The 70,172-nt window shown below is 57.0% G+C and overlaps 1 protein-coding gene and 1 long non-coding RNA gene across 2 annotated transcripts; one reads left to right on the top strand and one right to left on the bottom strand.

Moving 5' to 3' along the window:
- Positions 1-18,579: 18,579 nt before the first annotated feature.
- LOC144617092 (uncharacterized) lies at positions 18,580-22,955 on the top strand. Its single transcript, XR_013557111.2, has 2 exons — positions 18,580-19,006; positions 22,319-22,955. It is a non-coding gene; the product is annotated as an uncharacterized LOC144617092 (long non-coding RNA).
- Positions 22,956-31,624: 8,669 nt separating this feature from the next.
- FOXO6 (forkhead box O6) lies at positions 31,625-53,316 on the bottom strand. Its single transcript, XM_060626260.3, has 2 exons — positions 52,247-53,316; positions 31,625-33,817 (listed from the first exon to the last, which is right to left on the bottom strand). The coding sequence occupies exons 1-2, from the start codon at positions 52,658-52,660 to the stop codon at positions 32,558-32,560; spliced, it is 1,674 nt and encodes a 557-aa protein (XP_060482243.1). The 5' UTR covers positions 52,661-53,316; the 3' UTR covers positions 31,625-32,557.
- Positions 53,317-70,172: the final 16,856 nt, after the last annotated feature.

Raw genomic sequence — 70,172 nt, forward strand, 5'->3', positions numbered from 1 at the left:
ACACTCTGATCCTCTTAGCTCCCGCTTAACCCCACGACCCCCTAGCAGAAATCCTCCCTGTCCGTACTCAGCTGGCCGGGGGCACCACAACAGAGGGCTTAGTGGGTTCCTTGCTAACAGTGAACCCCAAATCCTCACTGGGGGTTGAGAGGGACACTTCTCAATCAATAAGATGCTTTCTTATCCACGATCCCTTTTGGTCCGGACAGTCTCCTGCGATGTGGGGATTTTCACTGCAGTTTGGCGGTGAAGGGCACTGAGGCCTTCAAGAGGGAGCGGGGCCTTCCTGCGGCCCGACTGCGGGTAAGGGGCAGGACTCGCTTAGTTCAGACTGCTCCCACGCCTGAGGCCACAGGGAAGTGTTTTGGGGTGCCCCGTGGGGGAGACTCAGAAACCTGGGGGGTCTTCTGACATCCCGGGGGGTCTTCTCCCTCCCAGAGCTCTGGTCAGCTCTCAGGGCCCCAAGTCCTCACGACAGACTCCTCTCCTTGGCTCTGGCCTCTGTACCCCGTCCGAGCTCCCTAGCAGCAGCCTCCCCCGGCTCGGCCTGTACATCCTTTGGGGCCACAGGTCGTGCTCAGGACCACCTTGGTGACAGTCCAGGCTTCGTGCCCTCCCCCATGTTTTGCCTTTCCAGAGCCACACTGGCTCATCTGTCACACAGCAGTCAGACTGATATTAGTCTGGCCTTGCAGTTGCCATCACGAGAAAAGTCTGGACCGCCACCCCATCTGTCCTGTCCTGCCATCTCTGTCCCCAGCAGCACCCCCCTCCCTTCTCCTCACTGGTGGCACTCAGGTCACCGCCATGTTTCTTGCTGAATCCTCATCGTGCCTACAGTCTCCCCTCCTTACAGACGGTGCACTCTCTGGTCCCTGTGCCCGGAACGCCCTCTCCCTGAACTCTGCCTGCCTGACCCCCTTGCTCTAGACCTAAATGTCACTGCCTCAGAGACTCTTCCCTGACTACCTCATTTAAACTAAGTGTCCCTGTTAATCTCCCCCAAGGCACATTTCCCCATTTGTATGAATATCTCCCTTTATGTCTTTATTTGCTTCACATCTGTCTCCCACACTAGCCCATAAGCTTCACACACGAGGTCAAGGGAACACATAAGTCCCTGTATGTCCAACACGGTCATAGAGATGCCAGGCACATAGGAGGGTTTCGGTGAACCCGTGTTGGCTGAATAAACGAATCTGTGTTGGGAGATGAATAAGCAAGGCCTGCCTCTCGTACACCTGCTTGAATGGAGCTGGGCGGTAGGAAGGTGGGGAGAGCCCACCCAGGTCCAGAAGGAGCGGCCCTGGTTTACTGCTCCACTCCGGGGGAGGTTGAGGAGGGGGGCTCCACCCTCCAGCCCACTCTCAGGGAGGCTGGCCAGCCCTTCAGCTGGGTGCTGGGTGCCTGGCATCTGCCTCCTGAGGGCTTCTCCTCCTCCCTCTGGGCCTTCCAGGGGACACTGGCCTATGTAGACTTGGCTTCCAGCCCAGGCCCTCACCCAAACTTTCTCGGTGGTCATGGCCAAGTCCCTGCCTATGCCAGCCTCGGTTTCCTCACCCCCAGAACAAGGGAAAAGGATGCTCTCGCTCTATGCCAGCCAGCTTCCAAGGAGGTCCCCTGTTGTCACAACCCTTTGCGGTGTGTTGTTTTGGTTTCTTTTTTTTTTAAAGTAAACTCTACCCCAAATGTTGGGGCCAAACTCACAACCCTGAGACCAAGAGTCACACGCTCCACCAACTGAGACAGCCAGGCACACCCCCCACCCTTCGCAGTTAGTGAAGATGCCTGATGTGCGTAAACATGGGAGGAGGTCGTGAAAATGACAGAGTGGGGCTCCTGATGCTAGGTCACAAAAAGACGGTGAGGCTTCTGCCTTGCTCGTCCTTGTGAGTCACTCTCTCTGGGGAAGCCCGTTGCCATGTTGTGCACACGGTGAAACGGCCCGATGGAGAGGCACTGAGGGCCCCTGACAACTGGTGCTGGCTGGCCAGGTGCATGAAGGAGTCGCCTTCGGCCACAGACCAGCCTGCACCGGACCCCAGCCCTGCTTCCTCCAGAACCAAAGACCAACACGTGGCTGTGCCTCAGGCATTTTCTTATCCCCAACATCCAGCCACTGACAAAACTTGGTCCATTTGATCTCTTGCGCATCCCTGGAATCCTTCTTCTCTTGGCCACGTCCCACTCAAGCCACACTCTCTCTCACCTGTCACGGCAGCCCCAACACCAGCCCCTGGAAGGAGGGACTTTTTAAAACATAGATCTGACAATGTTGTTCACCTACTCTATAACCTTCTCTGGCTCCCCTGTTGCCTTACCCCTATAGGGTAAGGTCCAAACTCCTTAGGCTGGCATTTAAGGCTTTTATCACCTGTCCCCCAGTTATCCATTCAGTTTCATCTCCAGTATTTCTTGGTCTCAAATCTGATGCTCCACTCCAAGAGATACCGAACCACCTGCAACTTGCGGAATACAAGGGTTTCATGCTTCCAGATCTTTCCTCTCTCACGCTCTTCTCTCTACCTCGATTGCCCTCCCTCCTTCTTTGCCTGGAAAATTCCTCTACCAATCCGTCAAGACCCAGCCATTCTGATCCTCCACAAAGAGCTGGTCTCTCTTGGCCCCAGTGCATCTTGGTGGATTTCAAGGATCAGCTGGCATGTCTTGTCCCCTAGTAGATGACAACCTCAAAAGCAGGGGGTATCTTGAAATTCCGTATTCCCAGCGCCTTGCTCAGTGCCCAGAGCAGAGCACATCAAAGTACTTAAAATGGAAGACCTTTAGGTTGACCTTTAAGACCCACATTGGATGGAAATATTTCTAAAAAGGCGTTATACACTTCCCTGCCTTTTCAAAATAGTATATGGGGCATGCCTGAACCTTGCTTGATTGATTGCATGATTTGTGTCAGTGCAGATGCAGAGATTTTCAGAAGGAACTTTGGAGACCATCAGTAGACGAGGAACGAGAGTCAGGCTGGAGAGATCATGCAACTTGCCCACATCAAGCAGCTGGCTGAGCTGCAGGATGGTGACCTCCCTGCTTTACTGGACCATTTACAGCCCTTGCCTTTGCCCCTGCAATAAATGGCCCCAAAGTCTGCGTCATTTGAGATTTTGCATGTTTTCGCCATCTTCCCTTTTCTGCACGTTACTGTGTGCCAGTGTACCCATGCCCTACCCTACCCTTCAAATTTGCTACTCCGGATCCACCGGAGGCAGGAAAATCAGGTAGCCAAGCTTGGTGGAGCCACATGGAAAGGAAGAGTTACCATCCCTGACCGAGACCTGGGAGCCCCTTTGCCCCAGGGAGGGTGGCGGGAGCTTTAGTGCAGGGGCTTTGTGATGCCCTCCTTCTGCTGTGCTCCAGAGGTGACGGTTATCAAGATAAGAGACTGAAGGAGCAGGGGTGGCTCTAGCTCTCAGTGCAACTGAGAGACGCTGCGGGTGACTCCACCATGGCCACATCACTCCACAGGGGAGGGAAGGAAGCAGACCCTGGAACCATGGGCTCCACCTGAAGGAAATTCCCCTTCCCACACCCCCATCAGAGGAAAGGTGCCTGGTGTGAGGGGTAAAAGGGAAGAGTACCCTTGTGGGGGCTGGGGATAGGAAGAACTCTGGATGCTGTATCCAAGGAGCAAATGGACAGGGGGCAGAATGGAGAGCAGTGAATAAGAGATGTGGGTTCTAGGGGCGCCCGGGCGGCTCGGCCGGGTAAGCTTCCGACTTCAGCTCGGGTCATGATCTCGCGGTTTGTGGGTTCGAGCCCCTCGTCGGGCTCTGTGCTGACAGCTCAGAGCCTGGAACCTGCTTCGGATTCTGTGTCTCCCTCTCTCCCTGCCCCTCCCCCGCTCGCGCTCTGTCTCTCTCTCTCAAAACTAAATAAACATTAAAACACAATTTTAAGAGATACGGATTCTAGTCCCAGCTCCACTATTAATGAGTTGCATGTCAAGAGGGAACTCAGCTGACCTCTCTGAGTGTCATTTCCAGATCTGTAAAATGGGGATACTGCCTACATCACGGGACTGTAGTAAGATAAATATGTGTGTGTGTGTGTGTACGTGTGTGCGCGTGTGTGTGCGTGCGTGTGTGCCTGCACTGGTGCACAAAAACTCTGTGAATTCTAAAGTGCTGCACAAAGGAACATGATCTTCATTCATTCATTCATTCATTCATCAGATACTTAATGATCACCTACTATGTGCCAGGCAGTGTTCTAGGAGCTGGGAATAAGGGCAGCAAACATGATAGGAAGCCCCTGTTCCCATGGAACTGACACTCTAAGGATGGAGACACATAAATGAGTAATAATGTATCAAGTGAGGGATGAGCCAGAAGGGGCAGAGTCATGCTGCCATTAGTGGCTTAAAGTCACTAAGAATTATTTCTCATCCACACTACATATTCTTGGAGATACCTGCAGGGGGCTCTGTCCTCATCAGGGACCAGGCTGAAGGAGGCACCCTCTCCAACTTTGGCAACTGGGAACGTGGCAAATTGCCCAATAAGTCCAAAGCCCCCAACCCCAGCCCTGGGAGTGATACATGACACGTCTGTCCTATTTCACTTCCCACCAATAAGTCACATGGCTAAATTCATCTTCTCCAAGGGGCAGGGAAGTATAGTCTACCTCGTACCCAGAAGATGGCAATGGGGAGAATTTGGTGGAAGGCACTAATGCCCACCACAGAGACATTCACGGATAAGGACCATGAAGAAAAATACGGTTGTTGCAAGGAGATGGAGTGGGTGGGTAGGAGAGAAAGGGAGAGGCCACCTGAAGAGGTGCCATGGGAGCAGACATCAGTGAAGCCTGGGAGCAATCCTGTAGAAAGAGCACATACTCTGGAGGGAGAAGCAAATGCCCTGGGGCAGCAAGGTAACCCAGGGCTGGAGCAATGAGCCAGGGGCAGAGTAAGGGAGAGAAGGGGACTGTGAGGACACCGTTGGCCATGGCAGGGCTTGGCCTTTCTCGAGTGAGACAGGACACTATCACAGGGTGGCTGTGGGCAAATGACTAAACACACAGTCCCTAGAGCCAGAATGCCTGAGGCCAAGGCCCAGCTGTACCCTCTACTAGCCCTATGGCCTTGGGCAAATCACTTGACTTCCCAGAGCCTCAGCTTCCTCTTAGTAAGTTGAGGGTAATAAGAGGATCTACCTCCCGGAGTTACTGTGACCACAAGATGCTTAGAACAGCACTCGGCATCCTGTAAGCGCTAGGACATCATTGGCTATCACGGCCATCACCCTCCACCTCTGCCCAGGGAGGTCCCTCCCCTCCAACCTTGCCCCTCCCCCAGTCACTGCCAGCCCCCCGCCCTAAGACATCACTTCTGGATCATCCCCCTCTTGAGTCCCAGAGCCCTAGAGACCAGAGTCTTCCCCATCCCCCTCCCCTCGGCTCCTGCATCTGCTAAGTGGGACCAATTCTCCCCAGCTGTCTAGGCTGCAGGGCGCCTGAACTCCCAGGTGAGCACAGCGGGCTCCCTGAGCCTGCCCCCTGCAGGTGTGCCCCCCCCCCCTTGGCTGCCAGGTGGATTCCTAGCCGCCGGTGCTCTCCTTCCCCCTTCCCCTGGGTTGGGGAGACTGTCGGTCCCTCCCCTGCAGTTGCCCCCCACCCCGGCTCTGGCAGCCAAGCTCCCTCGCTGGCAGGAGCTGGCACCTCACCCAGGAGGGGAGAGCAGCTGCGGAGATGGTGGGAGAATTCCTCCCGCTGCTGGATTTGTAAAACAATTGATTAAAGACAATGCAATTAATTATTCCTTGATGAAATAGTGGAAATTACCCAAGAAAATGAAGATTTCAGCAGCAGAACATTAAATCCCTCTAATTATGTCATTTCTAAAAAAAAGGGGGGGGAGGGGGATGAAGAGGATGGAATCCGTAGGACAGTGGGAGGAACAGAAGTGTAAAAATAAGCAGTGTGACCCTGGGGCCCCACGCAGGGGGAGCAGGGGAGCAGGGGGGGACCACCACCCTGGCCTTCACCATATTGTTCAAAAGGAAATCCGAGGTGACAGAGCTCTCTGTGGGGGACAGGAAGCAGCCTGGCAGGCCAGACCCTGGATGCGTGCCTTGGGTGCGTTAGCTCATTGTCCTCGCAGAGTGCCCGTGCTTTATTCCCTTTTCTTATACAAGAGGATGAGGGGGGTGGGGGGCACCTGGGTGGCTCGGACGGTTAAGCATCTGGCTCAGGTCAGGATCTCACAGTTGGTGAGTTCGAGCCCCGCGTCGGGCTCTGTGCTGGCCGACAGCTTAGAGCCTGGAGCCTGCTTTGGATTCTGTGTTTCCCTCTCTCTCTGCCCCTCCCCTGCTTGTGCTCTCTCTCTCTCCCTCTCTCTTTCTCTCTCAAAAATAAACATTAAAAAAAATTTTTTTAAAGACAGAGAGACTGAGGCTCAGAGAAGTCATGTGATTTGCCCAAGGATGCACAACTCTTAATTAACAGAGACAGGACTTAGACTCAGGTTTGACTCCAGAACCTGGACTTTTTCCACCCCACCTGCTGGGTGCCAACACTAGGCAGTTGGCACCGCAGATGCCCTTGGCAGAAGCTTCTCTGACCCCTTGCTCCCTGAGGGTCCCAGTGGCCCACAGAATCTCAGGGCGAGGTGTGGGGGAATGAGGGGCTGCCTGGTTCTGACATGTCTGTCCATCTGAATTGGGCCTGCGGTCCTCTGGGAAGGAATCTTTCTAGCCTTCCATCCTTTCTGATCCCTCTGGATGTGCTTTTGCAGGCCAGGGAGGAGCAGTAAGCAGGACCCGCCATGGCCCCGGCCCAACCATATGTCCCTGGGAGCCCTAGGTCCTCCACTGTGCCCAGGACTAGGGAGCCAACAGCCTAGACTCTACCCTGGCTCTGCCATGCGTTGTCGTATGGCCTTCGACAAGTTCCCTTGCTTTCCCGGGCCTCGGTTTCCCTATCTGTAACAGAGGTTATAGGACCAGTAGATACATTGGTCCATTTGAGGATATGGACCCAGCCCTGCCCCAGCTACGATAATGAACTTGGTTCCAAGGAGCTAAAATGGGCCCTAGTGGGCAGTGAGAGGGGAGGGAGGAGTGAGTTCTTGCTGGGGTGGGGGCGGCGCTGGGCTGGCAGGAACAAGGAGCCCTACAGGGGCAGTGGATGGAAAGAGACGACCACTGGGCATCCCTCCCAGTATCTGCTGAGTCTAGGTGGAGAGGTGAGGGCCGGGTGGGAGGGAGGAAGAAGAGGGGCCTGGAATGCAGCCTGACCACTCCCACTTTCAGAACACCAACCAAGGGACCAGTTTACTGGAATGGCCCGGCAGGTAATGCCTAGCACAGAAAACATATGATTCTTTCTCAGCTCTGCTGAGATCCTTCATCAGAGATTGTTGTTCCCACACCCCTGGACCACGTCTGGAGAACACCCCATAGTTTTTCTGGGTGCTCTCAGGCACTAACCATCTCATTTTTATAAATTAAAATATCCAATCTGATCTAACATCAAAACTTCAATTACCCATTCAATCTAAAACAGATTCTTCCCATCACTCTCTAGTTGGAGCCTGACTAGGCTAAGAAACCCAAGCCATGGGGAAGGGAGGCCCGGTCCTCCAGGAAGGGTGGGGCTTACAGGGCCTCTCTCTAGAGATTTCTTGTGGGTCTTTAGAGGCTCCCTCACCAGAGAGAGAGTATTTCCCTGACACAGAACAGTGATGTCCACAGCTGATATCTCGTGATTGTCCCCAGCTCCTGTTTCTGGGGCTCCACCCTACTTGAAGTCCAAGAAGTCACCTACCCTTGGCAGGCAGACCCTCTGTGCAGCGTGCCTTGCTATGGCCACTCAGACCCACGGAAGAAAGTGGGCTCGCCAGATTCTCTCCCTGACCACCATAGACGGTTCCAAGTCACTCTAGACTCCGTTCAACCAACCAGGGTCAGGTCTCGGCCGCTGTGCCTGCCCAGATCCTAGGGGACCCCTATCAGCTTTTCCAAATGTTCCTCCTGAAGCCCCACACCCTCACCCAGTTAAATGGCAGTATGGGGGCACGCCTCGCGCCTCCAAAGGAATCCTCATTGCCCATCTCCCCCTGCCTCACCCACATCATTCTCCCTTCCTTTATGCAGCTTGAAGGTGGGTACCAAGGGTCCCAGAAGCAGCTCGAGGTCACCAACCTTGCAAGGCCTGAAGAAATGGACATTTCAATTTAGAGCATGGGCGTTCTTGACTGAGTTACTCTCAGAAGCATTCTAAGTGAGCGTGCCCCGTTTGGACAATGTAGTATGAAAGCAAGCCTCTGCTCCCTCAGCTATATCCCCATCCCTGTCACCACCCCCAGGCCCAGCCCAACCCCCTCCCTGGATCCATTAAAGAGCAGCACCTCTACTCCGGCCATCCTGCAGCGTCTTGGACAAAGGGACTGTGGCCCCAAGGGGGCTGGCCGCAGAGCCGGGCCCTAAACCCAGGCAATAATTCACGGGCCAGTGCTCCCTCCACCAGCTCAATGCCGGCCATCATCTCCCTGACTGATGGAGAGCTGGGGAAGGGAAGAATTCCCCCACCCGTCCCCACTCTGAGGTTGCAGCAAGGGCTCCTGCAAGAGCAAGGTTGGGAACCGGATGCACCTGGGTTTGAAGCCTGGTGTTCCCACTTTCCGGCTGGCTGATTTGTGGCAAGTCACCTCCCGTTTCTGAACCTCGGTTTCCCCCTCTGTAAAATGGGCCTAAGTCTAGACCCATAGGGTGGCTGGGAGGAGTGGCTGAGACGAGGTCCTAGCCAGGTGCTGGCACAAAGCAGGTTAGTTCCCTCAGGACCCCTCCCTTGAAATCGGGACACAGGGGCTGTACTCCAAGCCCAGAGACCCGTTTTCTGGCTGAACTGGGTCTTGAACTTTGCATCTGTGCCAAGGAGAGAAACGAAGGCTGAGGTGTGGAAAGGCAGACAGCAGTGGCCGGAGGGGCTAAGGAGGGTGTGCCCTGGCAGAGAGTATTTAGAACCTCGGGGTGGTGCAGGTATAGCCCAGATGGGAAGGGCTGTTCCTCCCGCCCATCTGCTCCCAGACCCCTCCTACCGGGGATGGCACTCTAGCCCCTCCTCCCAGCTCCCAGCACAGATGGCAGGAAGGAAATGCCAAGGCACAGAGGCAGGGAGGGGCCAGCCAGCCCCCGGAGGCTCCAGCCCTTGCCAAGCTTCCCACAGGAGGAGGAAACAAGGCCCCTCCCTTGCCCATGGCACTGCCCCTCCAAGAGCCACAGCCCACTGATGCCCTGGTGCCTTGCATCCTGTTGTCATGGTAACCAGGACTAGCTGACGTGCCGACAGGCAGACCAAGAGCTGCTGCCACATGAATCACTTGAACTTGATGTGACAGACACAGGCGGGCAGCCTGCACAAGGGCGGAGGGAGGTGGTGCCCCCGTGGGCCAGGGGAGCTCAGGCTGATTCCCTCCAGCCATGACAGGTGTAGGGGCCTCAGAAGCCCATGAAACCTTCGAGGTCCCTACTGAAGGCGAGGCCCCTTGGACCAGCCATGAGCCCTCTCCAAGCCCCCATCCCCTCATGTATAAAATGGGGAGAATGGACTGGGTTGTAAAGATCAAGTAAAATGATCGGCGTGAGCTTTGCTTTGTCAATTCAATCCTGACACAAATGGTAGCTATTTGGGAAAGCACAAAGGCTCCGTCCTCACACAGACTTGGACTTCGGTCCCCATCCTGCCACTTGCTGGCTCTGTGCCAGTCCCAACTTCCTGTTCTGCAGAATGAGAGAACACCGCCTCCCTCACTGGATTCAACTTTGCACTTGGTCATTTAATAAAGACTTATCAAAGCCACCTGTGGACCAAGCACTACGGTTAGGTCCTAGGGACATGAGAGGGAACAAGGCAGACACATTTCCCGCCCTCAATGAGCTTACGTTCTAGTGGGAGAGGCAGAGCGGGAACAAGTACACAGACAAACGAAATGTCCAAGGTTGCCATGGCACCGTGGAGAACACAAATGAGGGACTGTGGTGGAGACGAGCCCGGAGATCATGACCCGGCCTGGAAGCCGGTTGCTCAACCAACTGAGCTGCAGGTTACGAGCTCTCAGGACAAGCATCCTCGAGCGAGTCTGCAGGACAGGAGGAGGACCACTGGGGCTACAGCAGTGCAAACAGGTGTGTGTGAGCTGGTGTGAGGTTTGGGAAGACACGGAGCCTTCCAGAAGCCATGCGATTTGATTTCCATGCACATGCTAAGACTGCTTTTGCTGCCGTGTGGAGAACGGCCTTCTGGGGCCAGCTCAGGTGGATGTCAGTCGCAGAGGTCCAGAGCAGAAAGAAGGATGGTGTGAACCCGTGGGTAGCAATGGCAATAGAGAGAAGCAGTCAGATTTGGGGACCCTCGGGGAGATAGAATTGCCAGAACTCTTTCATGATCTAGGTATGGGGGGTGGTTAAGAGCAGGGCAAGAAAGAGGGGTAAGATCCGGGTCTCTAGTCTGAGTAAACAGGCTATTGGTGAGGCCAGTTTCTAAGATCTGGAAAACCGATTCATTTGTGAATCGTCTATGAAGATGAAGCTTCAGTCTCTGGGACAGAAGTTATTTTTCCAGGCCATGTTGCCTCCCCTTCCCCTGTCCCCAGGGGCCTGCCCTAGGCCTTTCTGGAAGAGGTGTTTGGAGAGGGCTGTATGGCAAGAAGCCTAAGTCAGAACTCGGCTTTGTCAGTGACAGAAATGCAACTCCAGTTCCCAAAGGCACAAAGAAGGATTTAGCGGCTTAAAGAATCCAAGGAATTAACCCACAGGAATGGCCCGGAGCTGGGGATCTGCTCTTTGCTTCTGTCCCCCTGCTGGCTCATCCATTCCCACTTTAGACCCACTTCTTCCCCAAGGCAGGAAACACTGAAGCCTAGGTGACTTAAAAAGAGGAACCCGCTCTTATTTTTTCATTCTTTTTTCACTTCAACAGGGCTGGCTTGGCCCCCTTTGGCCTAAAATATGAGGGAACACGATAATGAACTATGCGAAGAGGGAAAAGCCTACTCCTAAAGCACGTATATCTTTAAAAAATTTACTATTCTAAAAAGTATTCACATACAAAAGCAAGGTAGTTTAAAACAGGACAAATAAAACACAGAAAATACATAATAGCATCCCTTTTTATATATCATAGCTCCCAAGAAAGACTGATGCTCTTTCACTTCCAGCTGAGAAACCTGGAGAACTTCAACTGGCTAGGCGTGAATCATGTGCCACACTTGGATCCGTAAGCTATTATGGCGGGGAGTGGGGTGCAGGGTGTAAAAACATGGCGTCCGTCGCTCTGGGCACAGGAAGTGCCCATAGGGCCTCGCTATGAGACCAGAAGTGCTGTGACTCCCAAGGGAAGGGAAAGGCGCTGCACAGAGAACACTCCCAACATCTCTTCCAGGGTGTGAATGTCAGGTGAATTCTGGACCAGAGAGATGGAAAGGAACAACAAAGAAAACTTTGCCAAAGTTTGGGAAATTGAGTAGCTGTCATGTGGAGGTCCAGCAGGAGGGGCAGCCAGAGAAAAGCCTGTGGCCCTAAAAGCCATCTACTGAGAGCAGAGGATAAAAAGCATTGTCCCAAGGACACCTGGGTGGCTCAGTTGGTTAAACCTCCGGCTCTTGGCTTCGGCTCAGGTCATGATCACACGGTTTCGTGAGTTCAAGCCCCTCGTGGGATTCTCTGTCTCCCTCTCTCTCTCTGCCCCTCCTCCACTCACGCTGTCTCTGTCTTTCTCAAAATAAACTTAAAAACCAAAAAACAAAAAAGCATTGTCCCAACGGAGAAAAGTGGAAGGCAGCCAGAGGGGCAATGTCCATACTTCCAGAGTGGCCAGGTGTGTGGGGAGCTAATGGGCACTGTAATATCCTATAATACTGGTGAACGTTTGAGAAAGACCTTTATATCCCCCAGGGACTAGGGCGGCCAAGGAAGGGCCTGCGGTTGGGAGCTGACCTGGCAAACCAGACAGAAGTGGACGGTCAACCGACGTCTCCCGAGCCACTCACAAGCCGTTCGGCCTTCGGTAAGTGACGTTTCACATCTCCAAGCCTCAGTTTGCTCGGATTTAAAATGGCGAGTGTGTAAAATGAAATGATGTAGAGATGAGAGTGCGTCTCTCAGGAGGACCAGTGAAGATTAGATAAGATAAGGCACGTCAAACAGCGGCTGCAGAACCTGGCCCAGGGGACGTGCACACTCGACAATGTTAACTACGATCTCCACCACGACTGGAGAGGAGGTGTGGAAGGGGTAGGTCAAGGACTATTCCCTTAACATGAGTCCCAAAGAGAGAACAGTCTCAAATGCAAAAGGCTTTAATCTGTGGTCAATGACTCCACCCTGGGCAATGGTAATAAAAGTTGTACTTTCTGATCGCCCCTGCACGCTGGGCATTCTTCTGGGTGCTTGACTTAGCCGTGGGCTCATTTCTGTCCCTGTGCGGCAATGATTTGAGACAATGTGTCAGTTAGCTTTTGCTGCGTAACAAAGTAGCCCACACTTGTGGCTCCAAACAACAACCACTTACAGAGCTCATGATTCTACGGTTGGGAAATGCAGCCAGGCTGTTCTCCTGGCCTTGGCTGGCCTCATTCACGCATCTGCCACCAGCCCCTGGTCAGTTAAATGGCTCCACTTCTGGGAGTTGCCTGGCTGTCATGTGGGTGACGGGGGCGACCGAGCCATGGAGCTCTCTCCCTCCGGCAGGATAGCCGAAGCTTTTTCACACAGCAGTTGGGCAGCAGAGAGCAAGTGAAAGCGGGCAAGGACTCTGGAGGCTTAGGCTCAGACCTGGCCCTGGCACTTTGACCACATTCTGTCGGCCAGAGCGAGTCTCAAGGCCACGCCAGATTTAAAAGATTGCGAGGAGCTGCAAAGTCATGTTGCCATGGGGCAGGCTCCGAGGGGAGTGGAGAGTTGTGGCCACCTTTCCAACCCGCCACGATCGGCACTAGAATAACTTCCATTTTGTACGTGAGAAAATGGAGATTCAGAGGGGCAAACACACCGTGTCCAAATTACGCAGCTAGGACATGGAAGAGCCAGGACTTGAACTCAGAGGTCTGCATGCCCAATTGCATTGTGGCATTCAAACTCCATCCTCTCAGGGGAAAGGAGCAGGGCCCTTGTCTGGCACCACCCCAGATGGCCCGATCTAACAGGCCCCGGAGAGCGCGGCTGTGAGGCGGCAGCAGATAAAAAGTCAAGGCTGAGACGGGTCGGGACCAGGGGATTCAGACGGAGCCTGCGGCCGCGACAAGATTGCCAGCTCTACGACATGGGTTTCAGCCTGCCTCACGCAGCCACAGAACTCAACTGGACAGACCAGAGCTGACCCTCTTCCAGGCAGAAACCTCGCCTGGGCCTCAGGCTGGCGGGAGCCCATGGTGAGCGCCCGTGGTGAGGAAGCTGCCTCCGATTTCTGCTACTGAGCTCGCAGACTGTGGGTGGTGACAGTGCGGCCAAAAGATCAAAGAGGTGTCACAAGGTGAAAGAAAAAGATGTGTCCTCTCCAAAGCGCTCCGAGATCACCTCGGTGGGTACCGAGGGTGAGCGGAGGGGCGCTGAGGCTGGTGGGGGCGCCCCACCTCCTCACCTCCGCTGTGACCGGCCCCTCCCCCCACAGAGACACCAGAGCCAGGAGCACAGCTGTGCCCAGCCAAGCTGCCGGGTGCCAAGACGGGCCTGGCGGGCTCGCTCTCATCTGTCTCTCTTTAGCAGGAACAAATGGGAACGAGGGAATCAATTAACAAGGCTCCTTAGCCAAATGACTGCTGCTCCCGCCTTCCCCAGCCGGTTAACCCTTTGCTTCCAGGGCTGGAAAGGGCTGCCCTGCTTGCCAACCGAGCTTAGACCCCTGACGCCCCCAGCTGGAGGCCGTGCTCTTGCCCTGTCTGTGCCAAATGCTGGTTGCAGCTGCCAGGCTGAGGAACCAGGGCCAGGAACGCAGGCACCTCTGTTCCACCTCGGCAGAATTTGGGGTCAGTCTCAAAGGATCCTCAGGGGCTCTGGCCCAAGGGGCCCTTTCTTCTCTCTCCAGGGACCTGATGCCCTCTCCTGGGTCAAAAACCCAGGAACAGAAGCCACAGGCCTAACAGTGGCCTTCAGACTGGGACAGTGGGTCACTGCCCAGTCCCATTTGGGGCCCACACTGGGTCTAGACAGGATTCAGCAGGCCACGTTCAGTGAGCCCTGACCACTCTGAATTTCCATGCTAGAAATTCTCTGAGGAATTCAGAAAGCAACCGTGGGGGCTACAGAGTCCTAGGTCGCAAGGAACCCTGGGTCTGAGTCCCAGCTTCACAGCTGATGTGGGGCCTGATGACATTTTGAATGATTAATTAATAGGCCACTCTCCCACCCACTCTCACCAAATGTCTTGACTTGCCCTCCAAGGGTCTTTCCTCCCAGTTTCGGCAGTTGGGTTTGAGTCTTGAGCCACTATGTGCCACAGATCATGGGCTGCCACTTGGGGCCGCCATACGCAGTGACGCAGGGGTCGCCCCTGCACCAGCACGAGAAACAAAGCTGCGTATTCTCAAAAGGTACTCTTCTAAGTTAAGACCGAAACAACAGGATGCTGCTTGTGTGGAGAGGGCCACTCCAGCCTCACCCTCTAGACTGGAGAAAAGACTTGAAATGCTGGAAAAGGTGGTAAAAGGGACCCCGAGGGGACAGGTCAGCAGGGGGACCACCTGCGGAGCCCCACAGAATGAACTCTGCTGCGCCTAGCCAAGGCCTGAGACATATGCCAATTAATACGGCCGTTCATTCATTTCCCAGTTAGACAGTGAAGGCCTCCTGTACGCCGGGCACTGTTTGGGGCACAGTGAAGAGGTGACAGGGCCCTGGCTTGGGCAACGTGAGGGTGGGGACCACTCACTCAGTGATGGCAGTCAGCCACTCACCCACAAACCGTCCAGCAGGAATGAGGCTGCCCGTGCCGAGTCTTGCCTGGGCCATCCGCTCCCGCCTGGCTCCGATCCCCAGGACACTTGTTGTGAACCCCCTGGGCGATGGTGGGTGCTAGACAAGCAGAGGGGTGAAGGAGGGATGGAGGAGAGACTTGGACAAGGTGGAGCCAGCTGGAGAGTGCCCAGGAGGCAGAAGGCAGGCTGAAGGCCCCCAGCTGCCCCATCACAGCAGGTCACAGCCAGACTACAGCCTTCCCTCAGTGCTTTTGTAGTTTCCCTGCTCTCACTGCAGAAATGGGTCTGGGCTGCTGAAAACTCCAGAGCCTCAACATTGGCCCCAAGGTCAAAACTCTCAAGCGAGGGCACTGATTGGCCCAGTTTGAATCACCTGTCTATCACCGAACCAATCAACCCCACGCAGGAGGGTGGGATCTCCCATTCCAGAAGCAAGTTTAGTTAGCGTGGGGAGGGGTGGGGAGGGGTGGGGAGGGGTGGGGGGGGTATGGTTCCCTGCAGACAAAACCACAGGTGACCACCACACTGACACCCCGGCATGTGAAGCTACCATGAGCCTCGCTCTCTGACCTGTAAAATGGAGCTGGTAAGTGAGCCGACCTCACGGGGCTGTCCTGAGGAATAAAGGACATCAATCAGATGAGGGCTTGGCACACAGCAAGTATTAAAGAAATGTGGGTCAGTTTGACCCGGGACCTCTCTGGCCTCAGTCACCCGCTCTCTAAAATGGGGGATGTCCTGGTTATCTCCCCACCCTGGGTGCCCCAGGTTCCCATGGCCCGGAGCCCCCATGACAGGTGTCAGTGAGCAAGGCCCTCCTCTTAGAAGCTGAGGGCTCCCTTCCATTGCTCGGGACTGGGGGGCTCCTCCGCTCCCCACCCCCCGTGAGTGCCCCCCAACTCTCTGCCTGGTGTCCCGGGGAAGAGCACAGGCAGGGCTGTCCAGAGCTGGACAACCGGAGTTCAGATCCCAGTTCTGTCTGTCACTTATAGTCAGGATGATCCTGACAAGGCTCCTCGATCCCTCTGTGCCTCGGGTTCCTCCTCTAACAATGGGGTAACAACGGGGCCGATCCCTCATGGGGTCGTTGTGAATGGGGCCTGAGCGCCTAGCAAATACCAAATAAGTGTCAGCCATTTGCGTTCTTATCACTGCTGTCTCCCGTTCCACCCCATTGCGGAAATAGCATGGATGGGTCAGAGTGAGCGGAGCACTGGGGACAGAGCAGTGCACCAGACTGACTGACGCCACCCCTGTCCTCCTCCTCAAGCTCCCTGCCTGGTGGAGGCAGACACATCAACCGGCAGTTTCAGTGCCGTGTGACCGGGGCCATTCTCCAGGGAGGGCCAAGGGCTGGCTGCCGGGGCAGGTGATGACAGTGCAGATGCGGGGAGCGAAGGAGATTCGGGTGGGGGTCCAAGCAGAGGGGCCGACAGTACAAGAAACTCAACCACGTGGGCAGGAGACCGGGGCTGGCCCTGGTCAGCTCCAGTGGAAGGAACGCACCACAGCATGGACACTCGGGGGGTCCAGGGTGTGGCACCCGCCCTCGGGGCAGGCTGTGGAGCCACGGTACCCACCTCTCGCCAGACTTTGTCTGGGTGTGACTTTGGGTGACTGACAGGCGGTGTGTGCGGCTGTGTGGGGGACGGTGTGTTCATGGGTCTGTTCCCGTGTGGGACTGTGTGTCAGGGTATGAAGTGGCACGAGTGTGGAAGGAGTGGGCCGCTTGGTGCGCATGCCTGTCTGAGACCATTCGGGGTGTGGCCGCTGTGGGTGAAGTTGTGTGCCTGTGATTGTGTGTCCATGGGTGTCCCTAAGCCCTGCAAATGTGGCTGACTGGCTGCGACCAGGAGAATCTGTCTGTCTGGTGTGCATATGTATATACATGTGTGTGCATATTTGGTCTTTGTGTAGGTGTGTGGGTGTAAGTGTGGGTGAGACACACGTGTACTGCTGTCTGTGGAGTCCAGGGCCATGAGAGCCGCTCCCTCTCTTTTCAGACGCTGCTGCAGATCACACACACACACACACACACACACACACACACACACACACACACACACTTGGGGCTGGGAGGGGTGGCTGCCCGTAGCTGCCACAGCCAGTCAGAACTTGCTAATTTGCATGTTAATGAAGCTTGGGGAGCTCTCCAGCTCTAGACTGACAGGAGCCCCCGGCACCCCCCCCCCCTACATCCTCCCCTGACAAGCCTGGGAGGGGGGAAGAGGGGAGGGCTGAGAACCCGCAGAGGGAAGAAGAGGCGGAGGAGGCTCTGGGCTGTGGCTTCCCCCACCACCCCCCCTCTCTCCCACCCTGCGCGGGCCCCAGGCCCCACCACGTGGCTGCCTGCCCCAGTCCCTGGCACTCTCCCTCCTGGCCTAGCCAAAGGAGCGGGGCTGAAGAAGAGCCCTGGGGTGCAGGCAGAGGGTGCTCGGGGTTCCCTAGGAGTCAGGACTAAGCCTCCACCCCTTCCCCCCCATCTGAGCACCCAACAAGCCACCCACACCCACCTACCCACCCTCGGGAAGACGCCCTGGGATGGGCATCCAAGAGTAGGTTCATGCCAACACAGAAGTCCCTCCCTCCTGCCCCCCGCCCCGTGCCAGCTTCCATGGCCAAGGGGGCCACTGTGAGCTCTTCAGCCTGTACCCCAAGTCACAGGGCTCAGCTTGTGTGGGATCAGGGCTCCCACAACCGCCCACAGCCATTGGCCTGGCCCCAGAGAGAGAGGGAGGGACAGGGAGGGGGGACTCTAGAGATAAGATAGGGAGGGAGGCAGGGGTAGAAATGGAGGCTGCCTGGCCCCCAGAGGGCTGTGCTGCCAGGGAGGGATGGGTGGGCAGCTGGTGAGGGAGCGTTAATCAACAGGTCAGTCCCAGACTGGGTGTCTGCCTCATGCTCAATCCAGTCCCCATTAGTCCAGTCTGTCCCCATCTGCATTCTTGTCTGGTCTCTGGACACTTCACCCTTCCCACCCCCCACCCCCACCCTCAGGCCCCATCCCATCCCATCCTCCTCCTTCCTTTCCTAATCAACCACATCCCACCGGAGGCTGGGCTCTCTGGGGAGCCCTCAGCAGCCTGCTCCTAAAAACACTGTCTGGTTTTGTCTCGGAGGTGTGTCCCCTGCTTTGGCAGAGAGGCAGTCTGGGCCAGGGGTCCTGGCTCCTGCCTCTTCGGCCTGACCCCCACCAGGCATTTCCTTCTCCTTCATCTGCTCTGAGATCACCTGGCTCACTGCACCCCCACCAGTATCTTCTTGGGCCTGGGTCTCCATCTTCCTCCTCCGTCTTTCCCCCAAATGCTCAAATATTCATATTCTCTCCTCTCACCCCCCCCCCCACCTTGTCCTGTAGGTCCTTGGGCACTGTCCCTGCCACTGCCCCTGCCCCCCTGTGGCTAGGCCTGGCCCCCAGATGTGCCCTCAGCAGAGCTGGGAGGGCCCCTCAGGCCCTGGGGCTCTGCAGGTGAGAGGGGAGCCAGGCAGTTGCTGGTGTTATTTGCAGGGAGGATGTCTGGCAGAAATAAGGTGGTTTTTCTGCTTCAGTGACGGCTGTTACAATCAAATTGTCCACAGACAATTAGCGGAGTGGGAGAAATAAGAATTAGATTTCTAATTATTTCCCCAGTAAAAGCCGCCCTGGCCCCCGTGGATGAGGGGGAAGGGCTTCTCAGTGGAGCCAACAGGCACTTTCCGGGGGCCAGCTTCCCTGGGCAGGGGACCCCGAGTAGGAGTCCCCAAGGAGGGAAGAAAAGGGCAAAGCCTGTTGAGCCTCGGGCGCCGGCAAGAGCCCGGAATCCGGACGCTTGGGTCCCAGAACTCGCCTTGAAGCTAACTTGCTGTCGCTTGCCATCTCAGAGCCTCAGTTCGCTCACTCCAAAACGAGGGCAGAGTCATCCCAAGGTAGTGGCGTCACCGTGAGGAGTGAAGGGGGTGAAGTGGCAGAAGCACATGTCACAGACACCAGCACGGGGTAGGCGTCCTGCCGGCCCAGCCCCAAGCTCGCACACACGCGCAGACAGACACACGGAGCATGTGCAGGAAGGCTCTCCGCGCCCCTCCGCCTCCCTGGATGGCTAGGTCGGGGTCAGTGACTGAGGGAGGGAAGGGGGACTGAACCCAGGCAGAGCGTAACTCTTCACAAAACGCCTCTCCCCCTGATCTGTGTGCCCTCAGTTTCCACACCTGTCACATGAGGCTAATGATGCTGCCTCCTGCCGAGGGTGGAAGGGAGGGGTCAGGGACACCTACCCAGAGGGCGCGCCTCACGCCTGGCACGCGCCGTGTGCTCAGCAAACACCTAACGTTAATGGTGGGAGTACTATCCAGCGTGTCCAGCCCAGGCCCGTGAGACTGGAGGGAGGGGGGAGGGGGCGTTTCTGGAGGGAACCAGGAGACTGAAGGAAGGATGAGTAAGTACTTTCCAACCCCTGCCAAGCACACAGCACCCTGGACACCTACAGCAACCAACACAGGAGGACCCACTAAGCTGAAGAGGACAGTCCCGGGCTCGTGTCCGGGCTGTGCCCTTTCTAGACAGTATCCTTCTCCTCCCCGCACCTCAGCTTTCTTTTCTATACACTGGAAAGAATGGCAGTGGCTCCCCCACAGAGTCGCCCCGAGGTTGGGGACGGTGCTTTGCACCTGGAACGCTGCTGTTAGGGGCAGGAGGGACGGTTGGCGTGATCGCTCGGCCGGGAACACCGGCGCCCCTCTTGTCCTGCACACAGACTCAGGGTCCGCCTCCAGGCCACCCCAGCCCTTCAGATCAGAGGGAGGACCCAGCTGTCCTCCAAGGGCCCAGGGCTTAGTGGCGGCCAGCACACCTGCACACAGGAGATCCCGTGAAGGTGCCACACATGGTCACACTCTCTCTGTCCCATTTGCACACACACTCACACACACACACACACACACACACTTCCTGGGGCAGCCAGAATGTCCCCGAGTGAACTGGGGGGAAGCTCACGGCCACACCCACAGGGCTGTGCTGAGGACGCCAGCTGCAGCCCAGCTGTGGGGTCTGGGTGGAAATGAGGAGCTGCGTGGAGACTCAGCTGGGAGTCGGGCAGGAGGGGGACTCAGCTGCCTCTGGGGCTCCAGGTCACCTTCCTACCTCTGGGGCCAGCAGGCTGGGCTTGGCAGGGGCGGCAGCCACCTGTCTGGAGGTGACAAGAGCCTCTACCTGTATCGATCTCCCTCCCCCACTGCCCTTCCTTCAGCAACAGTGACCGGGACCCTGTAAACGGTGCCTCTGCCCACCTTCCCCCACCTCCTATCCCATCTCTTTCTTCCCCCCCCTCCACCCCACCTCCCTGTCTCTGTCTCTCTGACCCCCTCTGTCTCTGCCCGGGTCCCCCGATCTTTGTCTCCGGTGCTGGGTCCCCGGCCCTGGTGTGGGGCTATGTAAATGTGGTATTTCCCATCTCATCAGCCGGGCTGCCTGCTTGGCTCACATTTAATTTGATCCGTGGCGGCGCCTCTGCGGAGCCACTCATCAAAGCGGGAAGACAATTAGGTGAATGTCAGGGTGGCCTAGGCCCCACAGGGCGAGCAAGACCTGGGGCTGGGGCCACGAGGGGTGAGGGGCAGGGGGCTGGCTGCAACTGTCGCCTCCCTCGGGGCCTGACCATACCACATGTGAGGTCCCACGCCTGTTGGGTGGCCAGAGGCCTGGACCGTCCCTGTGAAGAGAAGGCTCCCCTCTGCCCAGGATCGGCAGCTTGGAAGGGGGCACGGCGGGTGCTCCTGCAGCAGAGGAAGGGCTTGGCAGACCCCCACCGCAGGCCACGAAAGCAAAGGCCGTGGATGGCATCCGCGTGGCTACCATCAGGCGGGCTCCTGGGCCGGGCACTAGCTGGTTTGGGAGAGGGTCGGAGCTTCTGGGCTGGCTCGGAGGCCCCCGAGAAGAGTGCACACTCTTTCCACAGGCCCACGCCCACAGCCCGCTCCTGAGGGGCCTCTCCTGAGCCTCAGCTCAGCCTTTCGTCCTCCTCCTCCCTCCGTCTCTCTTCTCTTCTGTATCTTTATTTCTCTGATTACCTTTGTGTGGGTGGGACTCCTACCTGTCTCTGCTATCTCCAGCCCCCTCCCCCTCCTCCCCACCTCTCCCTGTCTTACACCCGCACCCGCACCCCACCCCCACCACATCCTGGGTCTCCCTGGGAGCCTCTAGCCTCAGCTAGATTCCCCATGCCCCTCTCCACGGCTTCCTCACAGCACACCTTCCAGATGAATCCCTATCTCCGAGCCCAGCCCTGGATTCCTCCCTCTGCCCCCTACTCCTCAGGGATTCGCTGCCTCCAACATCTTCCTCTCTACCGGCCCCTTCCCATCGGCTGTCAACATATTCAAATCTCTCCCTTCTTAAAACACAATAATAATAATAATAATAATAATAATAATAATAAAAGATTTTCTTTCCCAGAAATACTCTCCCATGATAGCTCAACCTTTTCCACCCACGGCTGTCTCCCCCTGCCCTTTAGGGAAGCTTCTGGGAGAGTTGTCTACACTTGCTCCTTGACCCACCCGATCTGGCTTTCCTATCCATCACACCCTAGAAACAATCCTTGCCAAGGTCACCAGCAACCCATTCGTCGCTAAATCCCCTGATCATACCTCATCTGGATGCCAGGACAATGTCAGACACAACTCACTGCTCCTCTCTTCTTGGCTGTCCCTTGCTCCCATGACCCCCCTGGCTTTGCCCCCATCCCTCTGGCTTGTACCTCCCCGGACTCCTCCTCTGCTCTTGCTTCCAAGGCTGCTTTCCAGAGCTCTGTCCGGGATCCCCTTCTCCTTTCATCCTTCACATGACCCCTCTGTGTGTCTACATCTCTGTTCTTCCACTGCAGCCCCGCTCTTTCTCCTGAGCTCGGAACCCAACTGCCCACTGCCTCCTGGCCCCCTCCCGGCATGTTGCACGGCTATCTCAAACCCAGCGTGGCCCTAGCCAAGCTTTCCCTCTGACCCCACGTCACACTCCTTCCCTCGGGTTCTCCGATCTGCTGTCCGGCAGCTTCACGTCCCGGTTTCCCAAGCCAGAAAACTGGAAGTCAAACCAGTGCGGCTTTCCCCCACCATACCCACACAGGGGGTGATGACGGACTACAGATTCATCACCTCTTCCTCCAAAATATTTCTCTCTCTAAGGCCTTGAAAGTCCACCCTTACCTTCATCATCCTCCCTAGACAGACCTGCTCAAGCCAGAATGTTTTCACTGTTCCCTGGAGGTACCTTCTGCTATATCCTACCTGCAGATATATGCTCACTCTGTGCCCACGTGGAATGCCCTCTTTCTCTTCTTTGCCTGTCCAAATCCATCTTGCCCGTCTTCTCCAAAGCCTAGCTCCAGCCCCTTCCAACAACACCTCTCCTCTCTGCCCCAGCTGGCAGGACCTCCTCTTAGGCTAAGCTCCTGGGCTCTTCCTGCCTGGTCCATGCCTGGACACACAGAGTCACCTCCTCCGCAGACACAGACTCCTCTATTTCCCAGGCTCCTGGCTGTAAGTGGGTCACGGCTCCCGGCCAGTGAGCTGGGGACAGAGGTGAAATGGTCACTTCCTGGCCAAAGCGTACAAGAGCTGATGCCTGACCTTCCGGCTGCCGCTGCAACCAAGAAAGCCTCTTCTGTAATGGCGGGTCCTCAAGGTCAAAGCTGCACGGAAAGCTGAGTCAGCCCACAAGGGACAGCAGCCCTGAGAGACACCAGGACCCGCAGCAGACTTTGCATGAGTAAATGATAAACTTCTGTTGCATTCACCCGCTGAGATTTAGGGGCTGTCGGTCACCACAGCACAGCCTCTCCCATCCTGCCTATCTAGCCCTCTCTGAGCACTATTTCTCTGTCTCTAGTCTGACAGTAACCATCTGCTCTTCACAGGGTGATTGTGAGGGCTAATTGTTGAGAGGCCCACCCTCAGTTCCTGAGCGCCTACTGCGTGCCGGGCCCACCGTGTGGTGCCTGACTGTGAGATGTCCTGGCTGGGCAGGTGTTATGAAATAAATGTTTCTGTCAATCCCAAATCCATATGTTGATCCCGGTGTGTTGGTGTTTGGAGGTGGGGGGGGGGCCTTTGGGGGTCTTAGGTTTAGATGAGGTCACAAGGATGAGACCCCCCATAATGGGATTAGTGTCTTTATCGTATGAGGGAGAAACCAGAGTTCTCTCTCTCTCTCTCTCTCTCTCTCTTCTGCCCTGGAAGGAAACAGTGAGAAGGTGGCCATCCACAAGCCAGGAAGGGCTCTCACAAGGAAGCAAATCTGTCAGCACCTTGATCTTAGACTTGCCACCCTTCAGATCTGTGAGCAATGAGTGTTAGTTACACCATCTAGTCTATGGTATTTTGTTACAGCAGCCCAAGCAGACTAAGACAGCAGGGCTCCATGTATCAGAGAGAAAAGGAGATAGTTATGCTCAGTTGCTCAGGTTGGGTACTGAACAACCAGGGCACTGACAAAACCTGTAATTGGAAGTCACCCCCTGGAGTTGTGAACCATAGTAACCCTGTCATATTTCCCCTCTCAGTTCTGTTTTGAACCCGCTGATAAATATGGAGACTGCTTTTGTTGCCACAAGAAGAAGAACGGGGGTTGTCTAAAAAGGGCACAGGAGAAAGAGGAACAATGGTTATGATATCATAATGTTAGTATTATCATAATAATAATCAGGAAACATTCACATCATGCTGCTCTGTTCTAGGTACTGCTCCAAGCACTTCAATTATACTTATTCATTTCTTTTTCACAACAGCCCTATGAGGTAAATATCACCATCCCCACTTTACAGACGAGGAAATTGAGGCAGAGATAAGGTAAGTTACCCAACATCTTGTGGCTTATAAGCAGCAAAGCCAGAATTTGAATCTGAGCAGTCTGGCTTCAGAATGGCTCTAAACCCCACCACCGTAGGGGCTCCTGGGGGGAGGGCAGCCGGGGGCCCCCTCCCCAGCCCCACCCCTGGCCTGGATCTGAGCTTCCAGGATCAGGGGGGAGGGCGAAAGCTGAAGAAGCTGGTTTCGTGAGAGTGTTTGGGAGGTGACATGCACAAGCACAGCTTGGGGCCCAGATGACAGAGGCACAGAGCTAAGCAGGAACTTGGCCACCTTTACCCTTTACCCTTCTGTCCCGCCCCACCCCCGCCCTGCCACCTTGGCCCTGATGCAGGGCCCAGAACTGCTCTGGCACCCAAAGGGCAGGGGACCTGGAGAACATCCAGAAACCACCCCTCTGGCCTGCCATTGATACTTCACGATAGGAGGGATGGTGGGGAGGGCTCTCCAGACACGTTCAAGGGTGTAAACAGGAGACTGGGCAGAACCAGGATCGAATCATAGGTAGGCTCCTGTAATGAAAGACAGGTTTGTGGCTCCCTGTGAGACCCCCCACCTCTGGAGCCTCCCAAAAACAGTGGAGACCGTGGGGAGGGGTCTGGGGCCCTTGGGTGAGCATGTGGGGACTCAGAGCCTGAATCCCTTGGGCATAACGATAAATGCAAATGTGATCTCACTTGCGCTCATAGGTTCTTCAGCTCTGTGACACATCATGCCACGGACAGGAACTCGTTTAATTCTTACCTCAACCCACTTTATAGATGAAGAAACCGAGGGTCAGAGGAGCTGATGGCCCGAAATCGTTCAGCCATCGGGTAGCAGAGGGCGGTCGACCTCGGGGCTCATGCACTGCCCACAGATCCAGCTGCCCCTAGAAGCACCAGCCCTCCTGACAGAATCCCCCCCACCCTGCCCCATGTCCCCAAGGAGACCTCCTCCTGGGGACCAGGTTATACAGGTCTCAGGCAGCATAGCAGAGGTCTTATCGACCAGGGTGAGCCTCTGCCTCACCCGCCCACCCGTGTGCTAGGGACAGAAGGGGGACTTTATGTGCAATCTGCCCGACTCTCCAGAAAGCACTTAGGTTTACGATGTGCATGAAATTGATCGCCAGTTGGCACAGCCCCCGCGCACTCAGTGCCAGCCCAGCACTGGCAGGAGGCTGCCCCCCCACCCCCCGCTTTCAAGGAGCGTCAGAGCCGCCTGCCAAGGCCCCTCGTGAGGGTCCTTCTTCACTAGCAAGTACAGGGTGGAGGGGCTGCTCTGCCCGAAGGCCTCTGCACAGCTCCCATACCCCCGCCCCACGATAGTTAAATAGCTCCGCGTTTTATGCCAATCCCAGCCTCTTCGGCTTCCCCTCTAACGAGCTGATGCTTTCAAAGGCCCCACTAATTGGTGTTTGCGCCTCACACACCACGACACTTTGATAGTCACTTAGGACGTGGGTCCATCCATCACCCCCACAGTACGGGAGGTTGCTCACCTCACCACACCCGAGTGCCCCGGCCTGTGCTTCTGTTCATGTGTGCACATGCGAGCACACCCGTGTGCCTCGTTTCATACGTGGAGGGCATGTGTCTGTACAGGCACACGTGTGTGTGTATAAACGCTCCTTGGAGGACGCTTACTATGCACCCATGTGTTTGTATGTCAGAGCATGTGCGTGGGTAAATACTCCCAGGTGTGCCCATGGGGTGTGCATGTGTGTGTGTGTGCGCGTACCTTCCTGGGTGGGTGTGTTTGCATGCATATGCAACAGAGCTTGTGTGTGTTTACGCGTGCTTTGGTGTGCCTTGCGTGTTTGTGTGTGGACGTCTCCTTGCGGGCGGCATGTAGGTGTGGAGTTTTGCAAGTCTGCCAATAAAGTCCATATTTGTATCTGAGTGCACCTGTGAGTGTGCGGGTTTGCACGCCGAAGCCCAGGGGAGGGCAGACATGGGTGTTGTGTGCACGCAGGAAGGACGTGGAGATGAGAGGGTCCCTGGCTGGGGTACGCGTGTGCAAGCGGCGTGCGTGTCCTCGGGCACCTGGGCATGACACGTGGAGGAAAGAGGTAACGCAGTGGTGAAGGGCCCGCAGGCTTTGCGTCTGAGGCCTGGCCCTGCCATTTCCAGCTGTGTGACTCTGGGATAACTGCTTAACCTCTCCGACTATCAGTTTTCTCACAAATGGAGGTAATAAAAGCATTCGCCTCATGTTGCGCGGGTCAAATGGGAAAATGCACTCAAAGGGCCAGCAGGAACGTGCAAGATGCAGGGGTGTGTGCCTGTGTGCAGGCAGAGAGGCCCTTCCCAGCCTCCCAATCCTTCCCTGCTCCCTGGGAATACCCGTGGCTCAGACACTCCCCACCCCAACATGGAGCTGACTGTCCAGAAGAGACCCTACGGATACCTGAGGGGAGAGGTGGTCAGGCCCAGGGTCACATAGTAGCAGCGACAACCTCTGAGATCTTTGTCATGTCCTAAGTGAGCTCGCACTTTCATTACCTACCTTTGACAGGTGGGAAACTGAGGTGGAAAAGCAGACACGTGGGAGGTGGTGGCAGAGTGGAAGCTTGCCGTCGGGGCTGTGGGAAGCCAGGACGCCCCTCTTATTCCTGAGCGAGAGGGGGCAGCTTCAAGAGGATGGAGTGATGCCAACCTTCGTGCACACCGCACACAAATACACAAGCCTGGAGCAAAGGGGGGTGGTCATCCGTCCCCGGGCCTGGGGTGCTTGCCTCAGGAGAGGGTCCCTGATGCGAACTCAAGCTGAGTACGGGGGCAGCTCTTCAGGAGCTGAGCCCCACCCCCTTTGCAAACACAGCCCTGGTCCAACCCTATCATTTACTCTGGAGGCCCAGAGGGAAAGGAACTTGCTCAAGGCTACAGGATAGGAAAAAGCTAGAACAGAGGACCCTGGGCCCAGACCACGATTGTCACCCCCTTGCTCTCCTCATTCGAGGCTGCACCACTCAGTTGGCATTGATCGGGCTGGTGGGCCACGAGTTGGGCAGGGTCCTCCCCGTGGGCAGGTCGTAGGGCCTTCGAACCTATTTGGTTTTCAGCCTGAAGGGTCCGCTGCATCCCCAGGGAGAAGGGACCTGGGCTCTGGCACTGCCCCCGTCTAAGATTGCAAGCAGGGTATATTACTTTTTCTTTCTTCATTCACATTTTGCAGGGTAATTTTCTACGTTACATTTTTAATTTAAAAAAAAATCAAAACTTTAAAAATCATAACCAGCGGCATTGCTATCTCACCATTAGCACTGCCAGCCCCCAGAGTCATCACCAGCCCCAGCATCACGGTAGGACTGTGCCGCGGCGCCCCCCCCCCCCCCACCCCGTCACCAATTCCCACCTCGTAAGCTTTGCTGCTCCTGGCCGGCCCTTAAACCCTGATGGGGCCCAGAACCTAGCAGAAAGGCTCTCGCCTCCCCACCACTTACGACCCATTTCTCCTTGCCCCCACCCTCCACCGTGTTCCTGCCAGGACCGCATGACCTGAAGCCCTCCCCAGGTCTGCATCTCTTCCTGCTTCCTCTGGCCCCTGGCCTAGCCAGTCCTGCAAACCGCTGCAGGCTGGGTTTGGGCCCCGAAGCCCCTCTTCGGGCCCCCTCCTCAGGCCTGGCGCCCCACCCACCCAGCCGGTGGCCTGTCTGCCTTCCTGAGCTCATTAACTGCAGGTCACTGTTCAGCAGGAAAGACGAGGCGTGGGTTCTGCGGGCGTTCATTAGCCGTGAGAGGAACAGTGTGTGTGAAATTAGCAGTCACCTGAGGACCTCGATAATTTCATAATTAGGAGGCCTAATGGCTCCAGCTCTGGATGCCAAATGACTTAACCCCTTGCCTGCTGGGCGCTTAACCCCCAGCCCAAGGCTGCTGGGGGTGGGGCGCAGTAGCCCCTCTGCTCCAGTTCCCCTCCCTGTGACCCACTCATGTTCATTTCCGCCACCCCAGTGCCCAGCCTTGGTGCTGGCACAGTGCGGGTGTGAAAGTAAAGTTGAAAGAATGAATGAATGAGTGAATGAATGACTGAGCGAGTGAGCGAACAAACGAACGAACGGGGGACCTGAATGGGGAAAGAGTTTCAGCCCCCGCTGCAGGTGCTCAGGGGAGGAATGACTCTCTGTCTGCATGAGTAGGTGTGTGGCTGTGTGCATGCCTGCGTGTGTGCACGTGCGAGCATGAGAGCGCACACACGTGGATCTGTGATGTCTGCTTCTAAGAACCTTGTGTGAGTGTGCATCCACGCTCACATCTGTGATACTCGTTCTGCTGCCTCCTGTCTGCACAGAGGGCGATCAGTGACAGGACCCCAAGTGCCGCCCTTGATGCCAGGATCTCCTGGCACTGCCTGAGTAATGGTGGCTCTAGAATTTCTCCAGGGGGCACTTAGGGGCCACAAGGGTGGGGGAGGGGGGGACAAGGCCCACAGAGCTTGCCAAGAATCTGCATTTGCATAGCAAGGGCACTGCTCTTGAGATTGAACGTTTCTTTGGGAGGATGGGGCGACTAATGGGGGGGCTAAAGTCATGGCCTTTAGGGGGAGCTGGTTATGACAGCCTCCGCAGACCCTCCCCCTGCCTTTCCCAGCAGGCTCTTCCTCCTCCCCGCCTTGCCCTAGTCCTGAAGAGGTGAAGACTGAGGTGGAGGGTGGGGAGCCCTGGACCCCAGGCTGGCTTCCCCAGTCCGGGACAATTGGTTCTGAGCCTCTAGCCGCCCTGCCTGATTCCCCTAATTGTGGAGCGGGTGAGTGGGGTGACGGTCGGGGGCGGGGGGGGGGGGAGAATGAAGAAATGGGAGGAGAGGTGAGGAGAACAATACAGGAATAGGAAGGGAGGTGAGGGAAGCGGGGAGAAAAGGGGAGGAGAAAGGATGGGAAGCCCCAAGAAGGTGAGAGAGAGAGAGGAGAGAGACAGGAGGTGGGGGGTGGAGAGGCAAGGAGGCCGAGAGCATTATCAGCACTTAAAAAGCAGCGGCTCAGTTCTTTGGCACAAATAATGGCTTTTTATGAATAAATCATGTGTCAGACGCCTCCCAGGGAGTGGGCATGGAGGGGGGCGCGTCTGCTGGGCTCCAAGGCTGGCAGAGAAGGGCCAGTTGCAGCCCCCCAGCTGCAGGGGCGTTGTCCCCTTTCTCCTGAGGGGGCCCAGCAGGACAGACGCTGGCTCTGGAATACCACTGGCCTGAGCCTGGCAGAGGCGTCTTTACTCTGAGGTGGTCTCGCTGCTCCCTGCTCATGAGCCTGGCCCCATCCCAGGGTAGGGAGTGTCCCGATGCGTCCCTCCCCAACCCTCCCCCAGCAGAGCAGCCCAGAAGACGCTCCTGGCAGGCTACCACCTCTCTCTGGTGCACCCAGAGAGAGGTATGTGCCAAGACGCCAGACACACCCAGAGAGGGAAGCATGCAGTGCACAGACTCCATAGCCCCGGGCGCACATGTGGGCACACTGGGAGATGGATACGCTGTAATTCCCAACACACACACACACACACACACACACACACAAGCTCATTCAGGCATGCGCACAGACAGGGAGACCCCAACCATCACCCAGCCTGCCCCTCACCCAGCACGCGTGCACACAGGCCCACACCGATGCCTATAGGGCTACATGGACACACACAGACCTGCACACGCATACCAGCAGCCCACCCTCCATCAGCTCGGGGTGGGGGCAGCTCTGCAGCCCATATGGAGCCCAGACCCAGCTGGGCTCTCCTGGAGTCTGCTTGTGGGCTGGGGCTGGGGCATCTGTCCCAAGGGAGAGTCCATCAGCCTCTCTGTAGGCTCCCGACCCAGTGAGGACAGCCAGCACACCCCACAGTGAGGTCTTGCCCCCCCCCACCCCTTAGCCCAGGACCTCTAAAGGTTCTGCTGGCTCTGAGCTCGGTGGGTGCAGTGCCCAGAAGCAGTGGGGGCCACGGGAAAGCCTGGGCACTGGAGGTACACAGTGTAGGCAAGAACCCTGCTCTGCCCCTTGCCGGAAGTATGACCTCAGAGAATAATTCCAATCTTGTTCACTCCTCAAAATGGGTCTGAGACAGGTGCGTCTGCCCCAACTTCCAGACCAAGAAAGTGAGGCTCCCAAAGGTAAGAGCACTAGGCATTATTTCTAGGGCCACGCCCTCCTCACACTCTAGGAGCTCAGTGTCCTGGGTTTCCTCCTTCTCTCCCTTCGGCTGCTCCTTCTCAGCAAGTGGGTTCCTCCTCCTGTGCCAATGTGTTCTTAGGTGTTCCCTGGAGCAGCCCTGGGGCCGCCCTGCTCTTCCCACTCAGCACCATCCCCCAAGCCACTCCTAACACCTCCGTGACAACCTCTGTGCTCTTGATTCTTCCCTCTCCGGGGTTTCTGACTCCACGATCCAGCTGAACATCCCCAGGCCACCATGTTGCCCAGTGCCAGGGACTGCCATTCACACAGTGGACATAGTGCTGAACAACCCTCCCAAATCCCAAGGCTTCCATAGAATCTAACTCAGATGGAGCCTGTCTGAGGCTGGGCATGCCACCTTCCCCTGGGCTCCTCCTGCCTCGATTCTCAGGGAATGGCCCTGTCTGTCCAGTGCCCAACTAGAAACCAGACACCTCTTTACTCTTCCCTCTCCCTCACCCCCTGTGTCCAATCCCAAACCAGTCCCAATGATTCTCTATCCAAAACTTATGGGAACTCATCCTTTCCCCTTCTCCCCCCACTGCTCTCCCCAATCCCTCCTGGTTTGAGTCACCAACAGCACCGCTGGCCCGGTCACTGATCCTCTCCCTCTTCTGGCCCATCTGCCTCTCCGGCATCAGTAATCTCTCCATCTCGGAGCTTTGGCCACACTAAACTGCTTTTGGTTCTGGAACCCACGTGATCTCGACTCTGGGCCTCTGAACATGCCATTCCCTCTCTGTCTGAATCCCTTCCCTTCCCAATGCCAACTCACTCTTCAAGGCTCAGCTGAGACAGCACCCCCTCCAGGTACCTCCCGATGCCTCAAGCCCGGGACAGGTGCGGCAGGGTCATTCATTCCCACAGCCTGTCTCCTCCATTCATCACAGCTCTGATCGATAATCTCCTGTTTACTCACTTGTGTCCCCTTGAGCCTCTAAGTTACTTGAGGGCAGACATTGTGCCTATGATGCTCTCTCTGGCGGTCCCAATGCTTGGTGCAAGACCTTGGCACTTAAAGGCGCTCGCTATGGGGAAGTGAGGGAAAAGTAAAAAATAAAGATGCCCACGGAAGCTTCCATGGATGGATGAATGAATGAGTGCAGGGCTGAGCACTTTACATACCTTCCTCATTTCCTCCTCAGCCGAAATCCACCTTCTGGGATGCTACTCTTCTGTGGTCTAGACCAGAAAAGTAAGACTACAGAGGTTGAAAACTTGCTCATGGTCACCGAGCTGGCAAGTGGCAGGGAGCGGATTCAAAGAGAAGTCTGTGTGCCTCCAAAGGCCTCCCTTCCATTATCCCAACAGGCCTTCCCAAACCATTCTCCCTCTCAGGTCCTCTTCTCTCATCTGTACAATGGGAACAAAAATCATACCTAATGCAGGACCCGACACGAACAGGTTCTCAATGAATATCTGTGCCTTCTCTCCCAACCTCTCAGGCTTATGTATTCAGGACAGAATTTCCCCAAACCAGAAACTTCCTGCATGCATATGTTCACACAAACAGGTGCAGAGCTCCACACAGGCACATCGCCAGCGTCCAGAACTCAGTAGGCGCTTAACCAATGTGTGTTGAGCAGACAGGCATCAGTGAACGCTGACATATACTGAGACACAAAACCACAATAGGGGCTCAGGCACAGGGACAACCCCCCTCCCGCAACGATTCCTGCCAATTATCCTCCTTTGCCACCACCACCCCTGCTAGCCCAAGGCGCGGGAAATATTTAAAACAATTTTATTCATGAAAATATGCTGTACAATGCACTCTACACGGCCTCGACACGGCACACACGCACACGCACACGCTGACGGCACGGCCACGGTACACTGCCTACGATATGCGCCGGGGACGCCGCGCCCACAGCCCGCCCCGACCGGACACTTATAAATACGGGAGAGGAGGCAGGACTGGAACGGAGAAAGGGGTGTTGGTTTGGGGGGTGGATCCGGAGCTGAGACCTGCTGGAGAGGCTGAGACCAGTACGGGGGGTAGGGGGAAGTGAGGGGGGGGGGTTGACTGCAACCTGAGAGGAGAGGAGAAGTTAGGGCCTGCAGGGTTAGGAGGGAGGGGCTGAATCATGGGTATGGGGGCTCTAAGGGTGGCTTAGGGCTAAAGGGAAACAGCTCAGGGTGAACAGCCAATAGGTAGGCGTGGGTGTTTTCGGGAGGGGGTTCCTGGCTTGGGTGGGTGGGGCTAAGACCAGTGGGAAGGTGTGAGTTGGGAATCAGATTGGAGTTTGGGGTGGGCTATCCGTCGCGGCCCTCACAAATGAAACGAAGATTCAGACCGCCTCTGGCCCCGTGCCACATCTCCCGGTTGGCATCGCCGACCAGAGCAGCCCGCCTGGCTGGTCCCCACTCCCACCCAGCCCGAAATTCCGCTCCGCCCAGGCTTCCTGCCCCAGGAGGGAGGTGGAGCGGGTCTCAGGAGTTTGGGCACTAATGGCAGGTGCCCCAGCCCCTCCCTACCACTTCCCTCAGGGGTAAACTTCTGAGGGACTTCTCTAGCAGACCTGGGGCTGCCTCCCGGATCCCCCCACCCCACCCCACCCCGTGAAGCTGGAATGGGGATGGGGCCCAGGGGATCAGGACGGGAAGACAGAAGCCCCTTGGGGGCGGGGCGGGGCGCCCGGGGGCGAGGGAAGGCGGCCCTCAGCCCGGCACCCAGCTCTGGTTGGGGGGCGGGGCCCCGGCCAGGCCAGGCGGCGGCGGAGGCAGGGCCGAGTCGAAGTTGAAGTCCATTTCGTCGCTGTCCATGAAGTCGTTGAGGATGATGGACTCGACGTCGCACTCGAGGCTCCCGCTGAACATGTCGAGGTCCAGGTCGGCCGGGAAGCGGTCGGGCGCGGCCCCCAGCGGCCCGGCGGCAGCGGCCGCGTACGGCCCCGGCAGCGCGTCCAGCAGGAGGCCACCGGGCGGGGCCCCGAAGGCGGCCGCGTGGCTCGGCGGCGCCAGGCCCGCGGCGCCGGCCTCGCCGGGCAGCGTCATAAGGCTGATGGGGTGGGCTAAGGCACTGCGCGAGGGCACCGGCGGCGCGTACGGGGCCGCGCCCTTGCCAGGGTAGGCGGCGGCCGCTCCCGCCAGCGCCAGCTCCCCGGGCGCGCCCAGCACCGGGCCGGGCCTGGGCGCGGGCGGCGGCGGCAGCAGCGCGGGCAGCGCCCCGGGGCGGAAGGGCGCGGCGGCCGGCGCGAAGCTGGCCTGCTTGTTCTCCTGGATGGTCTGCATGGGCAGGCGGCGCAGCGCGCCCAGCGCCGGAGGCCCGAAGCCCCCGCCCCCGCCGTAGGCGCCGCTCTTGCAGCCGCCAAAGTAGGCGGGCGTCCCCGCCCGGGCCCGCGGCCCGTACGCGTCCTGCGCGCCGTCCAGCAGGGCCTCGGACAGCCCCGCGCCGCCCCCGTGCAGGCCCAGCGGGCCCCCCAGCTCGGCCAGGCGGGGCAGCTCCCCGGGGCAGCGCGCACCTAGCGCGGGCGACAGCGCGCTCGCCGGGCTCGGGTACATGAGCGGGGACGACGGCGCCAGGGCCTCCAGGGCCTCGTCGTCCTCCAATTCGGCCGCTTCCCCGAGCAGGGGTCTCCCGCCGCCGCGGAAGTCGGCCCACGCCTCGTAGTCATCGCTGGCGTGCGAGGCCGGGCTGGTGGCCCACTTGGCAGCGGCAGGCACGGGCCCCGGGGCTGGCGCGCCTGGGGGACTGTCATCGGGGCTTCGCTCAGGTGCCTGCAGCTGCTTCTTCTTGCTCGCCTTGCCCTTAATGCGCAGGAACTTGGCCCCGTTGTCCATGGACACGGCCCTCCGCCGCGGGGTCTTGCCTGTCTTTCCGCCCTCGGGGTTCAGCATCCACCAGGAGCTCTTGCCCGTGCCCTCGTTCTGCACGCGGATGAAACGGGTGTGCAGCGACAGGTTGTGCCGGATGGAGTTCTGTGGCCAGAGACAAGGACATGGGTGGGGGAGTGGGATGCAAGGAGACCATGGGAAAAGAGGAGGAAGTGATGGAAAAGAGGAGGGGGAGAAAATAGAAAAGCGAGAGAGGAAGTAGAAGGGCCAGAACGGGCAGTGGGAGCAAACAGAAATGAAGGGTGGATGGGGTCGGGGGTGGGGGTGGGGGGGTGTGTGTGGGAGAACAGGTGTAAGTACCAGGTTGGACAGGAATACCCACCTTTTCTACCCCAGAACCGCCCCCCTTCCACTGCCCAGAGGGTGGGGCTGGAGCTTTGGGCCTGGCCTTTTCCCAGGCGGCCTGGCCGAACCCTGAGGGCTACTCTCAGGGAGCTGAAGCAGGGCCCCCTCTCCCCAGCTCAGCCCCGCCCCGCCTGGGGCTAGCCAGGCTGCCAGGGCCCCCCAGCAGATTATGTAAGGGCTCATGCCTCCACGGCTCATTTGTCTGCCCCCTCCCTCCCCAGCCTGGCATGGCGCCAGGAGCCCGAAAACCCAGGGCTCCAGAAATCAATCTCGCGGTGACTGATTAAGCCCTGTTTAGAACTAATTGCTCTTTCGTGTGTGGGGAGAATAAATTACCTGCTTTAATTTCGTGTCTTTAAAATGCAACTGCAGGTAGAGAAGGCTGTTAACCCTTTGCTGGGAGGGCCTGGCCAGGGAAAGCAGAATACGCGGGGGGTCTCTAAGGTGGGTATGGGCCCGAAACTCTTCCAAAATTTCCCCCAACTCTTGTGAGCCCCTGTGAACCCTTAGAAGTCTTGGATCCCAGCAAGCTCCTCAGAGCACATCCATCAGCCCTGGGGACCTCAGAGCCCACCTCTACACAGTGCCCACCTTCAGGCCAGCCCAGCTTTCCAGCCCACCCTCCCTTCCTGACCACCTGACACACAGTAACTCTGCTCCCAAAAGCCCCTTCCTGGTGGAAGCTTCACAAAGTCCCCACGAATCAAGTGGCATAATCCCCGTTTATAACAAGAAGATCAAGGCTCAGAGAGTTGAAGTGGCTTGTCCAAGGCTACACAGCCCTTTTGGGTACCTCCCTGGGCTCTACCTCTGCCACCCTGCACACCCTCTCTTCTAAATTTCTGCTGTGCCAGCCTCTAGTGCTCCCTATGTCATGGCCCGCTTTTGCAAAGAAGGTGGGGAGGGGGCCATAGCTCCAATGACCTGGCTCCCCAGAGGCACCTGAAGGAGTAGAACTTATGCTGAGCCTGGGCGCCTACCACCTAGTGGCCTTGACCTCCGGATTCAGGCACTGCCATGGAAACAGCATGGGCTTGGCTATCAGAAGAGCTGGGCAGGATGCCTAGCTCTTTTCGGCCACCTAGCTACGTGACCATGGGCTACTGACTCAATCTCTATGAGCCTCAGGGCCTCAGTGAACTACTCTGGCAAAAATGGGCACCATTCAGTGAAATGAAAGCTCAGAAAGCTGTAAAATCACTACCTGAGGTCATGTGTGTGGGTACCGATCGATGAATGCACCAGGTGCTCGTAAACATTGGTTAAAGCCCTCACTCTGGCCAGAAGACCACACTCTTAGATCACCCAACAGACCTGCTCTGTCTCTACCTCCCTAATATCGTGTCCTGAGTATAACTGTGGTAGGCACCAACAAGTCTGGGAAGCTGGCATTACCCCATCTCACTGTACCAGGGAACAGAGGCCCAGAGGCATGATGTAATTTTGCCCAGGATCCCACAGGCAGCAATGCCAGGTACTACCCAGATCTAGCCAGTTCATGGACCTAATCGTAATTCATTTTTCTGCCCAGCCCCATAACCACTGACGGGTGAGGGCCCTCCCTCCTGCCTCCTTCCCATCAGTCTCCATAAGGAGGGGTCCTTCCTGTCACCCAGGATATACTTCCACTCTCACCCCAGTTCTAGGTACTGACCTGACCCCTCAAGCCCTGCTCCCCCCAACCCCAACTCTCTATCACTGGCACTTTACGGTCGTGGGAGGTGACAACTCCAAGGCCCCTCTCAGCGTTGCCCTGCCTGGCTTCTCCTGGGGCCCTGAGAAGAGGGGAACTAGACCCCCAGGGAATGGTGCTCCCTTAAGTAGATACCCCCTTCCCACTCCTGCCCTTACACCTGGCTCCCTAGCCCCTCCTCCACACCTGTGTTCAGAGGCCTCAGGGGCCTCAGTTCTCCCCATGGGACTGTCTGGCTTCCCAGAGGCTCCACCTCCTAGCCTCTCCAGCTGGAGGTTGGTCAGGGAACACAACTCTTTATCAATGATCAATGTCACTATGTGCCGGCCTGGTTCTGAGTGCTGGCAGCAGGAGAGAAGGAAGGACATTGCCAAGTGCTGGCACCTACTCAGTACCTGCTTGTTCAGCCCTAGGTGTTATAAGCACTTTATCTCACGTATTCTATCAAACTCCATCCAAGTCCGAGATTGTGATCCCTATCTCAAGATGAGGAAAGTAAGGTTCAGAGAGGCTAAGTAAGCTGCCAGTCACACAGTTCAAATGGCAGAGCCAGGTGTGGATTTCGGGTTAGTCTCACTTCGAGACTAAAGGCCATCACATTCCACCACGGGAGAGGGAAACAAGTCAGGGAATTTCCAAAGAATCTTAGGAAGCCAGTACTCTAGTGCTTCTCAAACTTTCCATGTAAACTATCCCTAGAAGCTGGCAGCAGGGGAGGACTGGGGGCACGTTGCAAGGTCAAAATTTCCTATTAAGCCTTGTGCTTCCATTTCTAGCATTCAGGGGGATTTTGCATTGTACTTCATAATGCATCTAAGTTTCGTGAATATAAAAATAATGTTTTAGATTATCTGTACCAAGAGCATATGCTCTGGGCCTATGAAGCTTTGCACCCTTCCCCACTCTGTTCCGTGCCTGGCCAGGTACCCCTGGGGGCTTGAGCTCCAGTCTGAAACCGTTGCTGGTCCAACCCAGAGAGAAGAAAGGACTTGCCCAAGGTTGCCCAGGACCCAGTCGCAGAGCAGGGATTTGAGCACAGGCCTCCTGGCCCCCAGCACGGTGCTCTTTCCACTCCCCCAAGCCTCACCTGGGCAAGCCTGTCCTTCTCTCCGGGCCTGTTCCCCCACCTGGCCACCGATGAGCTGTGCCAACTGTCGACACTGCAAGTTCTTGAAATCGTCCAGTCCAGAGGCTTTCAAACTTTTTTTTTTTTCTTTTTTTGTAAGTAGGGGAACTCTGTTGGTATAGGGAATCTAATGCAAAACTGAGTGTTACACACTCAAGCCACCAGGGAGCGGGGATGGGGTGCCCGGAGCTAGGCCGGCTCAGCACCCCTGGCCCTCTCACCAAAAACCAGGCCCCTGTGGAGGGGATTCTGCAGGCCAGATGGGGCAGTTGAGGCCTAGAGGGCTGCCGTACCTCGCTCAAGGTCACCCAGGGAGGTGGCCCAGGGCTGGGCAAGGACTAGCCCTCTGACTGTGGAGCTGGGTACCAGGTGTGCACCAGGGCTGTGGCCCCTGAGGAAGTCCCAGTCCTGAAGCCCCGTCTGGCTCCTCAGGGCCCAGCCACCTGGTACCAGTCAGAGCTCTCAGCCGAGATCCAGTGGCGAGCGCAGATCACGACTCACCCACAAGGCCTCCTGGGAGGCCAGAGGCCACGGAGGAGGTGAGGGCGGCAGAGGAGGGAGGCGCCTCTGCCAGGCAGCAGTAACCAGGGCTCCCTCTTGGAGTCACCTAGCAACCCGCCACCACAGCCACAGCCCCGGCATGCCCGGGCTCCCCTGTGCCCAGAGCTGGGCCTGGCTTCTGGGGCCTCACACCTCCCACACCTCCACGCAGGCCTGGGGCAGGTTAGCAGGAGGGAGGCCATCACGGGGGAGAGGGAAGGGACAGTGGGTTACATCCATGCCCATCCCACTCTCCCTCAGAGCCTGGGCTAGGGTGGCTGGTCCCCTGGGGTTTCACCCACCTGGGAGAGGAGGCTGATGCAGGGTAAAGTCCATGGCCTCTGGTGTTGGGTCTGGATTCCAGTTTGGGCTCCATGGCAGTGCAACTCTGGGGCAAGGTGCTTTGAACCTCTATTTCCTCAAACAGCAACCTGCTTGCACCCTAGCTTCCCTAAAGCCCTCCGCCACCCAGCAGTCACAGTGATCCCTTATATAACTTGGATCACGTCCAGTGCTGCCCAGAGCCCTCTGATGCCCGCCCCCCCATCTCAGAGTAAAGAACAAAGGCCTTGCCATAACCCACCTTGACCTTGCCAAGACCTTCCGTGACCCTTCAGACTCCTCCCCTAACACTGTCCCGCTTGATCCCTCCCTCCTGTTCCCTGAACCTGCTAGGCACAATCCCACCCTGGGGCCTCTGTCTCAGGGGAAAACCGTTCACCCAGACACCCACATCAATCTCTCCTCTCTTCCGAGTCTGTGTTCAGATACCGTCTTTTGCCATGAGGCCCATCCTGACCACCATTTGCTCCTCTTCCCTGCCATTTCTTGGCCCCCTTACCTGCTCTAAATTTTTCTAAAGCAATGATCACTTTCTAAATTAATAATTTATATATAAATCTGTACATTAATAAGTTCATATATCAATCATATAAATGTATAATTTAGGGGCACCTGGGTGGCTCAGTCGGTTAAGCGTCTGACTTCGGCTCAGGTCATGACCTCACGGTTCATGGGTTCGAGCCCCGTGTCGGGCTCTGTGCTGACAGCTGGGAGCCTGGAGCCTGCTTCGGATTCTGGGTCTCCCTCTCTCTCTCTCTGATCCTCCCCTGCTTGTGCTCTCTCTCTCAACAATAAATAAATGTTTAAAAAAATTTTTTTTAATGTATAATTTATACTCTGTACTATTTTTTTAATCTTTTTTACTTATTTTGAGAGAGAGAGAGAGAGAGAGAGAGAGAGAGAGAGAGATGCAGAGAGAGGGAGAGAAAGAATCCCAAGCAGGCTCTGCACTGTCAGTACACAGCCCGAAGGAGGGCTCGAACTCACAGACTGTGAGATCATGACCCGAGCTAAGATCAAGAGTTGGACGCTTAACTGACTGAGCCACCCAGATGCCCCTGTACTTACTTATCATCTGGTTCCCCTCATATTAGAATATAAGTTTCATGAGGGATTTTTGTCCATTTTTACCATACCCCATGTGTTTGACACATACTAGGCATCTCATAAATGTTCGTTGAACGAATGAGAGAGAGATAGTAAAGGGGGGTTAACACCGTGTTGCAGGCAGAACGAAAGGAAACTGCGCAGAGTAGCTGGCACATGAGAGGGGCTTCCCCAAACTGGGCTGAAAGAAGGGAGCACAGGACGAGAGACAAGCATGGGATGGAACAAGTCGGGAGCAGTACGATCCAGAGGGAACTGCAAAGAAGGATAAGGGCTTCCGAGAGACTTGAAGAAGGCCTTGCAAGGTGAACGTGCGGCTGCCCTCCCCAGCCCCCATCCTGTTCCGTCCTGCTGCCCAGATAGACTGGAGTAATCCAGGGCTTGCTTCGGCCAAGGTTTCTCAGAGCCTGTCCCACCCGGGCCGGAAGACGCTCCAGTTGGAAGAGAACAACCTTGTCCTTGCTGACGGTGCCTCCCTCACGGACAGGGTCTGATCCATTTGGTGGTGGCAGCTCATCTATCCAGCGGGACACCCTCATCTGTTCCCAGGACACCCTTCGCCCACGAGCAGTAATGCATTCATCTGACGGCACAACCCCATTTATCCAGCACACCAGTCCCATTTATCCAGCGAGTACAACCTCATTTGCTAACAGCACTCCATTCACCTGACGGGCCCCCTCATTTATCCAGCGGGACACCCTCATTTATCCTCCAAGTCGGAGTCTCTCCTTCTGCCTGTGGTGGGCTGTGTTCTCTGACGGTGCAACCCGACTAGCCCAGCAGGACGTCATCTCTCCTACAAGTACTCTTCATCCCCTGACAGTACAACCTCATTTATCTAATAATGCAGGCTCACCTTGCCTCCAAGTACCACCTCATTCCCTGACAGTACAACCTCGTTTATCTTCCGCTACAACCTCATTTCTCCTCCCAGTACAGCTCCATTCTCTGATAGCTCACCCCATCCGTTGTTCCTCCTCCAAGCCAGAGCCTGCCAGAGCCCCAGGACGGTGGCGGGGGGGGGGGGGGGGGGGAGGGAGAATGTGGCAATGTCCCTGTCCCCTGCCTACAGAGGGCTGCCTGGCGCTATGACTATGTCCGATCTCCACCGGCCCTACAGGGCCCGCAGACCTTGGGTCCTAGGTTGCTCTGCCCAACCACTTTCCATTTAGTCCCTCTCGGGCTAAAAAGGGCCCACAGGATTGACTTCCTCCAGCTCTCCAGTAGAGAAAAGATCCCACTCGATTTGATTTGTAGTTTTTGCTGATTTCTGCGGCATGGATACTCCCATCGCAGCCAACTTGAAGCTGCCAGCATGACATCACTGACTATAGAACTGGGAAAAGTGTGCAGGACTGGCTCTTATGAGCCCATGCAAGCCAGCTCTAGCACACCACTGACACGTGCTTCAAATACCAAGGCAGGAGAAGGGCATTACCATTACCTACCACGTGCCAGACCCAGGCTGGCTTCTTTAGATACATTTCTTCTTTCAAGCCTGATAACCACTCTGCCAATAGGTACCGCTATGTTACAAAGCGGGGAAACTGCACTCAGGAGGGTTAAGGGCTCAATGACTCCTGGGGCCACAAAACTGAGAAGTTATGGAGCCAGGTCCGGGTCTCAGGGCTGTTGGATTCCAAAGCCAGGGCTCTTCCCATGCCCTCCCCCACGTGGCAGGGACACTGTCCTGCTGCCCACCCCAATGGCCATCCCCTCTTTGGTTCTCAAGCCCAAGCTTCCTGGATTTCGTCAGGCAGGAGACCCAAATCTTGTGTCCCCCACCCACCACGAGTCCCATGCTACCTCCTGGCCGTCCTGACATCTGGGCAATGCCAGGACCCTCCCGGGTTTAGTCTTAGGTCTCATGTCCATCCGCCCAATCCCAAAGCCAGGTCTGGACATCTCTCCAGGTTTCACCACTGTCCCAGCTTTAGCTCAGCCCTTCCCTCAGGAAGCGGACCTTGCCTACCCAATGGTGATGACCATCCAGCTCCAGCTCCAGCTCCTCCCTTGAGTGCCTCCCTGGGCTGTGTGAGTTCTCTGGCCCCCTCCATGACTCACATTTGCCCTCCCCCTCCTTCCTGCATGAAGAAAGGTGGGGAGCAGAGTGGGAATCCCAAGTTCATTCATGGGACCTTGGGCCTCCCCTATAAAAGAGGGTAACAATCGTGATATTCACGGGGAAGGCTGGGACCTGGATGAGAACCTATCTGTCAAGAATCTCATCCCCTCCCTGACTCAGAGCCCTAGGAGCAGCCCCCGTCCCAACATTTATGCCACACCCCACTCCGGGGCCCCAGGCTAGCCAGCAACACACGCCTGTCTTGGAGTCACAGTCTCTCTGAGGGTCACTTGCTCTGCCACCTGGGCTAAAGCTGGGGTGTTCGGCGCGGACAGGCTTCCAGGCTGAACGGGCTGACTTGGAGAGGCCTGAGGCCGTGTGCAAATCCTCGGTAGCAGGGTCTGTAGCGGAGGAGGGCAGGTGGAGGGGGCATCAGGCCTACAGGTGTCAACAGGTGCTTGGGCTTGGGGTCAGCGGTGGAATAGCAGTGGGCAGCCAGGGGCCAGGAGGAGCAAAATGTCGAACGCAAGGCATGAGGTCCCAAGACATCCCCCAGGCCTACCCCAGAGATAGCGGAGCCCATACGCCAAGCCCGGTACAAGCAAACCAGCAGAAGTCGAGGCCCACCTCTACCCAAAAGCCCATGGCTTCTCATCACTTGTGGGCTTGGGTCCAACTCCAGACTGACATACACGGGCCCTCTGAGGCTCTCCCGCCTCATCACCCGCATTCCCTTCAGCCCCGCTGGGCCCCAGCCCCCCTGGAGGTCTGACACCGCCATGTCTCTGCACACTCCTGTTCCCTCTGCCCCTCCTTCTGTCTCTGCTTGGCTGGTTCCTGCTGCTCCGTCAAGGCAAGCTCTGTGACATCTTTCCAGTTCCCTCTGCAAGTCCCAAAGGTAGCCGCTCCTACCTCAGCGCCACTGCGGAGAAACAGAACCACCAACCAGAATGTGAGTGTGTATGAGTTGGCCTTGCTACTTGAACTTTGCGGAGCAACCGTTGGCTCATAATAAGTCAACACACAGGACGGAGCTCTCAGCGGCTGTGAACCGCTCAGACCTGGCAATTCTGTGCTGTTGCTGTTCAGCAAAACCTCAGGCCAGAGCTCCAGGCCTTGCCTCCTCATCCTCACCCCTGCTTTCCCCGCCAGCTCTAGCTGCCTCTGCCCCCTCCCTGCTCTTCCTCAGCGCTTCCAGGACCCTCAGGAGAATTTAGCAAAGTAAGGGAGGAGAGAAACCACCATTTACTGAACATTCATCGTGTGCCACGCGCCATGCTGCCACAACGCTTAAAATCTTACTGTCTTTTTAACAAGCCTCTGTGTTGGTTCAGTATGCCTATTTCACAGATGAGAAACTGAGGCTTCGAGAGACACCTGGAGCTGCCCAAGGTCACGTGGTATAAGTGGTGCTGCTGGAATTCACACCCAGGGCCCCTGTTCTTCCTCCCACCCTGAGATGCGTCTAAGGAGGCGCCCAGGCCAGGTACAAGCTCCCAGGTGGGCCTGGGGTAGGAGTGGGAGGGAGGGGGTTGCTGTCCATACTGGCTCATCAACTCCTCCGCAGACGTTTGCCTCCCTCGTCCAAGACTGATGGGGATCCCTAGATGCAAAGCCATTCAGGCCTCTCCCTATCTCTCCTCAATCTGAGCCCTGTCCCCTCTGTAGGCAGCACCTCCCTACAGCCCTGCCCCAGGCCCTGGGAGCAGCTGCGGTGACCTCACCCAGCCCTGCCCTGGGCCCAGCTCTGGGGAGGGCCCAGCAGCTGTGCCCCAGCCCTGTAGGCTGGCTCCTAGGGGGGAAAGAGGAAGAGTGGGCACAGCGCCAAGAGAACCATCTGCTCTCCCAGGGGCACGGCCACCCGCACAGACACTGGCCTCTCCCCCAGGGGCTGCCCTTGGCCCTCTGTCCCCATGCCAAGGGGCTCCAGGAGCCCAAGGCAGCCCACCCAGACCGGGGCACCAGCCCTCATCTGCCATCTGTCTTCTGGATACTGAGAGGTCTTTGCGGGACACGTTGGAGCATGAACGCCCGCTGGAAAATGAACAAGTGCCCAGGGTAAGCTCTGGGTGTAGAGGCCAGAGGCCAGGGCTGGGTGTGCTGAGGGCTGCATGCCCCAGCCCCAGCCTAGCTGGGCTAAGAGCCTGAGATCCCCTGGGGGGAGGGGGCCTCCATCCCCTCACATCTGCTCTGCTGGCAGGTGCCTCTGGCAGAGGGCAAGCCCCCTTCCCCCACAGCCCCAGCTCAGGTTACAGAGAAGGCAAGGCCAGCAGAGGACAGGGGGAGGGGACAGACGGGGTGGAGGAGGCAACACAGCATCCCAGAGTGTTGGGGGAGGGGAATTCGGATCTCTGGATGGGAGAGAGCCAGAGAGCCAGAGAGGGAAGGGCCATGCCCAAGGTCACACAGCCTCCCCAGTGGGCAAAGAGAAGCCCGTGTCCAGGGGCAGGCAGCCCTGGGTTCAAGGGTGACCTTGAGCAAACCACTGCCTTCATCTGTGAAAATACAGAGCCTAAAACCTGCCTGCTTCCCTCCCAAGCCCTGAGGAAAGCTCTGCAGACCAGAAAGCAGTGGGTCAAGTGGGGGCAGGTTGAAGCTTATCCTGAATAGCCGACACCTCCGGACAGAAAGGGAGGCATCAGAGGAAGGACCACTGGCCCCCAGCACACACATACACTCGCACAAGTCAGTGTCTCTCAAGGATCAGGGCCCAGGATCCCCGCCCTACACAGCAGTGGGGAAGGGATTCCTTTCCTTTCTCAGAGCAACGTATAGCAGTAATGACATCTGCTCGGGCATAAGTCCTATCATTATCCCACTTTGTAGAGGAGAAAACTGAGGCTCAGTTGCCCAAGGCCACCCAGGGCCAGGTTCCGCTCCTGCCCACTGCCTCCAAGACTCCTATAAGCACACCACCCTGTCTCACTTCTAAGATCCTTAAGGGACCTCAGGCCTGCTTCTTGGATTCTTTGGGCCTCTACCCTCTCAGGCTCATCTTCTCCCCTGGACCCCAGTACCAGGCCCACACTGGGTGCCCAAGCCTGTCTTTCCCCCTGTCCGCATCATCCTCGAATGATCTCTCTGCCTGTATCACTCCCCAGTGTGGAGTGCCAGCTCCCTGGCTTGATATTCAAGACTGCTCTCCTTTAGAGCCCAGCTTGCTTCCCTAGCTTTGAGTCCTGCTGTGCTCTGACCAACAGAACCGGACCTCATGGGGCTCCTAAAGGCGGGTTTGGCCTCCTTTGTCTGGTTCCCCAGACAATATCTGGTATTCTCCGAATACCCAGGGCTCATTATGTGGCCTTCCCTCATGACCCTGAGACATCTTTATCCTGAGTCAAATTCAGGAGTCCTCATCTTACCTCCCCAGTTTGACCTGTGGGCCACTCAAGGTCAGGGAGCCAGTCTGGTTCCTCTGAGCAGCACTGTCTTGGGTGGCTTACACCTGTAGTTAAGGTGAATGGAGGAAGCTGTCAGCAGCCTTGGGCTTGCAAATGGCGTGGGAGTGGGGAGAAAACACCACACTAGGCTGCTCGGGGCTTGCCCTCAGGGAGCTCTGTCTGAGAAAGGGAGCCAGGTACCCCTGGAGTCATCCCCCAGGGAGGGCGTGATCAGCTTGGACAGGCCTGGCCAGCACTCTGGGCTAGGGAGATGTTAGCCCTGGGGAATTTCATTTCTGTCACTTACAGCAGGGGACAATGAAAGCCACTTTCTTTCTCTAGACTTAGTTTCCTCCTCTGCAAAACCGGTAGAGTCACAGTACCAGCTTCACAGGGTGCTGTGAGAATTAGATGAAAGCATGTGTAATGGCACATGGCGGTTGAACCCCCGGCTAGAAAAGTTCAGTGTGGCTAATTCGAGGGTCAGAAGGCAGGAGGTCGGAGTGATGTGGCTGGAGAGACTGACTGGGACCAGGGGGCCAAGGCCCTGAGTGTCATGCTAAGGCCCCTGGACTGGACCCTGTGGGAACAACCCGGCACTGTACACATAGGGAGCTATCAGAGAACAGGGGCTGTGACTTTCAGCTCCTCACTGGTCCAGTTCCGGAGGCTTGCTGAGAATTTACACCAACATGCATCCTCCCTCCTGTAGCCAAAGGCTCCCAGTGGCACAGGGTGTCAGCCCCGGCTGCTAGTTTCATCCTCTCCAGCTGTGTCTATGCAGTGTGATTCCTAAGCGAGGGGGAAGGTGTCGGGGCGGTGGAGTCAGTCCCTTGGACCTGACTGCATGGCTTTCAATTCTCTGGAGGAAACAAAAAAGTGAGGAGAGGAGGGGGCTTCACCTGGGCCGCCTGCTTGGAGAAGAAGCTGGTCTACACTGGGAGCAGAAGGGAGGTACAAGAAGGAGCTCGGGACACTACCACCTGAGGCACTGGCTCAGGATCTGGTCCGTCACTAGACAGACCTGTTAGAATCAGAGCCACTGAACTAGGACTAGAAACCTGTATTATTTATTCAAAAACTTCCAGGTTGACTCTGATTGTCAACCACGTTTGCCAACAATGAAGGATTTAAGGTAGGGATTCTCAGAGAGATGTAGTGGGTTCCAGAATCACCTGAGAGGTGGGCCTGTATTCAATCCACCCAAGCACCCAGCCTAGTTTCTGAGGGGTGTCACAAGGGATCAGTCCATGAGTCAGTAGCTCCCTCGATGAGCATTTGACAACGGCAGCAGGTATGGGGTGTGAAAGTGACAAATGCAAAGGTGTCCTGAGATCGTAGGCAGCAGGGAAAGCAGGAGGGCGGGCAGGGCCTGGCCAAGGCCAGCTGAGGGCCCAGGGATCCAAACAGAGCAGTTTGAGCTTGGTTGGCTCGCAGGGGAACTGAGGAGCCCCAGAGGGTTCTGGAGCATGAGTGAGCCTCGGGGCACAGGAGCACTAGGGTGTGTGGGGCTGAGGCTGCACAGCACAGGGGGGAACACAGACAGGTCTGTGTCTAAATCTGAGCTCGGCCTCATCCCAGCTATGCTGCCCTGGCCAAGTGACTTCACCTTTCTTGGCCTCCATTTCCTCAACTGCAAAATGGGGCTATTAACACATATCTGGCAGGATCCAGAGACGATATAAAAAGGGAATGTATGCGAAGTGCCCAACTGCCTGGCACCCAGACGTTAATTCTTGTTCCCCTTCCCACAAGAGGCACCCCTCTTTAGAGACCAGAAAGGTTTCTCTGCAAAGAGGGAGGCCCCAGGGGGAGGGTGTGGGAGGCCCCTCCCCCACACGCCACCTGGCCCCCCTCCCACCTCCACATATGGGTTGGGGGGTGGGGAGAGGCAGCAAACAGCCAAACCCTCCCAAACAGGAGTTGGTTTCCATGGTAACCAGGGTGCCAGGAGGAAGGGGGGCGCTCCAGATCCAGCTGTCCCCCTGAGCACCCTACCCAGGGCCCAGAGCCTTAGCTAATGCCCACCCAGCACCCTGCACCCCCCATCTGCCTGCTCCGGGGGCCCGCTGAGACTGCCATGAGCACTCCATTCATTGTGTTCAATGTTTGCCACCTGGGTACTGCCAGGGGCAGGGGAGGCGTCCCCAAGCAGGAATCCCAAGTTCAAGTCCATCCACACCTGTAATCAATCAATCATATGCTTGCACCCATGAGAAATCCTATCGGTGCTTTGTGCCCTGGGTCCCAACTAACCCCTCATGGCTCCTAGAACCCGACAGTGTCAGTTGCAGCCTGAAAGAACCAGGGATCCAGTTAAGGCCCTTTGGACACCCAAGAGAACACCAAGGACCAGAATGGGGAAGAGCTTTGCTCCAGCTCACACACTGGATCACATTCCCTCACGGGTGCTCTGTGGATGCTCTGTCCACCCCTCAGCAATTCCGACTCCACAGCTCCAGCTGACCCCAAGCAGCTGAACTAATATACCAGGACACAAGTGATGCTCCAGGGGGTTGGACCACTGCCAGGGAGAAGGAAGGAAGTGCTAACAACTTTAAGACCTGTCTTGCAATACAATGGGCAGTCCCAGAGGGCAGCCACTCAGTCACCAGGGGTGTGTGAGAAGGGGACGGAGCTGGGGAAGGAGGCTTGGAAAGTAATGTTGGGTTCCATGACTCCCCACCTTCCCTGGAGACCTGAAGTCTGATTTGGAGGTGGAAGGAGGGTGGGGGGGGGGGGGGCATGCGTACCCACGCCCAAGCTGGGAGGCAAGCTCATAGGCTGCAAATAGGGAGGGGCTGCTGGTGAGCCTCCCACAGGTAAGGGAGACAGTGACGTGAGGAGGGGGCTCCCCTGCTATAGCCAGTACGTCCTATCCCAGAAGCTCATATCCACACCTAGCTCATGACCACCCACCCCCACTCCTCGGAGGACCCAGACAGAGGGGGGGTTCCACAACCCCCAGGACCCTGTGCGGTGGCCACTACCAACTGCTGCTCAAAGACATGATTGTGGATTGCCCGGAACGAGCCTGCACCCTTTCAAGATCCAAACACGAGCCCCCTCCTCCAGCCCCAATGGCACAGAAAAGGCTTGAGTTTGGGGGTCAGAAAGGGGTTCAAGTCCCAGGCCGGACACTTCCTAGGGACGCGACCCCAGGGCAAGTCACTTCTCCCCCTGGGATACAGGGATGCTAGTACCTCTGGAAACATGGTGGCCAGAATGTGAACGGATCTGCGCTGGACTAGGGGGCGCCTCTTTCCTGGCCCTCTCAGTCCGCCCCGTCTCTGGCAGAGGCCCCCAACTCCAGTCAGTCCCCAAGCTGGAGTCCTCAGGGTGTGTGCAGAGAGGGGGGCCCCAACCCGCAGAAAGTGGGGGCTGGGGGGCGCTGAACTTTCGAACCCGCAAACCCCCCGCGCCGTTCATTACCTTAACACGAGTTAAAAATAACCGTCTCATCTCTTTAAATTAGTCTGTCTGCAATTACCGCCTGGCACGGCGCTGCCCGCCATCGTCCCGCTGGAGCGGCGCCAGGTGGCAGGCGGGGCCCTCACCCTGTCTGTCCGTCTGTCTGTCTCCGCTTCCCCCCTTCTCCCCGCGGCAACCCAGGGGGCCTCCCCGCAACCCAGACTCCAGAGCTCCCCAAGTTGCGCAGGGAGGGGGCCGGGCCCAGGGGCTGGCGGGGAGCGAGGGGGCCGGTGGGGAGCAGAGGACTGGGGTGGGGGCTCCGGAGCCGGGCGGCGGGGGAGGGGCGCCGGGAGGCCCGGGAAGCCGGAAGGGCCCGCAGCGCGCCAGCGCTCGTGGGTGGGTGTGAGCAGGTGGCCGTGGGAGTCTGCCGGGCGTGCCAGCAACTGTGCCAGGAGCGGCTGGCACGGGCTCGTGCCCAGGAGGCGGGCAGCTGCCAGCCCCCAGCTCGTGCAGTGCGGGGGGTGAGGACACCCCCCAACCGGGGCTCACACCGCCTCCTCCCGCACCCCCACCAGCCCTTGGGGCTGGGGATCCCCGGAGGACAAAGAAGGAGGAGGGAGCCCTGCTGGAGCAAGCTGGAAGGAGGCGAGAAGCGGGAGCCCTCTGCACTCACAACTACTGCTCAGCCTGGCTGTAACAGGACCCCTCTCCCAGAGGTCTCTCCATCGGTCCCTCCTTCCACCCCACCTAAGACCTACTGGCCAGCCTCGGCCAGATGGGGGTAGCACCACCCCTCAAGACCCCATCCCCCAACCACAGGGCAGCTCCAGGCCCTGAGGGAAAAGGGAAGTCCCCATCCACTGTGCTCCTCCCCCATCAAGCCTGGGGACTGGAATGGGAGGGACCCAGGCCTGGCCTGGGAGCTCTCAGGGGAGCTGGCAGCCAGGAAATACAAAAGCAGGAAGAACAACTCCAGGGGCCGCTAAATGGAAGGAGCACCAGGACCCATAGCAGCCTGGAAGGCTGCCTGGAGGAGTTGTGCACCAGGGAAGATGGGGCTGGAGCATCCGAGAAGTGGGAGGCTCTACCCGGTTGTCGGACAAACACACTTCTAGGACACTGCAGAGGGAGGAGGACCTCCTGTCCAAGTCCTCACCCAGGGCCTGGAGACCCTCCACCCTGAGGGAAACACTATCAGCCTCTTCAGTGGGGTCTCCAGCACCAAGCCGAGCCTCTCTGCAGGCTTCAGCTTGCTGGGGGTCCTGTCACCTGCTGCTGATCTTGCCTCCTCCTGTTTCTATCCTCAGCACCTTTGACTACCTCCCCACATCAGAGGTGGGACCACAGGGCAAAGGCCAAGCATGTGGGCCCTTCCTGATCTGGCCCGCTCCTCCTTTCCCGTGCTGCCTCCCAGCCATCCCTAGGAGCTACTGGTTCTGGCCCGGCCCGCCCAATGGTCTAGTACAGTTCTACCTCCTTGCCTTTGCATATGCAGTCAACATCCCTGGAGAGACTTTCTCCCAAATTCTGCCCCCCAATGAAGACAGCCCGGATCAAGTGCCACCTTCTCTGTGAGGATTTGCCTGGGCTCCCAGGGGGGTCTAACCTGCCCTCCCTGCACCCCTGCCCCCATCCCCAGCCCTTCCTGCCTGTAAAATACACAGCCTGGGTGTGGAGCCCTGATGCATCCTGAAGGCAGGCCCGACGCCTTCCCCTTTGGTCCCCCATCCTCCATCTAATACAGGGTTTGGTACACCCCAAGGATTCAGGTGCAACACCTATGTGGGGGAGGGGAGGGAGGAAGGAACAATGGGCCCCAGCCCCAGGCCTGGCACCTGAGGTGTACAGAAGCCTTGCTAAGCACAGACTGGCCCCAGGAGCTGGGGATTATCCCTCCACTGGGTTCCTGGAGGGACTGAATGGGAATGGGGTGGGGTGGGGTGGGGAGCAGGAATGAGAGGAGGAAAAGGATGGGGGGTGGGGCAGAATGAGGGCAGCCACTGAGGGAATGAGATGAGAAAGGCCAGAGGCCCCCCTGAACAGCCCTCATCCAGTGCCTGGGTCACAAGCCCAAGCCTCAGGCTCCCTCTCCCATGCCCCAGCTCAGGACCCGCCTGCCAGGGCTCCTTCCTTCCTGAGCCAGGTGCAGGGAGGACCAGTGTGTCCCCAACACCGTGGTGCAGTGGAAACCACTTCCAGTGGGTAGGCAGGAGACCTGGGCCGTCATCCAAGGCCTGCCGCTCACCAGCGACCTAAGGAGTTCCGTCCCCTTCCGGGGCCTCAGTCACACCGCCTGAGAAATGAACTCATGGGACTATGTTATCTCCAAGCACATTCCCAGTCCCATTCTAGGATTTAGACCTGCCCCTGTTCAAAAGCCATCTGGGTCCCCCTCCCACACCCAGTGCCAGCAGGACACTATTCCAGAGACTCTATGGGGCCTCGGAGGGAGACACACCTGGATTGGAGTCCAGCTTTCCCATCTACCGACTGTGTGACCTTGGGCAGTTCACTCCTCCACTCTGCGCCTCAGCGCCCAGCTCTGTAAATGGTGACAGTAAAACCCACCTCAGGGACTGCTGAGGGCACTAAAGGAGACACCGGACACGATGCCCAGAGGTGCCTGGCACGGGGCTTGACCCCGAGACCCTGCATGAACTGCAGCTCTCCCCCAGCATCCAGCCCCATGTCTCCTCTTGCCAGCGTCCCCCACCAGCCCTCATCCATCAAGCTCAAGCGGAGTTCCACCTCCTACAAGAAGCCCTCCTAGCTTACTCTGGCCCACAGTACCCTCCCCAGCCTCAGTATCTTCTGCACCAGCCACCCATTTCCTCACACTCTCACCAGATAAGCACTGACGGCTCCCCAGTGCCAGGCTCTACGCTGGCTGCTGTGGGCACAGAGATTGCTCCCACACTGCCACTGTCTTCTAAAGGGGGTGTGGGGAAGGGAAATGAAACAAGACACAAAAGACTGAGCCCTGTGACAGGCGGGGAGAGAGCCAGAGAAGGGGGAGTCCTTAGCTAGCTAAAAGGGGTCAGGGAAGGCTTCCTGGAAGAGGCATCCAAACGCTATGCTCTTGAGGACAGGAAATCTACAGGGAGAAGTGAACAGTGGGACAAGGCATGGGGACAGGGAGGGAGGTGGGAGCAAAGCTGCAAAACCCAAAAGCAGTGCCCACTTAGGAGGAATAAGTGTTCTGGTGGGGTCTGAGACCAAGGGGACTGGAGAGAGGGTGTGGAGGGAGACTCACGTGAGTGCCTCCAACCTGTGCCTCTACCCCCATAGTGGTCAGAGAGAGACAGAGAAGCAGCCAGCAAGAAGCCTGAGAGTCACGCGCCCCCAGGTCAGAGCACTGTGGCCCCTACGAGGCAGCCACTGGGCAACCAGAGCTGTCCACGTCCACAGGCCTCCTCCTCCTCTGGCACACCTCCTTCCCCTGACCCTGTCTGCAGCCACCACTAGGCACAGCTCCCTCCCTCCATCTAGGCAAGCCCCCCTTGCAGAGACCCCTCTCCCACAGGAGGCCTAACAGCTCAGAGGCCTTAGGCACAGCCCCTACAACCTCCTCCTTCTGCAAAGGCACCAACTATCCCCACTCCTGGACAAGACGGCCAGAGGAGGGTCTGGAGGCCACAATCCAGTCAAGCCCTTGTCCTCTCCCAAGATGGCTCCCCCCTTTCCACTGGATGGCACGGAGGCCTTCCTGGGGTGCCCCTGCCCCTCCCCTCCCCTCCCCTCCCCTCCCAATCCATCTGGGCTGGGAAAGCCAGGAGAGTGGAAGACAGCCTGGGGTGGGCAGGGACAGATCTCCAGTCCTCAATACCCTGCCCTCACACCAGCAGAGGTCATCACCATGCTGACCCAGGCAAGGGGGAAGAGCAGCTGCCCCGTGGAGAGGTCAGATCCCAGCTCACCTGACCAGCTCCCCACCCCAGGCTGGCTGGTGCCCTAGGGTGAACTCCTGACACCACAGGAAGAACTGTGGGCTCAGGGTGGCACTCCTTCCTTACCCTGGAGCCAGCTCCAGGGAGGACAGTGGGAAAGATTTGGGGGGAAAGCAGGGGCTGGCCCCAAATCATTATTCCGGCTCTTTAAGGAGGGTGCCCTGGGTGGAGAGGGTATAAAACAAGAGTAACACACAAAGCAAACTCGTGGGGGTGAAGAGGGGGGCCCCCTAATACCCGAGGCCTGGAAATGGGTTCCTCTGCTCTGCTGCCAAGGATGGGGTGGGGGTGTCCCTCGGGGGTGCTTCAAAGTAGCAGTCCCTTGTCACCTCACCAGACCTCCCACCCTGCATCGAGAGCACGCACACAGCTGCTCCCAGCACGCCCCCGCCTGTCTGCCGGCCAGCCCCACTCCCTGGGCACACACTCCGTGACCCCAAGGGGTGCCCCGGGGCCTCCCTCCCGACGACTCACTGGGAACCCGGACGCACCTAGCGGCCCCTGGAATCCCCAGCCGGCGACCCCAGCCCCCCTCCCCAGCCGGACGCTCCCACCTTCCAGCCCGCCGAGCTGTTGCTGTCGCCTTTATCCTTGAAGTAGGGCACGTAACGGACCATCCAGTCGTAGATCTGCGAGAGCGTGAGTCGCTTGTCCGGGGCGCTCTCGATGGCTTTGGTGATGAGGTCGGCGTAGGACAGGTTCCCCCACGCGTTCCGCCGGGAGCTCTTCGCTTTCCGCAGCGGTCCGACCTCCGCGCCCAGCGGCGGCGCTGGGGCCATCGCCGGGGCCGTAGCCCGGCGCTCCGGCCCGCAGTCCTCGGCGCCCTCAGACACCCCTGAACCCAGCGCTCCGTCCTCGTCGCCGGCCAAGTCGGGCTGCGGCAGGGGCCAGGTACACGAGCGCGGCCGGCTCTGCGGCGCGAAGTCCGGGTCCACGTCCACCTGATGCGCTCGCAGCTTAGCAGCCATGGTCCCGCCCGGCTCGGGCGAGGAAGGGAGGGAGACTCCGCGGAGGGTGGGCGGGCGGCTCCGGGATCTGCGCGCCCCGGGGAGGCCCGCGGGAGGGGTCCCTGGCGGCGCCGGCTCAACCGCGGGGCGCCATGGGCCGGGGCGCGGAGACAGGGGGCTGGACACGCTGGGAATCCCGAAGAGAGGGAAAGATGGGAGCAGCGAGGGAGCGGCGGCCCCGGAGCCCAGCGGGCACACACCTCGCCCAGCCCCGCTTCTAGCACCTGCCGCCTGCTTGCGCCTGCAGCCACCACCGCCACCGTCGCTGCCGCCGCTCCCCCGGCGCCGGCCCCGCACGCGGGCCCCGCTCTCCCGGGACGAGGCCGGATTGCACCATGCCGGAGCCCGAGCCCGTGCCGGAGCCCGCGCCGCCGCCGCCGCCGCCCCGTGAATGCCGCCGCCGCCGCCGCCGCCGCTCCGGCTCCAGCGCCAGCTCCCGCGCCTGCCGCGCTCAGCGCCGGCTGCACCTCGGGACGGGCGGGGGACGGGGAGGGGGCGGGCCCGGCGCGGGAGAGGGCGGGGCGTGCCCGCCCGCGGCCACGGAATCCTCGGCCTTCCCGCGTGCCCCGCCCGTGGGCTGGGGGTTGAGGCGCGGGGCTCCCGGCTCAGGGCGACCCCGTCGCAGCCCCCGCACGCAACAGCGCCGCCTACGGAGCAGGGGAGGAGCGGCGGGAGCGACCCCGCCCCCTGCTCAGCGCTGGGGGAGGGGGCGCGGGGGCGGGGCCCGAGCTCTCTCATTGGTCCGCAGCCCAGCTGTCCCGCCCACGGACTCTGCAGGATCCCTCCCAGAAGCGCGTCAGCGGGTTATTGTTACAACCCGGGGTTTCCCGGGGCAACGGGGATGGGGCGGGGCTCAGAACCCTTGGCCCCGCCTTCTACTCCCGAGGGGAATGCCCCGCCCCCTGCTTCCAGACCCCCGGGTTTCCTATCTTCGAAACCTGATAGGGCGAATGATCGAGCTCTCCTTTGTACCCTGGACTGGTCTGGGGAAAGGGAAGGGATCAAGAATATGAGTTTGGGGCGAGGCTTGGCCACAGTTGTAACTTCTCCATCTGCAAATGGGTTCTTCAGGGGCTCTTAGGGGACCTGTGGACATAGTTTTAGAGCCTTGGTTCTCAAAGTTTAACATGTAACAGAATCAACCTGGAGAGCTTGTTAAAACATTGCAGGCCAGGAAGTTTGGGTTGGAGCTCGAGACTTTGCATTTCTAACAAGTTCCCAGGTGATGCACCCGGGACCACATTTTGCAAACCACTGTTTTGTAGCCTCTGGAGGCACTTGCAGGGGCTGTTGAACAAGCACTTGCCCCCCAAGTTCATCTTGTTTGGGGAGAAGCTTCTCATTTATTTAACTGATATTTATTGAGCACTTTTAATGCACCAGACACTGTTCGGGCCACTCCAACAAGAGTGGCAGGTGACAGAGACAGATGAGGTACCTATTGCACAGGCTAGTGGAGGAGTCAGATGTTGATCAGATCATTATGTGGCCTCAGAAAGGAGAGGGAGTCCACGACCTCATCCTGCAGGGTCCTAGGCTAGGTTTCTAGCCACCACTGTACCTGCCAGCCTTTGCTCAGGGTATCCCCTCTGCCAGAACACCTTTCTCCCCCCCAGGAACCTCACTGGAGACTCTCCCATTCTTCAAAGCCCAGCTCAAGTGTCAGCTCATCCTAACACCTTGTCTAACTCTAGCTCCTACCACCATCTCTGTTGCTTGCCCACCCCCCCACTTGCTGCTCTGCCAGCAACACCTTATGTCCCTTTAATACAACATTTCTCTTTTGCCAGTCACGATACTGAGGCCTAGAGTGAGGAGGTCACTCGCCCGGATGGAATGGCCAGCACCAGAAGCTCAAGCTCTCCAGCCAGGATGGTTCTGCAGTTGGAGAGGCTGGAGACCACTGCTTACCAAGTTCTCCGGGCAGTGGGGGGCCGGGCCCAGGCCACGGGAGATAGCTGGCTCTCAAAAATTCCTTCCTTCCAGCTTAGGTCCTGAGAAGTTGGGCCAAGGGTGAGGGTGGGGGTGGGGTGAGGCTGGAGGGGCCCCTCCTCGCCACCCCAGGGTAGCAGTAGGCCCAGCTTGCAAATGCCTGACATGGCATCTGCCTGACTCACATCCCCAAGGCAGGGGTGGGCATGGGAACCACTGGCTGCCCCCACTCGGCCTGCATACACACACCCTCCAGGTGGTTCTGTTTAGAGTCACAAGAGGCCTGAAATCACTGCTGGACCCCCTCCTGCACTTCTCATATGCCCTGCCTGCCTGGGGAGCCCACACTGGGGCAGACCCCCAGGTACCCTGGAGGCCACGCAGGCCTCCTGCCAGCCTCCAGCCTTGGCCCAGCCCACTGTGTGAGGGGCCTGCTGGGGGCCATACCAGAGCTGGGAGGATCCCTTAGCTGGGGGCCCTGGCACAGGCTGCCACTGCGGGGCCGGGAAGTCAGATTGGCAGAGATGCCCTGGCGACTGACTCAGGCTCTGCTCGGGCCCCTGCCCCGCCCAGTGTCCACAGCTGCTGCTCCTCTGGGACCCACATCTGGCACACTCAGCCTCCCACACATGTGTGTGTGTGTGCGTGCATGCACACACACACACACACACACACACACTCAAACTCACTCCTACCACAGACACACTCATTCTTTACTCACAACTTGGCCCCTGCTCACACATTCATTACGAGGCAGTCTAACACAGTGATTAAGAGTATGGGCAAATTACTTAACTGCTCAAAGCACTATTTCCTGATCTATAAATGAGTACCATCACAGCACCGACTTCGTAGGATATGTAAAGAATTCAATACCATCATAAATGTCAGCCCCAGGCTCAGAGTAAGTGCTCAATAAACGCTAGCTCTTTTTCTTACCACTGCTGTTGTTCCTACATATCTTCCCTTGTCCCAGTTCACACCGTCCCTCCTGCTCTCGCCACGCACACAGTGGCACCCACTGGCGCACACTGGCTCACTCACACACACCCCCGCAAAAGTCCCTTCACTTGTGTCTCCAAACCACACCCTCCTGAGGGTTCCCTTGACCCCAGCTCTCTCGCACTCCCCACCCCTCCCCCACGCTTGCTCTCTCATTCACCCTGCTTACCGCTCCCACATTCATTCCTGCCCACGAACAAGCCCCCGCTTGCTGACCCTCGAATTCCTCCCCCTTCCACACCCAGGCACGTTCGCTTCTGCTCACACCTTCCCGTGCACTTGAACGCGCTCGCAATCCAACGCACTCACACTCGCTTGCTCCCATGCTTACAGGTGCATGCTTTACCCCGTTCAACTCAACTCGTACTCGGATCACAAGCTTGTACCCACACACCCAAGGAGTCCCAGCGCGTGCCTCACCACCTCCATGGTCCATCCCCTCCTGGTGACCGCTACACGGTCTCTCCCTTCTATGAACAGGGACATGGCCATGGGCAGACACCCCCTCTCGGGGCCACAGGGATACTCCCCACGTCCTCACAGGACTGTCTTCTCCTTGGCTGCTTCCCCGCCCCCCCCGTCTGGGCTCCGCAGCCCTTCCCAACTCTCAGAATAGCCCCTGCCACTGCGGCCACCGCCACCTCCCCGCTGCCACTGCTGAGCTGTCAGGGCCCGCCAGAGCCCGCTTCCCCGGCGCTTGGTGCCAGCTGTCCCAGCTCACTCGGGGCAAGTGAGGACAGGAGGACGGGCTTCTCTGAGGTTTGGTGGGCGTAGCTACTCTGCACCCCCAAGAATCCCCTTGCAGAGTTGGCTCTCAGGGGAGTCCACTGCCACTTGCCCAGCATTCTCTTAGCCCCCCGAGGGCGGTGCCCGTGTTCCCTGACTCTCCTACCAGCAGGTGAAGGCAGAGAAGCCTGCCTCCCCTTCATGGCTCAGACAGACCGAGGTCTGAGGAGGAAGAGGTTTGCTCAGGGCAGCACAGTGTGCTGGGAGCGCAGCCAGACCAGGGCCGGCCGTTCCCTCATGGGGGGCTCACAAGGACCGTCCCCTAAGCCACACGGTTATCAAGAACCAGCCCCCCGCCCCCACCTTCTGGTGCTGAGCACCGCCTGGTTGACATTTGATGCCACAGTTGTCAGGAAAAAAGAATAGCACAGGAGTGATGTCTGGGGACGCCTCTGGAGGGGAGGGGCCGGTGCCCAGACGAGGCCTCCAGGGGTGGAAAAGGGGAGCGTCTGCAGAAGCCAGAGGGGACATCAGGACAGCTGGGAGAGTCTCCAGAGCAGGCTCAGGCCTGGCCCAGGGACAGTGTCAGGGAACGGGTGGGGCTGAGCTGAGGCAGTGTGGCTGAGGGGGACAGTGCAGCAGGGGAAGGCCCTCATGACACGCCTCCTTTAGCTGCCTCCACAGTCCCTGCCTGGGGCAGAGAAAGTTCTGGGGCTTTGGGGAAGCAGCTTAGATCAGTGAGTGCCGGGTGCCCAAGGACCTTGTGTTCTCCTGAGCCGGGGATCATACCACGCCAACAGGGTAGAGAATTAGTGCTGAATCGTACTGCCTCTCCGGGCCACGCCCTTCTGCACACCGTCCCATTCAGTCTTATCTTTTTATCCCCGGAAGTTTTATGGAGCACTTACTGGCAGCCCCTGCAGAGCACCTGACAGGCGTTATCCAGAAAACTCTGGCCCCTTGAGAGCGAGACCTTTGACCCTCCCTTGTTCACTTGTTCACCTGTCGGACGCATGTATGTTCCCTCCATCCTTCTCCACCATGGGCTTGCCCTAACATTCTAAATTTCAACACAAGCACACCTGAGACCCAAGAGGCCTGTCGGTCACCCCTCTTCCTGCATGACGGGGGGGGAGGCATATTCGTTTGCTGGGGCTGCTGCAACAAAGCAGCAAAGTGGCTGAAAGCAACAGGAATATTGTCTTAATGTTCTGGAGGCTTGTCGTCTGAAATCAAGGGGCTCGCAGGGCCGAGCTCTCGGGGAAAACCTTCCTTGCCTCGTGCAGCTTCTGTTCATGGCCAGCAAGCCTGGTGTTCCTTGTCTTGTAGACACATCGCTCCAGTCTCTGCCTCCTTCTCCACATGGTGTCCTCCCTTGTCTCTTCTCCACGGCTTCACACGACATTCTTCTCTCTGTGCGTTTCCTCTTCTTATAAATCCAGCCACATTGGATTTAGGGCCCACCCTGCTTCGCTATGACCTAATCTTAATGATCTACATCTGCAAAGCCTTTGTTTCTAAATAAGGTCACATTTTGAGGTTCTAGGAAGAGCATGACTTGGGGGGGGGGGGGCAGCAGGGGACGCTATTCAACCCAGTACAAGGGATGTCATGGAAAATGTGTAGGATTTGGAGATAAGCAGCAACCAGGTTTGAGTTCTGCCTCCTTCATTAAGAAGCTGTTTGACTTTGGACTTCTCTGTGTCTTGCTTCTTTCCCTGTAAACTGAGGACAACAACCCTGACCTCCCAGGGATGTAGAAAGGAAATGACAAAGTGAGGACTTGACAACAGAGCCTGGCAGGGGAATCCCTAGCATCGCATTGTGGCCTCATGCCCTGCCCTGCCTGGCCCTGCCCTGTCCTGCCCTGCCCTGTCCGGCCCATGTGACCTCTCCTCTGGAATGTCCTGACCCTGGCCTGTCATCCCCCTAGATCCAATGACGCTCTCAGAACATTGAGCTGCAAGGTTCTGCTACTGGCCTCGCTCTTGGCTAAGTCGCTCCTCCATTCCTCAGGGGCTCTGTCTTCTGATTAGTCAAATGGATGGGAGGCTTGAAGCAGATGATCTCGAAGGTTCAGTCTGAGGCTGACGTTCACAGAGCCCTGAGACCTCCTTGCAAAATACTAAAGTCGTTTGGAATTCCAGAGCCATGACTGTTAGGGGAAGAAGTCGTGGAAAAGGGAGTGAGGTTTCTAGGAGAAGGCTGCCTCTTCCAGCTGCCCTCCCTCTCCTGGTCCCCCCAGCCCCCCAGGCCACGGAGGCAATAGACTTTCCCAAGCCGGAGAGCTTGGGAGGAGCCAAGCTGGGAGGAGCCCCCAGATGCCCACCCACCCATAGCGCCCTGGGTTTGCTGCTTCTCCCCTCTGCGGTCATGACCCCAGCGCTGGGTGACATGTAGCTACAGAGGGAGGCAGCAAGTACCAGCCCCATTAAGGACTCACTGTGTGACCCTGCACTGGTCGCTAACCTCAGTTTCCCCATCTGCAAAATGGAGGTCACAGCAACTACCCCCAGAGCAGGCAGGAGAATAGAAGGAGAGAACATGGGGAGAAGGAGCTGTGCAGCCTCAGAGGAATTTCTCAAGGCGTTCTCTCTCTCCATCCCACAGCTTGGCCTTGCCCTGTGTCTGCTGGGCACATGGCAAACACTGCCACCTCTTCAGCCTGACTCTTGGTCTCAGAACCCCTATAGCATGAGGGCCTCCGGTAGGAGAGGCCTTGGGCTCCTGGGGAATGAGGGAGATCAGAACGACCAACCCTACTGAGAGAGCTGGTGAGCGGGGAGGAGGCTCGCAGTGATGAGGGGCCTCCTGTGCGCTGCTGGCTCTGTGTCACGCCCCTCATTCCATCTGCACAGGCACCCCTGGAGCCTCAGCATGAGTCTCATTTTGCAGATGAGGAAACAGGGCATATGATGAGCCCACCTCACGGGGCCTTTGTAAGAATGATGACAATAACAAATACAATAGTAATATTTATTGAGTGCTTCCTAAGGACAGCCATGTTGCTAATGATTCCGTGGTCCTCCCTTGATCCTTAATTGACCCTGAGAGGTTGGCATTGCTTTAGAGGGGGCATCAGAGACTCAGAGGGGTAAAATGACTACCCCCCCCCCCCCACGATCTAAGCCAGAGCTTTCTGCCCCCAAAGGTGGTGCCTTTACCGCTGCAGTTGCTTTATCACAACTGGCTGCTGCCTGCACGGGTGGGTGAGGCCAAATAAGGCGAGGGGCCGGTGGACACAGACCACCCAAGCCAAATGAGACTGACAGGGGAACAGGGATGGGGTATTTCACCTTCTCCCTTCCGTGTGTTGTGACACCTGTTCAGCCCACGCTCTTAACTTCTACTTTTCAATCCTTACAGTTAAATAGTTCGGTCAGACTAAGGGAGGACGAGCCAAAAATTCAGTCCACGCAAATGAGGCCATTTCACCCTTCCTAAGCCCTCAGTACCCAGGTGCCAAGCGATGCTGCTTTTTAGGTGCCCTGGTCCTTCCAAGTGCCCTGGGACCTGGGCCCAGCCTTCTTTGCAGCCGCTTCTGTACTGCTCCTCTGGGTGCTGTGCATGGCCCAGGCATGGCCCCGCCACAGTGACAGCAGCTCTGGCTGCCAGGAGAGGCCAGTCATCTGCACCTGAGCTCTCTCCACTGCTGCCATTTGGAGGTCCCCCCACCCCCACCCAAGAGGGATCTGACACCGTAAAGCACTCACTGAAGTCTGGCCTCCACCTCTGCTTCCTTGTCTTGGGCCTTCGTTTTACCTCCTGGGCTCGTCTCTCAGTGTGGACGCAGCACAGAAACTGAGCCCAACAGGCTTCCTGCTCCAACTCTGTGACTTTGGGCACTTCCTTTCCCGGAGCCTCAGTTTCTTAGCCATAAGGCAGCACTCGCAGTCCCTACTTCACAAGCCCATGTTGAGGATGATCATCTCGATAACACAGATAATTATGAGAATACTGGGGTGCCTGGGTGGCTCAGTGAGTTAAGTGTCTGACTCTTGGTTGCCATTCAAGTCGTGATCTCACAGTTTTGTGAGTTTGAGCCCCACATCAGGCTCCGAGCGGAGCCTGCCTGGGATTCTCTGTCTCCCTCTCTTTCTGCCCCTCCCCAACTTGTGTGGTCTCTGTCTCTCAAAATAAACAAATAAACTTTAAAAAATTATGAGAATATTGGGGTACCTGGGTGGCTCAGTCGGTTGAGCGTCCAACTTTGGCTCAAGTCATGATCTCACTGTTTGTGAGTTCGAGCCCCGTGGCGGGCTCTGTGCTGACAGCTCAGAGCCTGCTTCGGATTCTGTGTCTCCGTCTCCCTCTCTCTACTCCTCCCCTGTTCACACTTTGTCTGTCTCCCTCTCTTTCAAAAAGAAATAAACATTAAAACATTTTTTTTTAATTATGAGAATACTTATTAGGGGCTAGCTCTACACTAAGTGATCCCATGGCTCTCACTTGATCCTTCAGAAACCCAGGGAGGTTGCCGGTATTTTATTATCATACCCATTTCACAGATGAAGATGCAGTAACAGAAGCCCCCGGCACATCACAGGCGCTTGACAAGGGCTGGTTCTTTCTTTTGGCTTTGGGTTTTTCAGGAGTCTAAATTCATAAATGAAACCAGCTAAAGTTCAAGCCAAGCCAAGCCAAGGGGCCCAGCACTCGTTCCCACCCAGACATCTGCAGGTGTCCGGCTTGCCCCGTGACTCCAGCTTGGCAAACTGGACGCCCGGTCTGCTTCCTCGTCCTGAGGTATCTCATCTTCAGACCCCTCCTGGCTGAGCTTGTGAAGAAGCTGGGCGGGGGTCAGGAGACGGGGGCCCACAGACGGTCCTGTCCACATTTCCCCTAACTCCTCTGAGCCTCGGTTTCTTCTCTGTCGGTGTCTCAGAGTGAAGGGGTTATAAAGGAATGGCACATAGTAGGTGCCCCAGAGCCGTTGTGTCCACAGCCTCTCCATTCAGTTCAGTCGTGTGAATGGGTCAGAATTCACGATCCAGTCAAAATACCAGCCCAGTACCCAAGGGAGCCATAAACACAGGGAACAAACCAGGGATCAAGTGCAGAGAGGAGGCAACAGGACTCCACCGGTGGGACTGGATGGGCCTTTCGACCCCGCGGGCTGCAGCCGGTGCAGCCCTTTCTGGCTGCTGCGAGCGGAGAGGCGAGCTTTGTGTTCATTTGTAGTAACTACCCTCAGTTTAGGACGAGGGTCATTCTCTCCTGCCGTTTTATTACAAAACTCTTACCCCTTTTCCTCACTTCGTGGTCCTGTTGCTATTATCTACGTAATTTTATAAAAATCAGAATCTACCCCAATCCTTGTTTTCAGAAGTAGATGAGGCATGAGTGGCAATGAGGGTGGGAAGCACAGGTGCAGGGAGGCAGTCCACGGAGGGTATAGACAGAACCGAGGCATGGCCCTGCACACCGGCCACACTCCCCGCGTCCTTCCAAGGCTCGGCTGTCCCCCCCTGAGAGCTTCCCTGCCCCCACCCCAAACCTGCAGCTACACCAGTCCTTCCTCCTCTCTTCTCGTTCTCCTCACTTGCCTGTAATGACCTGCTTCCATATCTGGTTGCTAGTCTGTGAGCTCCTCTGTCTTGCTCATGTCTCGGGCCCAGCCCAGGACCCGATGGGGGCAGGAGAGGTGGGGGGGGGGGGGGGGTGATGAGAAGCTTCCCCAAGGTGAACCTCTGGAGCTGGGTCTTCCAATAATTTCCTGGGCCAGGCGAGGTACCCAAGAATAAGAATGACTAACCATAAAAATGTGTACATAAATGGTCTCCTGCAGTGACAGGCACGTGCTGGGCGCTCCAGAAGTGACAGCCATACTTAGAGCAGGAAAACACTGGCGCCACCCGGAGGACATTATGTGAGGGCAAAACCACACAGAGGACAACTATGCAGCTCTTTAAAAATAAATAGACCTCAGGCTCCTGGCTGGCTCAGTTGGAAGAGGAAGAGTGTTCAACTCTTGATCTCGGGGTTGTGGGTTCGAGCCCCATATTGGGTGTAGAGATTAGTTAAAAAAAAATAAACTTGAGGGCACCTGGGTTGCTCAGTGGGTTAAGTGTCCGACTTTGGCTCGGCTCATGATCTCATGGTTTGTGGATTCAGGCCCCACATTGGGCTCTCTGCTGTCAGCGCAGAGCCTGCTTTGGCTCTTCTGTCTCCCTCTCTCTCTACCCCTCCCCCGCTCATGCTCTCTGTCACTCTCTCCTCTCAAAATTAGACACGAATGGGAACTGCATCCCTTGGATGGCGTGAGGTGCCCAGATAGGGGTACAGCTGGCCAGAATTCAGACATCACAGTTCCGAGTGGGAGCTTTTTCTGTGCTCTCTCAAGACCTCCCAGGGGGGAGGGGTGTGGTGAGTAGAAAGGACATGGGTCTTCAAGGCAGACCTGGTTTGGGACCTTGATGCCCACCTTGAGGCACCCTACAGACTCGAATCCTCCAGGAGAGGGAGGACACACTGCCTACCTTGAGGACATTTGTGAAAATTGGTGACAAAGTACAGAAATGGCCAAAGACATCCCCAAGTGAGAGTGGGACTTAAGCCATGGCGTTCGTTGGTGAGGTGGTATCTTTAGGAAGGGGAGGGAGTTACAGATGGGGACAAGGGTAGCTAGAGATTTGGACTCTGGCCTTCAGGGCTCATGGCCTGATACACCTCAGAGAGGGAAATCTATACCCAATCCAGGTAAGAAAAAGTGAGAGAGGGTAGCAGTTAAAAACTCAGGTCTGGAGTCAGTCCCTGATGCAGATTCCAGTTTCCAGCTTCCTCACCTCTAATTGTGTGACCTCTTTGGGCCTCAGGGTCATCATCATTAAAACAGGGAGGATCGGGGGTGCCTGGGTGGCTCAGTCGGTTAAGCGTCTGACTTCAGCTCATGTCACGATCTCGTGGTCCGTGAGTTCGAGCCCCGCGTCGGGCTCTGGGCTGATGGCTCAGAGCCTGGAGCCTGCTTCCGATTCTGTGTCTCCCTCTCTCTCTGCCCCTCCCCTATTCATGCTCTGTCTCTCTGTCTCAAAAATAAATAAACGTTAAAAAAAAAAAAAACAGGGAGGATCGTAGTCCCTACTTCTCAGACTTGTCATGACGATTAAATAAAGTAATGCATGTCAATTGCCCTAGTACAGTGCCTGGCAGAGTTAGGGGTAACAAGGCAGAGGGGCATAAGCCCTTTTTACCTGAGAGAAAAGGATCTAGAGTGCCTAATGGACCTCAGGCTATGGCTAGGAGAAGAGGCCGTGGGGAGGAGGAGGTGTGGCTTTGGCAACCCCACTGTGGAGTGGTGCAGAGGGCAAAGTCAGACAGATGGGAGCAGAATGCCAGCATCACGACTTCCTCGTTGTGTAACTTAAAACAAATCACTGCCCTTCTCTAGCCTCAGAAAAATGAACTGTTGTGCCTGGTCACCCAAGACTCTCTCCCTTCACCTGCTTCTTCCCCAGCACCTGTTCCTGGCCATCGTCTCGCGGGGGAAAGGGGCACAGGCCTTGGAGTCTCAAAGGCTTGCCTTTTGATCCCAGAGCATCACCTGTCACCCGGGTGACTTTGAGGAAATCACTGCTTTGAACAGAATCTTTGCTTCCGTGTCTGGGATCGAGGAGAACTGCCCCCCCACCTTCCTCACAAGGTTGGCAGGACTAACAGCCGACACATTATATGTGAATGCGCCTCACCCAGTACTTTGAGTAAATATTCATTGTGACCGAATCTTCAGTCTTTTTCTGGGGGGACGCCTACATCTTACAAGTCACTTTAAGAAGAACTTGATTTGGGACACCTGGATGGCTTAGTCGGTTAAGCGTCCAGCTTCGGCTCAAATCACGATCTCGCCGTTCGTGAGTTCGAGCCCCGCATCGAACTCTGTGCTGACAGCTCGGAGCCTGCCTGGAGCCTGCTTCGGATTCTGTGTCTCCCCCTCTCTCTGCCCCTCCCCCTGCTCACACTGTCTCTCCCTGTCTCTCAAAAATAAATACACGTCAAAAAATGTTTTTAAAAGAAGAACTTGATCTTACTTTCCTTACGCAAATGATCACCTTGAAACTACACATTGAAAGAACGTGCACCCTGAGCCCAGCAGACCCAGTCTGGGTCTTGGCTCTAGCTCTGTAGACTTAGGCAAGTGCCCCATCTCCTCGAGCCCCAGCTGTCTTAGCTATAGACGGGCACTGATAATACCTACTCCACGGGCTCTCATGGGACGATAATGCCAATAATAATCATTATTATAGTTATAACAACAACAACACACACGGAGAGGGGCAGTACTCGGCCTCATAACCACCCGATGCGGTGGGACAGCTCTGGAGAGACAGATACCTAGGCAGTCACTAGAAAGCACCTCACAGGCCACCACCTGAAAGCACCACCATCACCTGTCCTGCATCTGTTACCGGGGATGAAAGAGGGAACAGCCTCAGGGCCACACACCTGAAATGGGGTTCCTGGGTAACTAACTCTGCACAGCGGCTGCCTCTTGAGGCACGGTCTGGATTTCAGCAGGAGGGAGCCGAGGATGAGATACCTCAGGACAAGGTAGCAGACCAGGCATCCATCCGGCGTGCCAAGCTGGAGTCACAGGGCAACGTGGACCCCTACCTCTGGGTGGGAATGAGTGCCGGGCACCTCGGCTTGGCTCCAGCTTAGTCAGTTTCATTTATGAACTTCGACTCTTGAAAAACCCAAAGCCAAAAGAGAGAACCAGCCCTTGTCAAGCGCCTGCGATGTGCCGGGGGCTTCTGTTACCGCATCTTCATCCGTGAAATGGGTATGATAATAAAATACTGGCAACCTCCCCGGGTTGATAGAGGATCAAGTGAGAGCCATGGGATCACTCAGCCTGGGTCTGTACTCTAGAAGCCCTTGAGAGACGGTAGCCTGTATTGTCATAAAGCATAGGATAATTGGGAGGAGGTTCCTGAGCTAGAGACCACAAGAGGGGGTGGGGGAGCTTCAGAGAAGGATGATGGACTCAGCTGGGGAAGACATGTACATCCGTATACAGCCTCAGCTCTGGGAAGAGGGCCGCATGGGACATGTGTTTCTGGGAGTCCGTGGCGCAGAGACCCTGGGGGTCTAAGTAGGTATTGTCAGTGCCTCTATATAGCTAGGACGGCTGAGGCTCGGGGAGATGAGGCACTTGTCCGAATCCACAGAGCTAGAGCCAGGACCCCGAAGTGGGCCTGCCGGGCTCAGTGCACGTGTTCCTTCAATGTGTAGTTTCAAGGTGATCATTTGCTTGAGGAGAGTAAGCTCAAGACGAAGACCCTGGGGGTGATGTGGAGGAAGATGTGGAGAGGGCAGAGAGCCAAAGGGGGTGCTGAAGGACGCCAGCACATTAAGGGGAGCAGAGCAGGGTCAGACTGCAAAGGATTCTGGGAAAAACAGCCAGAGAGCTAAGAAAGGGGGGCTCATGAAAGCAGGAGAAGAGAGTGTGAGAGAAGGAGGAACTGGGAACTTGTTCAGGCAGCACATGGCCGGGTCAAGAAAGCAAAGGCTTCAAAGCCTGTGCTGCACTATTCCCTTTCTCAGACCAGCGCAGGCCCCAAAGCAAGGCAATGGCTGTCCCTGGGGTGTGTCCCCAGCCCCCAGCAAGGGCAAGGCCAGCCTCTGAGGCTCACATATGGACCCCTAGTCCATCAGGGGCCCCAGGAGAAGAGCCCAGAGGCCATCAAGAGGTTATGCTGCCGAAGCGGGGGGGATCACGTCCCTCTGCAGTGAGGCCCGGACAAGTCTCTTCCTCACCCATGAGAAGAGGATAATAGCCAAACTTTACCTCGGGGTCGTGTAAGAACCGGAGGATGCCATTTGCAGGATATAAGTGCACAGACACACGCAACGGAAGTGAGCGCTCTTACTATTTTAATATAAAAACGTCCGGCTGTGATGATGATCGTGCATCGAGAAAAAGTTAAATTCATGTCAATCATTCTCTTTTGGGGGACACGGGAACGGGTGCAATATATGTAGAGAGATTCACGACAGAAGTCACATCTGTGTTATTTGCAAAGACGGTCAGTCTTGGTGGTGAGGTGCCCCCCAGGCATGACTGTCAAGACCCCTCCAGCCCCATCGTCCTGGGCTCTCACCAGAGAGAGTGGTCATCTGTGGACGATCCCTCCGCTCAGAAGACCGTAGGGAGCTAAGAAGGCTCGACTGGCTGGGGAAAGGGGACAAAGCCACGCAGAGCATTGTTGAGTAACCCGGCAAGGTCCAGTTTGGAAGAGTAAAACTCAGTGGTTCTTAAAATGACTTGTAAATATTCGGCCACAGTTAACATTTACAGAAAGTACCCAGCCAGGCACATTCACATATATTGGCTCTGTTGTTACTCTCGTCAACCTTGCGAGGAAGGGGAGGTTCTCCCCCATCCCAAACAGGGAAGTGAAGGTTCAAATAAAGTGATTTGCTCGAAGTCACACAGATGTGACAGATGTGTTTTTAAGTGTAAAAACACACAGATGACAGATGACGGCTCTGGAACTGGAAGACAAGTCTGTGGTCAGGAAGGAGAAGTCAGCTGGATTCAAGGATTGGGGGAAGAAGCAGATGGAGGGAGGGAGCCTCGAGTGAGATGGTGTCCGGGTTTTACTCTGATCCGTCCTGGTGGAGCAGAAACAAACACAGGGAGGGGCCGGCACCTGACCTCAAGCCCCCACTGTGTGAGACAGCCCTGGAGAGACAGAGCAGATAGCTGAGCAGATGGAGGCATTTTCCTTTAGCAGATCTCCACCTGCATGCACTGTCAACACTTGCATTCGCTGCAAACACCTGCATACGCTGCCATCACCTGTCCTTAACAATAAGGAAGGGGACAGGATTGAGGGCTGCCTGCCTGGAACTGAGCCCCACTGGTAGCCAGGAGCAACCAGCCTGCGAGCTGCGGGAATCCACATGCCCCGAATGTGAGGAAGAGGTGAGATCTCTCTGAGCCTCCATCTCCCCAATTGGGAAACATCATGGGGCTTTCCTAAGAAATACATAAGAGAACATAGACAGAACACCCAGAGAACTCCTCATATTTGTCAGATGAGGATTCTGGGGCCTGGAGGAGAGGAGTGACTTATCCACAGTCACGTGTGGAGTGAGCTGGTAATAGAACCCAGATGGGGTCCCGGACCTCCCGACAGCCAGATGCCCTCACTCTCAGGGACCAGTTTATTCTTTCCTCCTGAATCAGAGTGATGTGTTAGCCACAATACCCAAGCCAGCTCCGACCACATTAATAGAGCTAGAGTCCAGAAGTGCATCACATATGTCCAACACCATAGCCACAAGTCACATGTGGTTACTGAGTACTTGAAACATGGCTCGTCCCAAATAGGATGTGCTGTAAGGGTAAAAACACATCTGATACAGTATGAAAAGAAAAAAAGTTTGAGATTTGTCATTAATGATTTTTATATTGATTATATGTTGAAATGATACTACTTCGGATGTATTAGGTTATATTCAATATGGTTTGAAATTAATGTTGCCGATTTTTTTCTTATTTTTATAAATAAAAGGCTTTTATAAATAAAATAGAAAATTTAAAGATACACACAGGGCTAACTTTATATTGCTATCGGACAGGGCGGGTCTCAAAGGGAAGGGTAAGGCAGGGAGGAGCATATCCAGACAGAACGAGGAAACTGGGAAAGGGACCCACAAGGAGGTCACAGCATTGCACACCTCCAGGGGCACGGCTGACATCGCCGTCAACTGGGGCTGCATCCCGCGACCCCATGACCCATGTCACGGAAGGGACCCAGGTTCCACCTGGAGAGAGGATGTGGAGAGAGGCGTGGCCGCTGTCTCCAAAGAGCAGAGGACAGTCCTGGGGCCCAGGGAGTAGACGTGTTCTGGGTGGCTCAAAGATGAGAACAGGGGCCTGAGGGAGAGCTCCAGGGAGGCCGACCCCCACTCAAGGCTGGGCCCGCACTGTGGCTCCCTCTTCCAGGGGCGCAGAGGGTGGACGGAGCCTGGCAGATCTGCCTGAGGAGGGACAGCATTGGAGGAAGAAGTGTTGTTAGGTTACCTGCAGCGAATAGGTCCTCCCACCTGGAGCCTCGCACTTCCTCTGGCCTGGGTGGCTGCCCCAGGGGGTCAGGACTGAGGGGTTCCCTCAGGTTCTGGCCTGATGATAGTAGCACTACAACACCTACTTACTGAGCATCTATTATGCGCCAGGAGACTTTATGGTTACTCTTCCTCCCACCCACTCTGATGAGGTGGCCACTACTTCCTCCACCGGCTGGGTAGGGAAACTGAGGCTCAGAGAGGGGCGGACCAGGCTCCTTGCCCAAGGTTACACAGCCGGGATGAGCTGGGATTTGAACCCAGCCTGGCTGATTCCAGTGCCCACCTCGTGGGGTGGCCTCCTTGGGAGCCGGAGGGGCAAGGGCCGGCTGGAGCCCTGGGGACTGGCTTGTTCTTCACGGGAAGCCGGAGCCCCACAGGGCTCTCCAATTAGCGGGAGCAGAGAAATCAGAGGCAGCAACAAGATCTGCTAATGAGCTGCCACATTAAACAATGAGTCACACTTCCATACGGTGCCGCTCCAGCCCTAACCCGGAACAAACAAGCTGTGAGAAACAGTTTACAAAACAGCGAGGTGTGACTGTCTCCCTGCTGCCGCCCGCCGCTGCCACCACCACGGCACTGCAGCCACCAGAGCGCCTGCCGCCCACGGGCAGACACGGGCACAGAGGCTGGCCTGGCGGGGCGCGGAGCCAGCCCTGGCTGCCAGCTCCGGAGAGCCACCGCCTCCGGGATGACCCCACGTTGCCGCTTCCACCGCCACTCTAGCCGTCTCCGGGGACGCGGGGGCTCTGGCAGGTGGTCACTCAGTGACCAAGGGCGGGGGACTTACTCTCTCTGAGTCTCAGTTCCCTTGTCTGTATTGCAGGGATAATAATACTACCTAGCTCGTTTTTTGGTTGTGATGACTCACTGCGATGGTCACGTAAAGTGCCTCCCACAGTGCCTGGCACACAGTAGGCATGCAGAAAATCCTGGTCCCTTCCTCCGCTTCTCCCTGTAGAGGATCCAGCTCAGTGCCAGTCTTGTGGGCGGTCCCATTCACGGTGACCGCTTTCCTTTTCCTGTCCCCTATTACACTTACTCGTGCCCCTGGCCTACCCCTCTGTCCGGGGACAGGAACTGTCCTCCTCGTTTCCATACTTCCAGGCCCGGCACGGGGAGGCAGCACGGCGAAAGGGGGAGAGCAACAGGCTTTGGGGATAGCTCACGCCTCTTGCCATTATTAGAGGTGGGATCCCGGGCAGTAAGAACCATTTCTTGAACCCAGACGACGTGTCAAGTGCTTCAGGTGCATCATCTCATTTCATTCCATGAGTTACTATCCCATCTCACGGATGAGGAACTCGATTCTCAGCGCAGAGAAGTGGTGTGGTGTGACGGGCTTTGCGATGTGTCACCTCGGCTCAGCTGGACTACATTTCCCAGAATGCTCTTTCCGGCACGGTTCTGGTTAGAACCTCCTTAGTGGTCCGGCTTCTCTAACTGAACCTTGACTGATGCACAGGGCGAGGAGTTCACAGGGAGTGAGCGAGTGATGGAGCTGGAATTCAAAATGAGTCTGCTTGTCACTCGGCTAGATTTGTCAACTATTCTGCCCTGATAATAATAACGCATACTTACATAGTAGCTATATGCCAGTTATATATATTAACTCATTTAATCCTCATAACAGTCCCATAAGGTAGTTTTTATTATTATCATCCCACTGATACAAGTGAGGAAAATGAAGCACAGAGAGGCTAGACAATTTGTCCAAGGTCTCACAACTAAAAATGGGGAA

The sequence above is a fragment of the Panthera onca genome, chromosome C1 (assembly GCF_046562875.1).
Source record: "Panthera onca isolate mPanOnc1 chromosome C1, mPanOnc1 haplotype 2, whole genome shotgun sequence".
In the NCBI taxonomy this organism is placed as follows: Eukaryota; Metazoa; Chordata; class Mammalia; order Carnivora; family Felidae; genus Panthera; species Panthera onca.

Coding starts and splice junctions, on each gene's coding strand:
- FOXO6 (XM_060626260.3), bottom strand. CDS start 52,660: ATGGCTGCTAAGCTGCGAGCGCATCAGGTGGACGTGGACCCGGACTTC. Junction 33,818..52,246: donor ACAGCTCGGCGGGCTGGAAG/GTGGGAGCGTCC, acceptor CTCTGGCCACAG/AACTCCATCCGGCACAACCT.